Here is a 72,089-nt window from a genome sequence, read left to right as displayed (position 1 = left end):
TCCCGACCCACTAATATTCCCTCACCCTCACCTTTATCTAACTCATGCATATTTTTGTGTGTCATTCATGTAATGCTTGTTATGATTGTATGTAAGTAGTGGATGTGTTGGAAATGTTGGATGTGTGCTGCTGTCTGCTTAGATTTGACATTTCTTATTTAGCCCCTACCCCTCTCTCTCAAGAGGCCAGGATGCCATTGTAAATAAGAATGTATTCTTAATGACTTGCCTGGTGAAATAAAAATAATATAGAAAATAAAGTATGTTAGAACAGTGTTTTTCGACCATGTCGGATACTATGGACACTAAAGAGCTGCCTAGGCACAGATTTATATAAGAAAGAGTTTCTCTAGACGGAGATACAGGACTCTTAAAGTGCCCATATTATGAAAAAATCACTTTTTCTGGGATTTGGGGTGTTCTTTTGTGTCTCTGGTGCTTCCACACACATACAAACTTTGAAAAAAATCCATCCATGCTGTTTTGAGTGAGATACGGTTTCTGAATGTGTCCTGCCTTCAGTCTCCTAGTGAGCTGTTCAAAATCGGCTCGGACTGTGACGTCACAGTCCGAAATGAGCTGGCTAACCACAACCGTTAGCTCGTTAGCATGCTAACCGTTAGCATTAGCATGCTAACGCTAATGCTAACGCTAGCATGCTACGTCGTTCTCAATAGCAAAGCACTGCTACAACACACACAAGTTCACCATAATCTACAAAAGAACTACTTACATGTGTGCCCTCATTTAGAAGTCTCCCAGCTAATCTGCCTTGTAACTGACCAAAGTTGGAGAAACAGGCTCTCTTTTACTGTCTCTAGAGTTAGCTAGCTGACATGATCTACATCTGAACTACTGAGCATGTGCGAGTGCAGTCAAAGATAGTAGTGAAGAAGAAGATGAAAAGAGGTCTCACTCTGTAGCTAAAACAGAAACCAGGTGAAAAGAGGATCTGCAGCAGTGAGAGAGAGCTGTGCAGTACAACAACAATATGGTGTTTTTTGAAAATTAAACCATGTAAACCTATTCTGGTACAACCTTAAAATACAGTTATGAACCTGAAAATGAGCATAATATGGGCGCTTTAAATGTAAAAAAAAAAGAAAAGAAAACTCACTTTAGAAGGAGTTTGGTCCCTTCTGCAACATTAGCAGCCCTGATCTGCCTCGATGACACTGTTGTGAGCATAATAATGTCTCCATGAATATTTAGCATACTGTCTATATCATTATCCTGCTTATAGGCCTATATCTGTATGTTGCTATGTGGGGCAATACATCTAAATCTATGCAGTTACGTCCACTTAATACATACCCCATATTTGTAAGTCATTTTACCTCCCACCTGATCGTAGTCATCAAGACCCCGAACAGCTGACAGTCTGGCAGGTGATGAATAGCTGGCTCAAATCGCTGGCTGTAACAGACGTAAGCTCTCTAATCAAAGTGTTTGCAAAGCAAAATAATCCACCAGCTGTTCAGAGAACAACAAACAATTCAATTCCCTTCACAAAACGCAGCTTTTTTAAGCATGTTCTGCCCTCCTTCGAAATGGTCTGTTTTAATACTTTTGCTTGCCACATGTGGGCCACTCTTTTTATTTTATATTAATATTTGAGACAGTGTTGAGGTTTAAAGTTTGAGGTTGAAGTTTGAACCCTGATCTTCTGCACTACTAAGCTTCTCGCCCCCCCCCCCCACTCAGTGTTCCCCGTCTGCGTGGGTCAGGTCTCAGTACCCTGCCTGGTAGGGCCTTTGTCTTTTCCACTCTGTTGCACTTTACCTCACTAACCTCCTCTCTCCTGCCAGCCTGGTGTCTCTTCCCCTCTCCTCCCTCCTCATCACTGCCTCGGGATCACTGCAGTGGAACCTGCTCCCATCTCAGCAGTGAGGATGATTGATTACCCATCAGCACCCAGACTCATCTGCTCTTACCATCGCTGCTGCTCGTTTTTAAGGGCTGGCGTTGGTCACAGCAGGTCGCCAGAGCCAAAAACAAGACTGTGACAGACTTTGGTTTCATTGCAGAATTATAAAAATGCTCTAATCTCGGTCGTTACACCAACTAATTTCAACTCCTGGCTGTCCACGAATGACCGTCCCTCTCCAGTAAGAAAGATTAAAGTCACTTCTCATCTTCCATAACAGACAGTTAGGTCATCCTTCAGTCATTACTGCATCACATTGGCTTCAAATGTAACCTCTGCTTATGACTCTCTTTTAAAATGACTCCCATCATGATAGCTTTTAGAAATGTCCTAAAAAATACTGGTTATAGTATGTCCTTGAAGCTGGAGTTGTTTATGTGCATTATTGATGTGTGAGAGGGAGAAATTAGCTATGCAATGAAAAAGATCTCATTGAAATTATTGTGCGAGTGTTGGTTGATCCTTCTTGTTGTGTGAATAATTGAAGTGGCTGTTTTGGAGCTGAATGTAAAGTTTGATGACTGAATAATTAGCTATAGAGGATCATTATGCTGTGATAGTGTAACACAACGGTGGGCAGAGCGAGGGTGTGTGGCGTAAATCTCGGAAGCTCAATTTGAAATAACCTTTGTTCAGTTATTTACACGGTGGCGAAAAGATATATTGCTCTTTTAATCTGGATTTTACCTTTGCAAATCTTTGCTGTGTGGCATATTGTTATTTCTTTCACTCACTCACTCACTCACTCACTCACTCACTCACTCACTCACTCACTCACTCACTCACTCACTCACTCACTCACTACTCACTCACTCACTCACTCACACACACAAACACACACACACACACAAACAAACACACACACACACACAAACACACTCACTCACACGCACGCAAGGTTGCTCACTCACGCTCTCACTCACTGTCTCACTCACTCACTCACTCACTCACTCACTTACTAACACACACACACACACACACACACAGACACTCACACTTACATCAATGGTCAATTAATATCGAGCGGTCATGCATCCTTGCTTTTGGAAAGTAATCTGGCTTAATTGAAACTGGGATAATTAGCACATAATTTCTCCCCACACATGCGCCAGTGAACATGCGAGTGCACACAGTGTGTGTATATGCACGTGGACACAGATGTACACATGATTACATGACCTTACGGTCTATAGGTTGGGTACATTGGAAGACAAAGAAAAGTTGTGATAATGAGCATCTGAGCTTTGGGTGGATTTCAGGCTTTTTTTCCCCCCTCCTTTGCAGGCATTAAGCTTGAGCTTCCTTCATTCTCTGTCTACTTCAACGTGAGTTTCTTCCTTACATCTCAATTTCACTCTCTCCATTTAGGCTCCAGTCAATTTTGCATGAAATCGATATTCTTTATTATTATAACCCGCACGATCAATACTGCCAAAGCATCAGAATGCAACGAGATGTCACTGAGATAAAGAAAAGAATAATTTCTCTCTCTTCATTTCTCTTCGCTCTCTTGGTCACCATATCTAATAATGACTTCAGTGTATCCCTGGCAACTGGGTCTTCATTGTTGCCTTTACAAACAACTGGTTGCCAGGGAGAGACACTTTCTCTTAGGTATATAACTCTATAAAATAACAATTTATACTAAGTTCACACCACAGAGCTGAATAACATTGTTAGAAGGTTAGATGAACTCATATTACGGTAGTGTGAGCACATTTATCCAGAATGTGTGTGTGCCCAAGGCTGTAAATGAATTTATCACAGCTGAACGTTTTGCCTTAGGAAACCAACAATACAAGGTTTGTGAATCACAGAAAAATATGCTAGTGATTATTGTTACAAAAATGATTTGTATGACTGTAAGACGTCTAAAGCTTATCGTGTTATTGGAGATTTAAAGGCTTCATCATCAAATTAAGATGGTGAAAATACTTTGAGAACTGCTCTCAAGGCCTTTGCACCATCCCTATGCTACTCTTCCTTAGTGTAACTAATAGGCACTCGAGCAGCCTCGTCAGCCCTGCATATTGAATAAAGTCTTACTGTTTTATTGACACCCAAGGTTTAATTCATTTTGTTTAAACTCCACTTGGGAGATGCTGATTTTCGTTAACAGCATTCTGTGTCTGATCGTCCGTCACTTTGTCATTTATTAGACCTCAATAAAACATCAAGAGGGAGGCCACAGCTAGAATAGTAATAGGTCATTCTGACAGCCACATCAGCATATGTGGTTTGTGTTGATGAGGCAGCGAGTGTGGCTCGAAAAAGGAAAGCACCACTTATGGTTCTCTCGGGGTCAGGTTTATGTGACACTGTGTTAACTCTACATTACTGTAAATATTTTTTCTACAGTTCCCGAATTGAAGCTGACAAATGCTTGTTTAAGGTTAGTGTATGTGAATTCATTTTCAGCTTCTCATTGTTGAGTGCCTACTGTTTTTTTTGCTCTTTCCTTCCAGTATTAATATAGTTTGAGTCTTTAGCTCAGAAAGGGCTTAATGACCAGTGTAATCCATAGTTTAACTATAACCCCCCCCCACACACGCACGCACGCACGCACGCACGCACGCACGCACGCACGCACGCGCACACACACACACACACACACACTACAAAGAGACCATAACAACTACATGATAGATGCAAAAGAGATGGAAAAAGACACTAATAGACACAAATAGACAAAGCAACCACAATGATACTCAAAATGACTACAAAAGACACAAAATGTCTGAACAGAGACAGAAAGTGAGCAAAGAGAGATACAAAGCAACTACAAAGAGACGCAAAGTGACCACAAAGAGACACAAAACAACTACCAAGACGAGACAACATCTCCAAAAAGAGACACAAAACAGCTACCAAGAGACCACTTAGTATTTGAGCTTTTGATCATATTATTTGATCTTCATGAGCAGACTCCGTCTGCTCAGTTGTCCTGGAAATGTAAATGTTCAAATATTAATCTACAGACTTCTCCCTCATGTTGGCTTAAAAGTCCTATACGTGCTTAGAATATTTTTTAAGGTTGAGGCTGAACTTTTGAACTCAACATTCAAATGTGCACCCTTTGCATAAAACACATTGTAGTTAATTAATTGGCACTATCCTACAAAAGCACTTACATTTTCACCTCCTACTTTACACCCAGATGTGGCTCAGACACCTTTTATTGCGTTTACAGAGATATTGTACAGATACATGGCCTTCATTTTCACTGAGTTGATGAAAATCTCTTTATGGGGAAAAATATATATACATGCAGTACATGGGCAGCATCCTCTCTCATGGGCTTTCATGAAATGATGATGCTCAGTAATGAAGCTCATTATACATGTATATTGTCAACCAAAAGCAAAGCCTGTTTCTCTGTAGTGAGGGTAAAATAGATGTTGAGCAATCAAATGGTAAGTCCCTGAGGTGATCAATTGCCTCCTCAACAGCTACAAGGTGATAGTATGTATTATAATCCTAATGGTTCATGTCATCATGCCGTATATGTCTTCCGTGTCACTCCTGATTCTATAATATTTATGATAAATATATTTAAAATGGGTCCATTATGTGTAATTTTCCCAACGTGAAGAAATTATGCAGCCTGAGCATAAAATGATGAGTCATTTTGCTGTTACAAGCCAGCAATTTCAAATCTATTTCATAGCAGCAGAAGTAATAGAAACAGTGCTGCCAATTACACGGATGACAATGCCTTTACTATACGACTCATTCAGGCTTTCATTAATATTCATATGGCAGATGTTCAATTCAATGAAAGTAAATCAGAGATGTCTCGTGGGGATCTCTCTTTTCATAGTGTGACATCATAACTCATTCTGACATCTAGTGCTGTAACCGTCAAGCGAGACTGTTTGAAATAGGGCAGAAAGCTGTAACACATTCTGGAGGCAGGACTCAAAGGGCTGGTCCATTCCTGTGGATCTGACATGCTTCAAAAGCAACAGAAGGTCTGGTGATGAGAAATAATAACATTTTATTTTTTTTTATTTTTTAGCAACCTCAAGCTTTTCAAGTGAACTAAGACGTGACATAGAAAAACATTAACTTGGATCTCCCATATGGACCGCTACGGTTTTAGAGAAATCAATGAGAATTTTATGGCCCAGTTGCCTCTGTTTTATTTTCCCATCCCCACTGTGCTCGCAGAGGGATTTCTGCTGATGTGAAGATCAAGAGGATGGCAGCCAGGCAGGAGAGCCGAAATGACATCATACAGACTCTGGGGGGGAGCTTTCGCTTTTCATTAATTCTGTTTTCTGAGAAACATAAAAAAATAAAATAAAAACATGACGGGGCTGGATTTTGTTATTTGTTTTGTGTGTGTTAAATGTTTGGAGGTTTTGAATCGCTTTCAAATCCCGCTATTCTCTCCATCTGTTGAATCACTGACCAAAGTTGACTCGTTTTTTGGCCCGTGCTCTATCACTGTCCCATTTAGCTTTTTTTCTTTTCTTTTTTTCTTTTCCTGTTTGCTTATCCTGTCCCAGTATCAGCCATACCCTCAAAATATAACGTCAAAAATAAAATTCCCAAAAGTAAATCTCCTCCTGCTTAGTTGTAGCTAATGTACTACTTTTTATAAACTCTGAAATATTTAAACATAGGCTCTTCTGGTCAACATCATATATTTGTCATGAGCAAATATTTGAATATATTTCCTTGTAGGGAACATTATTAGTGTTGTATAAATTAACATACAATGCACGCAGTATATCAATAAAACATTTCATCATGCACATACAAAACACGGGTGGATATACAGATGGGAAGCAGAAATAATGGGAGATATTTCACAGGGTTGACGGCCAGCACTCAAGTGCACTCAGAGCACTGAGGCTCTAACCGGGTTTTTACGTGACCCAAAGTGTGATTATCCCTGCTTTCCATTTTCATTATGGAACCTTCATTACACATCTCTGCCCAGGTCTCTTTGCCACATAGCCACAGAAACTTAAAGGCTTTCAGACGAAAAACAAGGGAGAGACTGATTTATTACCTTTCACCATATCAAATAATGCCTGCGCTGTGAGGGTAGCCTGACTAAATGCATTCATTCCGATCAGGAAACAGGAGAGAGAGCTGAGGTAGCCGAGTGACTTAATGCATGTAGCAAGCTAAAGACACTCATATTCTTCTCAGGAGTTGCTAGAGATCAAACAGAGCTGACAGGACAGTGAATATTACACTCGTCAAAGAAACACGTTTTTATACACAAGGTTTTACTTTTTAAACTGATGTAATTTGCCACAGTTTTGGAAGGCAGTAACAAATAATGTAATTCCACTCAGATCAGAACGACGACTGTATGTGTCGCTCTGGATGGCAATTACAAAGAATGTATTTTGTCAGACCTTTGTTTTTATGGGTTTGTTTTTGCAGTCTTTCTGGTCAAAAATGACCCGATGATCCTTGTACACAACTGTCAACATAACAACGTCCAAATGCACTGTGTGTGGATGTCAAGATGTGATAGACTTCACCAGGGCAAAATAGTCAGTTAAATTACTATAATCAAGTGGAAATCAGGCTCAGTGTCTGAATGAGGAGGTGTTAGTGAAAACCCATCAACCAAAAGAACACTGTTAACGACTTCATTTGCTAGTTGAGTGAAGAAACATACAATATGGATGTGCCTCAAGAAATGCTCTATAATAGAGGCACATTGAGAGGTAGCTTGACAGTAGATAATAGATAGTAAATAGTAAAAAGGGACAGAAAAGATGGGCTGATATTGATCCCTGGCTGTTCCTGGACAGGTTGGAACAGAGAATGTCATGGTTACTATATATATATATATATATATATATATATATATATATATATATACATATGTTTTCAGCTGACCAGGACAACCCAGACCCATCATTCTTAAAAAGACACTTTGACATTTTGGGAAATAAGCTTGGTAGTGGTCTCATGCATTCAAATGAAAAAATCAATATAAATTTAATTTCTGTGCACCCGCTGGCTACTCCAAAGAAAGAAAGGTTTTGTTTTAATCATAACAGGTGTTTAACATTTTTTTTTAAGTCTTACCTTCTGCCTAATGCATCCGTTTAATAGGGGGAAATGACTTAACTGAGAAATGCTTAAATGAAATCCTTTAGACACTGTTCTCTCATTCGCCAACATAAATCTAATTAAATCATACAAAGTAGATTTTTACCATAATTCCTCTATTTGGTGAATCATTTGGTAAATTTCCACAGACGCCTAAGACAATTCCAGGTATCCCCTCAAATACTAAGGAATTTCTACTTCTGCATCACTGAGAGCGTCCTGATGGGGAACATCACTGTCTGGTACAGAAACAGAGAAACAGTTGTTTGTTTGGCTGAACATACTGTACAACAGGGGGTGCCCTATCCGGCCTGCCTAAAGGATATTTACACCAGGCATTGCAAGAAAAAGCCTAAGAGAATCAATAAAGATCCAACAGCCTTTTCCTCCCTGTTGAGGTGAGGAAGAAGGCACCAGATACACCGAGCCGGCACTGAGAGGCTCAGGAGGGGCTTCTACCCTCAGGCCACTAGCATCCTGAATGAGGACACTGCCTATTTATTGTCATGACTTTTTTAATGCATTCAGTAAATTGAAGGCACTGACAGATTACATTTGACTTAAATTGTATTTTTTATATGATTTCATATTAAATTGAATGAATACATGTATACATCTTGATGGAATAACTGCATGACATATTGTTCTTTCTTTGGCATTGGGGAAAGATATTTAGTATGCTGCTGTTGAAGCTGCTCAGATTGTATCACATTTATCAACAATGTATTATAGTTATAACCTGTCAAAAGGATATTCACAACTTTGGTAATCTCATGGAAAACAGCTATGCCCAAATGAAGTTTAAAGACATGTGCTTCAGAGAAGAGCGAGAAATATTTTCATAATTCTATATCAGCTCATCTGTGTTCCTAAAGACAGCACGCCTGCAATTATTATGATGAATACGACAGATTATGTGTGTGTATAATAGAATGTGCAGAAAACCATGACCATAAGATGATTTTGAAAGACATGAGACGTCAACCAATTTACAATGAATATGCAAATCAGAAAAGAAATGTATGGGATTGGTGGGGGAAAACCAATCCAATAACCTGACACAAACATGTTCATTTGGTCTGTCTGCCACAGGGGGAATATAAAAAGATTGGAATTCCTTTCCTGTATATCTGGATCTGTATATAGACTTAGTTCACAATAAGTCTAGAGAATGAGAATCATTTTAAAAAGTTAGGTATGTTAAAATTACCATTTCATTTTAATGATTTACTACATCATACAATGTTTAAATGCAGTATGTGAGACATACAAGTCCCTGAATAAAATTGCCTAAAATAATAATAATAAACACAAATTAAGATTTGACTGCAACAATTTGAATATGTGTGATAAAGATCAGCAGGACATTATTAGGTGTTCCACTGCCAGCTTGTTTGACTGCAGGGAGCAAGTGCCATGAAATAAAAGGCGGAAGGATTTTGAAAATTTGTACTCCCAACAGTTATATAAGGCAGTTTATATTTAAGTTAAGCTGTGGTGGCCTAAAGCCGTTCACTGTTCTCCCACCTTCCTGCGGGACACTGCTCCTAGCAGTATGCCCACTCTGAACCGCGTGGGGTTTCTCAGACTCTTCTGCACCCAGTGGGCATAAGATCATCAGTGTCTAATGGCAATCATACAGGGGGCAAATTATGATGACTGCTAAGTTGCTGGGACAATTGGTTGTTGGTCATTAGATGTTGTTAAACATTTATCAAGATATAATACAAATTCAAATGATGGGAAAAACTAAACTATTTGAGTAAATCAATCTTTTTGGTGTTTTCTTTCTGAAAGTTTAGGGGTTCAGAAGGTTTACTCCGTGGTGTTCTTGTTTCCTAACTGCATCACGAGTTATGGAGCACGCTGTGCTTGTGCAAAACCTAGCGGCAGTGGATGACAGACTGCGGACAGAACAGACTGCAATATCGCTTTTCCACATGTTTACATGTTTATGCTTGTTGAACAGGTGTACAATAAAGTACTGGCATTTTACTCGCAAAGTTTTTATTGCACTTACAGTAACGGGTTAGGGTTAGGGTTAGGCCAATGGGGAAACACCATCACCCACGTCATTACACACTCTGACCATTGGTGTAACTTCATCACTCACTCACTCACTCACTCACTCACTCACTCACTCACTCACTCACTCACTCACTCACTCACTCACTCACTCACTCACTCACTCACTCACTCACTCACTCACTCAGCGACTCAGTGACAGACTTTCACGTTTGGCCTCGCTCTGCAGTCCACCTATAAATGTTTTATTGAGGTCCTAGATTTAAAACATCGAACTGTACTTTTAGAATTAAAAGCAGAGTATTTGGCATATTTTATTTGATTAGAGAGTACAAGTACAAAAACAACAAAATGCAGTTTGCGTCCAACCAGAAGTGCAAAAAAAGCAGAAAAGTGCAATATGATATACAAAGTATAGACAGGTGGTGCATAGGCTGGACAAGAAATATATTGCAGTGTTATAAGAGCAGAATAAATATGGCTATGCAATATGAACAGTGTATGAACAACATGGACAAATATGTGCAATGTAGTAGCAGTGACATTATACTAGTAGTATATAGATATATGCAGTGTATTAACAGAAGATATAATAAGAAAAACAGAATAAATATGGATATTCTGAATGAACCATATATACAGATATGTACAGTGTATACCACTATGTGCAGTGTGGTAATATTATAAGAGTAGTAAGAATAAGTGTATGTGCAGGATGAATAGTATGAAGAGCAGTAGAATATGGCTATGTATAGGTGTAATTACAGTATGTACATTTGTAAATAATAAATAGAACAGTATGGGTGGGGTAGGGTAGTGCAAATTGTCTGAGGGTAGGGGGGGGCTTAGTAGGCTAAATTGTCACTGGAATGCAGAGCAAGAGTTCAGTAGGGTGAAGCTTCCTCTGAACCTGCTGGTACGGGTGTGGAGAGACCTGAGACGCCTCCCAGATGGGAGAGGGGTGAATAGGCTGTGGTTGGGGTGAGAATAATCTTTGATGATGCTGCGCGCCTTACGCAAGCATCGCTTGCCCTGGATGGTCTCGATGGAGGGGAGTGAGGATCCGGTGATGCGTTGGGCAGTTTTCACCACCCTCTGCCGTGCTTTCATGGGCAGAGCAGTTGCCATACCAAACTGTGACACAGTTGGTAAGGATACTCTCGATGGTGCAGCGGTAGAAGTTCACCAGGATCTGAGGAGACAGGTGGACCTTCTTGAGTCTCCTCAGAAAGAACAGACGCTGGCGAGCCTTCTTGATCAGGATAGAGGTGTTGAGGGTCCAGTGAGGTCCTCAGAGATGTGGACACCCAGAAACTTGAAGCTGGTGACACGCTGTTCCTCAGTCCCATTGATGAGAATGGGGGTGTGTGTGCTAGCTTTAGGTCCACAATGAGCTCTATGGGCTTCTTGGTGTGGAGAGACAGATTTTTGTCAGTGCACCACAATGATAGGACCTCCTCCCTGTAGGCCGTCTCATCGTTGTTGCTGATGAGACCAATCACCGTAGTGTCGTCTGCAAACTTTACAACGGTGTTAGAGCCATCTACATGTGTGCAGTCGTAGGCGAAGAGGGAGTAAAGGAGAGGGCTCAGCACACATCCCTGTGGTATGCCGGTGTTCAGGGTGATTGTTGAGGAGGTGTGATTATCTAACCTAACAGACTGAGGTCTGTTGGTTAGGAAGTCCAGAATCCAGTTACAGAGGGAGATATTGATGCCCAGTTCACTGAGTTTGGTGATCAGTTTGGAGGGGATGTTGGTGTTGAATGCTGAACTAAAGTCAATGAACAGCATTCCCACATAGGTGTTGCTATTGTCAAGGTGGGGACAGGGCAGAGTGAAGTACCGTAGAGATGGCATCCTCTGTGCTCCTGTTCTGACGGTAGGCGAATTGGAAGGGGTCCAGTGAAGGTGGTAAGCTGGTCTTGAGATGGGCCGGGTCCAGCCTCTCGAAGCACTTCATAATGATGGGGTGCAACTGGATGGAAGTCATTAAGGCTTGTTGCAGTGGAGTGTTTTGGCACCGGCACAATGGAGGTGGTTTTAAAGAATTATAAAAATTTTTATTTTGGATTTAATTGGTGGCATTAAATCAAACATTGGTGAAAGATGAAACAATAACATTTCCCAGTTCTTAGTAGATATGTACCATATTAACCATTACAAAAGTTTATATTCACAAATCAAGCACTGAAAAAGTATCGAAATTCAATCCCATTTTTCACTTTTTATATCGGCTTGACTGTTATGACACAATGGGATGTAAAAAAAATTAAAAAAGTACACATCAATATAGAAGGTGATAATAGCAATTCAATTTTGCTCAATAAAAACATTTTGAAAGAATATATTAATTAAAATAACATTTTGGTTCCGCACTGACAGATGAGATGCGCCATTCGTGGAACCCTGTAACACTGGGATTTGTTCCCACACGGCGTTCCATTTAGAAACACTGTTTTGCTTCCTGTTAGGATTCTCAACAGAGTCGAAGGACAGAAGCTAACAAGTTGTAGCAGCTTTTGGTCAACAAATGTTAATGTAGCATAAATACTGATCAACAATAATGATTCCATACACTGTCAACATCAAACTCGCGGCTCGGACGTTGACTGGCACTCTTAATTTGCAGAATAAAACCGCTGTAGATTGGTGAGTAACGTCACTGCATCTCTTCCGTTAGCATCATATTGTAGCTGGTTCATTTGTTCAAGACGCTCGAATTCTATTTACCTTGTATGTGTTTCATTATATTGTTCCCTTTCGTTGCTGCCTGGAAAGATGGCAGTTATATATGATGCTGATATTGAAGATGTTTCTCTCAACAAACAGAGAGATATGTAACGTTAGGGTGTCTTGGGTCATGTGATGTGATGTGACAGTTTGCTGGGCCTGATGCATTTCTTATCTTCCCATGGTAATCCAGCACAGACCGTGATTGTGACTTCCTTTAATGTATTGCATTGCCTGCAACGTCCAGAAATATTACCTTTGCACCAAGTTTAATTCCACATAGTCCACATGAAGCTGGCAATGATTCATATGTTCATTTTGCAATGCTAAGAACTCTCACTGCATTGGTCAACTTTAAAAAAAAAACACTTTCAGTGTAAATCGTGTGGATCTTATTTACCTCAGGCAGGTAGACAACATGTGAATTATATGGTAAATTAGGGCTGGGCAATATATCGATATTATATCAATATCGTGATATGAGACTAGATATCGTCTTAGATTTTGGATATCGTAATTTGACACAAGTGTTGTCTCTCCTGGTTTTATAAGCCGCATTACAGTAAAATGATGTCAGTTTGTGAACTTACCAGACTGTCCTAGCTGTTCTATTATTTGCCTTTACCCACATAGTCATTAAATCCATGTTACTGATGATTATATATCAACAATCTAATTGTAAAAATATTTTGTGAAAGCACCAAATGTCAACCCTAAAATTTCGCCTCGATATCGAGGTATTTGGTCAACAATATAGTGATATTTGATTTTCTCCGTATCGCCCAGCCCTATGGTAAATAAGTAATTATTTTTGTTGTAAATGGTGTAGTCTTCACCTGCAGCAGCTCTTTCATTTTTCCTGTTATTATTCTCCTATACTTTTTCAGATGTGAGTTCAATCAGCTGTTGCACCAGGATTCATTAATTGAAAGTCTTTGTGCACAAAAACAGATTCAGTGTATGTAAAAGTGTCAAAATTTGATGTGGAATTGAGTTGTGATTTTTGTGCAGCCTGGATGCGGTCCAGCGTCCACATATAAATGCAGATGTTGTGTGAATACACCAAGGTTATAATAGTTTCAATTATTTCAATCAGTTTTTATTTTAAATGTTTCGATTTAATTTGTCTATAATAGGATAATAACCTTGATGCGCACTGAAAGGTGAAGATAGATGTAGACATTGAGTGGTCTTGTGCACTTGGCTCAGTGTCCCACTTACAGACCATCTCTTTTTATTCTGCAGTGGAAAGAACTTTCAGCTCCCTCACACCTGCTTCATAATTCACTTTCCTCTTTATCTCTGACTCTCCTCTTCCTATCATTCTCTCTGGCTGTAGGGGATGGCAGGGGCTGATAGCTCAGGGATGTCACTCCAGTATTCTCATCATCGATCCAAAGACGTCTCAGACTATCCAGGTGTTGGAGAGGCACAAAGCTAATGTGGTCAAGGTGAGTTCCTCAGTAAACTTTCTTTCACCTGTTAAATTGTTTGTATCTTCATAGTAGGGCTGTGACTATCACTAACGATTATTTTCATTTTCAATTATGCTTTTGATTTTCTGAATCAAAATATTAACCATTTAGTCTACTAAATGTCAACAACTTGTGAAAAATGCCCATCACAATTCCCCACAGCCCAAGTGATGTCTGACCATCAAAAGCCCAAAGGAATTTTATCAACTCTCAAAGAAACAAGAAATGCAAATCTACCAATTTGAGAACGTGGAAACAGCAAATGTTTATTTTTTTAAATGGTTGGAACAATGAATCAATTGAAATAAAATTGACTAATCAATAGATGAGTAATAGATGCAGCTCTGCTCCATAGGCTAAGAAATAGAATTTGAAATATACCGTATGTAAAGCTGTAAACACAACAAACAATTTGGTCTAATTAATGTGAAAAGAATGTGTTGGATTAGGACATTTTTATCAAGTTTTTGGGACACTTGTTTCCCTTTTTTTCCCTCCTATTTTGTTTTTTCCCAATCTGTTCATTGAATACCTGTTTCTTGAAAACAAAAACATCCATATTACCTGTTGCACTTAAACTCAGCATAAATGTGAAGTATGCTTTGTAAGCTTCATATATCTCCAGTGCACTTACTGTATGTCATCCTGTATGTCTTTTACATATATGCCAGCTTCTTGCAGAATTTGTGCTTTCCATTTCAAATACAAACAATACAATACACACCTGCCGATGGATAAATATGTTATCCCCCAGTATTAATGTTAACATTGTATAACCTTGAGTTTGGTTGTTTTCGTCCCTCTCTGGCAGACACATTCAGCTCTTCTTCACTGTGTAGCGCAACATTGATAAAGGTTGCTCCTGTGTTGATGGATAGTCCTATTGTGTGTGTGTGTGTGTGTGTGTGTGTGTATGTGTTTGTGTGTTTTATAGGAGGGTTGATAATGGGCAATAAATTCTATGGTGATTATCAGTGTCTGGGCTCAATCCGACACTCTCATTCCTCACTCCAAAGCGCACTTTAATCTTGTAAAGCACAGCGGGCCATTCCTCACCACCCAGCCCAACACAAGAAAGCTTGCTGAATTAGAAAAGAAAAGAAGTAGCCAAAGTAAAGAGCATGTCAATTCAGGAACAAATACACCGACGTAATCAATAATTAAACACCAACTTGTTCATACAGTCATTTGTCTTTTTAAGTATAGAGCCTTCATTGGCTTCATTTCAATATTGTGTGTTTCCTATAGGGTCTGCATTTTTTTTTCTTCACTTTGCTGTATCTTTTTTTGCCCTAAATTATATGGCCTGTAGTTATTAGTTAAAACCTGTAAACGCACTAATACAGAACAAGACCTGTTTTAGGTAGATCTACAGTTAAGGAGAAGATTGTTGTATCCGTCGTGTAGGCAAATTCATCATCTTTTATTTCAGATGGCAACATGTGGAAGCCCTGCAATGTTTCCACAGGGACCACCAGACACTCGTGTATGTTTTATGTTTGGTAGGTGAAATGGTCCAGGGAAAACTACTACCACAATGTGAGCTCTCCCTACTGTCTGCGGCTGGCTTCTGGAGATGCCTCAGGGAAGATCATAGTGTGGGATGTGGTCAGCGGCACTGTCCATTGTGAGATCCAGGAGCACTCCAAACCTATTCAGGGTAAGAGATCTTGTAGAAACTTGGGATTGATTCTTTGTCCATCAGTTCCGTGCAGGAAGTGGATATTACCCTGGCAGCACTGCCAAGGAGAAATTTGTTTTCATTAAGATGCTCTTGCCATCATTCTCTGTCTTTTCTCTTGGCGCTTCCTGCGCCCCCATGCTCTTCATTCCCACATAACCCTCTCCGTCTCACTCTGCTCTTTCTCTGCCAGACATGGAGTGGTTATGGAATCAGGATGCGTCTCGTGATCTGCTGTTAGCCATCCACCCTCCCAACTACATCGTTCTGTGGAACGGAGACACAGGCACCAAGCTGTGGAAGAAGAGCTATGCTGAGAACATCCTCTCCTTTTCTTTTGACCCCTTTGACCCCTCCAACATGGCATGTAGGTGAACAACTGCCTGTCCAAAACAGTCTGACTCTGCTTTAGTTTATTCACTGGTTCACTTTTTCATTTTCTAGCCCACATATACACGTCATGTCTTTGTATTTTAGCTGGAGGTCTTATATTTATGATTCATCGAGCTCACACATATCAGAGAGACTGCACCACCTCTAGAGAGATGCATGGCATTCAGTTATACAAACCGTTGGTAACCTCTCAAACATCTTCACTTGTTTTGAATAAAGCAGAGATAAATGGAAATTGATATTTTTTCACGTGACAATACTGAGAGCTGTGACAAGCATTTTATTTATTTTTTTAAATCTTTCTTGGCAGTGCTGACCAGTGAAGGAATAGTCTTTATCACAGACTTTTCCCACTCCAAACCACCGGGCAGCGCTGGCAAAAAGGTCTACATCGCCAGCCCCCATGCAAGCCCCGCCCACACCAAGCCTGCCCCCGCCGCTGCCCCGGTCCCTACTGGCGCCAAGAAGGCCCTCAACAAGGTCAAAGTGCTCATCACCAATGAAAAACCCACGTAAGTTGTAACGTTTTTAATAAATTGATTGCATATTTAAAAGCATTTTTAAAATCTGTCAGGCTCTGCCTGGCTTAGGGCATCTTCAGCTACAAAGTGTATGTATGCGTCTTTGACCTGTAGTGATTCTTCACCTGTCAGCATGAGTTATTTATGTCATGTCCTCTGCTGCTCTTATTTGAATAACCAAAGTTTACTGCCGATAGTGAAATACAAAGGTAGCCCAATACCGTGTAATTTTTTGGAAAAAGCTAGTCTGCATCTTGGTTTGTTGAAATGCCAAATAATACAGTTCTTTTCTCTTTCTGTGACTTGTGTTGCTCCTCTCCCCTTTTCAGCAAGTTAAAGGTGCTCTAAGTGATGTGACGCATTTTTTTAGGCTACATTTTTCATCACATACAGCAAACATCTCCTCACTATCCGCTAGCTGCCTGTCCCCTGAACACACTGTAAAAAAAACGCGGTCTCTGTAGACAGCCCAGGCTCCACAAACGGCAACAAAAACAAACGGCGCCAACCTGCCCCACGAACCATAACAAACAGTGTTCCATCCAATAACCGACAAGAAGGAGCTGGTTGAGCCATCACTGGAGTAGCGTTAGCACGTAGGCTACTTCCACAATGCATATTCATGGATCAACCAGCTCCTTCTTGTCTGTTATTGGCTGGAACACTGTTGAGATGTTTGCTGTATGTGACAAAAAATGTTGTAGCCTAAAAAAACGTGTCGCATCACTTAGAGCACCTTTGACTGACATGTTGAAAGTGAATTCTGTCAGTGTGTATGTTGATGGAGGGTGTCTATCTGAAATTATGTTCCTGTAAAAGGATGAGATAACAGGCTCCGATATGTGAGAATAATACTGTAATGGATTTTGGATCATGTTTCAGCCGTCATGATTTGAGAATAATTAGACCAAGTTTAAATTGAAGATTTTTTTGAGGTCATATCAGTTAAGTGTAGGTCTGGTGACAAATCAAGGCAATTGTGACTCCACATCCTTTTAATACCCCAACTCACGAGAAGTAGTGGCTTACCTCATTTTTATTCCATTAAGTTACAAACTTGTGAATCGTGTAAGACAATATATATATATAATTTTTTTTTTAAGTTGTGGCCGATCAGGGACAAAAGGCTTCTTTAATGTGCTGGCAGCTTCCTGCCTGAGCGGTTGCGACTGTCGAACATGCTTATTTATAGCAGCAGCACCCAGGCCTTTGTGTCCACCTGCTCAACCAGCTCTAATTACAAACACTCCATTAATCTTACTTTTCTTTATTCTCTCTCTCTCTCTCGTCGTGTCAGTTTCAGTCTTCATGTGACACGTTCTTCCTTCACCTTTCACGCGTTGTGTAATTGCTCTGAAAAATGCTGTCACTTCCTTTTGTCTGTGGGTTAGTTTTTGGTGTTTATCAGTGTTACAGTATCTCTCCATTCTGGCTCTGTCTGCCTGTGGTTGATAGATGGGGGATTTAAACAAGACTCTGCTCCCCAGGACTGTTATCAGAAACATGTTGAATACAGTACTATATCATGCACATTAGTGGCTCATCAGGCATCCATTAATCTAGTTGTTAGCCGGCATGGATTTGGTCCCTTTATCACGATAATAGACATTGGCTTTCTAGACAAGCACGCCTGTTGTCCATACACAAAGACACATGGACACACTCAGTTATTTATTTTTCAGCAGAAATGTAATATACATTATACATGTTGTGTGAGATGTCCATATCTTTTTTTCCATTATAAAGCAGGTTGAGGTAATATATAAATACTAGGTATGCACTAGTCTCGCTTGCCAGACCTATCCCCACAGTGCTGCGGAGTAAGGTTTGGCTCCTCCACACATACATTCTGGGATAGGAAAAAAAACCTCCAGGTTATTTTCATTTCTTTAAACCAATCACAATCATCTTTGGCGGCGCTAAGCTCCGGTTGCAAAGACACTGTCTCTGCAAAAATATTCGTGGGAAGGAACTTGTTTAGGTGGAACATTTGCACCCGGCTAAAGAAAAACACCACATACAATATTAAATAAAGTTAACTGTTCACACAATACAGTAACGTGAGCTATTTAAATGAGCTGGATACATGGTGTAATGTAATTTGCTCTTACCATTTGCTCTTACCATGTGTTTTGGGACCCCGGTAGGTCCCAAAACGTCCCAGTTAGAGAGTAAATCCCGTAAACATATTCTCTGTAAATCTTTACAATCATTCCCAGAACAAATCAAGCAGGCCTGCCTTTTTGCACAATCCAAATTTTCTTCAAAACTTGCCATTTTCAGTGTGTAACATTAGCTTGCTAGCTCAGAGGTTCTGATTGCTCTGGATGCACAGATAGGATATTTTTGGCCGAAACTGATAACCAATATTAACCTTGCTGTTATGGCCGATATTTACCGATGTCGATATGACCTATATAAAACAAGTTTCTGTGATAATTGTATTCTGTACGTACTGAAAAACACATGTTAATACTGTGAATTTGGATTTCTTTATTTGCAAATAATAGAAGCAGTTTAACTCACATCTGTAAAAAAAGTTTGGATCATAAATCAGTAACTGAGAATCATAAAACAGAATATCCTGTTTAGGTGTTATGACTAATCAGGGTTTGTCCTGGGTTGGTGAGGGAGTTGTTGTGTTTGAGAATGTTTGTTGTCTGTTTTTGACATTTATGAGAGCTTAGAAGTTTAGTTTAATTCAGTTATCAGCCTCAGCTATAAAACATGATGGACACATTTGGTGCCCATGTGCAAATCCAAGCCAAAGTTATGATTTATGCCTGCCAGTATCATGTTGTGTGAGTTTATTCTGTATTGTGCAGACATCAGATGCTCAAGCTAAAGTGACTACATAATTTATAAACACTGTATTTGATTTGAATGTCCTCTGGGTCATTTCTGTTTATTCAACATGATTAAACAATGGAAGGCGGGGAGTTCTTTCGAAGCCTCAGTCCTCTAAGGTTGCCTCCTTGCCCAACTCTCACAACCCACACTTGTGTGCACATGTGTGCATGTGGCAATATAATGTAGGATCCACACACTGCTGCAACTGCCATGCCTTAATCACAGCAAAGAGAGATGTGAGGAGTGTGTGATGGTTTGGTAATTGTACAGCCATATATTTCGCGAGGTTTTGGGGTTACAGGACTTTTTCTCCTCTTTTTCTGTTTTTCCTCTTTCTCTATGAAGCTCTGTTTTTTTTTTTTGTGCATCTAAGACACCGACGTCTCTTTCACTGTTTCTTTCTGATGTTCTGCCTTTGGTGGCTCAGCCATTTCAGCCCCTATCGCTGCCTCGCCTGATTTCAGTAAGCTGGTTAACAGTGTGATTTAGCTCAGCAACTCCTAAAGGTTCCCCTATTGAGTCAATTTTATCTGTTGCGCTTTCCCCGAGATGATAATGATCTCCATTGTGTTATAAAGTTAGTTTCTCCTTTATTTGATCTCATGGTGACCTAGAGGAATGAAGCTGTAGGAATGAGTTATTGCCGTGGACCTGCTCATAAATCCTGTGGAAATCCGCTCTCTGTTCCTTCTTGATTGAACTGCTAAGTATTTGTGACGGCTTTGTTGTCGTGTGGAGAGATCAAACCTGGCTGCCTCCACGGATAACCGTGTTTGTAATCCATTTGAATATGCATGAAAGAACTTTCAGCCAACAGACTTAGTTTCACATTTTTTAGGACGCTCAAAAATAATGGAAGGGGTTTTTGTCTGACGCTGCCAATACCTGCTTAATTCATCAGCCTCTCATCATTAGATCAAATTCACTTTTAAGTTCTCCCTCATTTGCCTGACTCACAGAGGCCACAACAGTAATAACTTATTTATTCAGCCGTCTGTATGGGAAGACATGAATAAAGATCAAGTTGATCTTAGAAATGAGTTGTTTTTTTTTAAACTTGTTTTAAAACTTTCTCAACCTTTTATCACATTGATGTGTTTACATATTTCATATGCATGTGTTATTACAGCAGAGTAAGGTCTGGCAATGCGAGACTGTACTGTATCATGTGTCTGCTGAATAAGACTCTAAGACTAATACATCCTGTTATCTAGTCATTGAAATGTACTTTTTGCCTCTTCAAACATGTCCTGTGTGTAGTATATTGAGATTAAAACCGTGGCCAAATGTAGAAATACATTAATTAATCTATCAATAAATAGATAGATGTGCTTTAGGCTGTTATTTGACCATATTACGAGTACATGTATGCCAAGTTTTTCCAGTTAAAATAACCTGACACCAAACATATTTATAATTTTCTACTTTGTGTGCGTTTCCGTCCTCCCTCTACTTTGTGGCGATGTAGTGCGGAGGCGGTGACGTTGAACGACTGTCTGCAGCTGTCCTACCTGCCATCCAAGAGGAACCACATGCTGCTGCTTTATCCCAGAGAGATCCTCATCCTGGACCTGGAGCTCAGCCAGACGGTGGGTGTGGTGGCCATCGAGCGCTCCGGGGTGCCCTTCATTCAGGTGAGTTGCATGTACAGCAACATGTGTGTGATGAGGATCTCCGCAAAGCTTGATGGAGTCAAAGATTGTGGAAATTGAAGGCCTAAAAAGGGTTGACCTAGTTTTAGGTGGAAGGGTGTCTCTCAGCCCTTTTTCAAATAGGTTGGTAGTTGTTGGCGAGATATTCCTGCTGTGCTTTTGGAAGTTACATGCAAAGACATCAACTGCAAAATGTTTGCACTGACATCTTAGTTGTTCTGGGTGAGATAAATGAAGAATGTGCTGTCTCCCTCTAACACCCTTACTACATCACCATTTTCCCCTCCCCTCAAATGAACCTGGTTTCTACTTTTATTGCATTACTTGAAGGGGTCTTTTTTTTTTTTTTTTTTTTTTTAAATGGATGATTCTTCCAGGAAGCCAATTCCCCCTGCCGTGAATGATAAAGTTCTCTACCTTTCTTTCTCTCTCTCAGTGCAGGGCCGTGCAGTCTTTAGCTACAGCAAAGAAATCTCACCAGCCTACATTTTGTCTGACTTCTCGTTCCTTTCATTTCGTCACATTCAGCAGCCCCGGTGATCTTTAGGTTGCAATTCCCTTCTATTGGAGTCTGGATTTCTAATTGGAAATTGATGAATGCTGTGGGGGTATTAGATAGAGGATTTGTCATGGCGGCAGAGCCAGTAATGGAACAGAATCTGTCTCTTAAACTTGCTCTGTTCACTCTGCTTTCACTCCCAACTATGTGTCTGTCTGTGAACAAATGCCCATTGTAGTGGGCTCGTCATTTCACTGAGTTGATCTAATGGTTTTCCCAGTGGAGGTTCTACTCTATTTGAGCCATAATATGCCCTTTGAAATATATAACCTTGAATTATATGCCTGTATGCATGGACCACTTTAACGTTCCCTAGTTAATCACTACAGTCCGTTGACATTCGCATGAAATTGTGTTCTGTTCTATATTTTATTGTACCTGTACTGCCATAAATCATACTTATTTTGGGTTGTTGGTGATCTTGTTTTAATAAATGTATCCATGGTTAAACAGTACAAAGGTGGAGAACAAGCCTTTGTAGTCGAGGAGTAAGTAAAATCACCGAGCAGGAGTAGAGGGGGGGTGTAACTCAGCCGCCCAGGCTCTGTCCGGCCAATGCCTCCCTTCTCTAAGTATTATAAAGTGCTTGTCACACAGCCAATTTGCATGACCGATGACACAGCTTCAGCAAATGTCTAGGCCGGAGTGTAGAAGCTTCAAGAGCCAAGGCAATATAGACACATCTATGCTACACACTGTCAGACTAAGCACATACACAGTGTACACAGCGTTGCCCATTTATCGGGCACATGTTCAGTAGCTGTACATATAATGCTATCAGTGGGTGGGGGTCTGGCTTGAAAATGATCAGTTGAAAAAGAACAACAAAGAAGATTACAAAAACTGTAGGCCATAACTCCTTATTCATCTCAAAATCTGTTCCTCTGTTTAAAATTTGAAAACATAAGATCAGAGATAAGATAAAACTGTATTTATTCCGAGGGAAATTGCTGTGCAGCAGTTGCAAAACAAAGTTGGAAGAGTGTAGATACAAAGAGTTTAAATTTACAAAAGTCTAGGATAATATAACAGTAGATGCAAAATGTAAACAAAACTACAGTAAGGTTTTTTTTTCAACTTAAGGATGTTGCTTATTACAATCGATCTTGTACAAGCATCTCAAAATGGATGCCTTTTGGTTGTTTCATCCATTGAGAGTGCAGCAGTTCACTTTTCCTGCTGGATGCATCAACGTTACAACGGATAGCCTACAGAAACAGCGCCACTCTTCCATTGCAACTCAAATTGTGTAATTTTATAATACCGTTGATATTGATGCCTAATCTCTTTTTAAAACCACGGTGGTTATGTTATTAAAATGCCTTTAAGGGGTGGATTTAGGGATTTCAGGGCCCAGGCAAACTCTGTCTTTCTTTACTTTTCACCCTTTCTTCCCTATGTCAATGGACGAAGAAGTAGGCTTACTCAAAAAGCTTTTTTTTTAAGTAAAACTAATGTTTACTTAAAGTTCTAAACACAGTGTTTCCTTTAGGATTTTTTTTAGCAGTGGGGGCAGGTCTGACCCCCCCCCCCCTCCATGAAACGGAACTGACACTTGGCTGCAACACAAACAAATATATTTATTCACTTCTATTCACACACACAATGAGGCATATTTTCAGTTGTGATTGAACTGTATTTTTTGAGTTACTATATAGGCCAAGCATTCTGTAGCAAATAACAATAAACCCACTATTAATTACATTATCTTAATGCAGTGTAACTACTTCAGCATGTAAATAATGTACCTAAAATTCAAACGTGAGCAAGGGCGTTGAGCAATCGCTATTATATCGAATCAACAGCCACGTGCAATTTAGCTAGCAGGTGAAGAATACAAACAACGAAAATCACCAGTTAACTTCATTTAAATTTGCAAGACCAGGCTTAAATAAACTGACAACATAAGTTATACGACTTACAGTTCTCAAGGACGTACACACACATCATCACATCACATCACAACTGGCTTATCATCTAGACAGCGCCTCTTTTTTCCTTTCTCCCTTTTTCTGCTGAATGACCGCGCTATTCTCCGACATGCTCTCTAACAATGCAGCCCTATTTCTGATACTGTGGGGGGGCAGAGATGTTGCCGTGGGGGGCTGCCACGGTCAAATCAACATAGAGGAAACACTGAAACAGGCATGTTTTGAACAAGCACTGCACTAATATATATAGGCTAATAATAAAAACTGTTGTTAATTGCAGCCCTAATTGTATCTCTCTGTGATTAGTAACAAATAGAATTTAACGACTTTAGTCTTTTTCAGACTGACATAAGGGCCTATGGCTTGATTCAGCTTAGCTTTTTGTGTGTGTGTGTGTTTGTACTAAATTACAAAATGACACACATACACAATGATGCAGTATTAAAGTGCCAATATTATGAAAAAAACACTTTTTCTGGGATTTGGGGTGTTATTTTGTGTCTCTGGTGCTTCCACACACATAAAAACTTGGAAAAAACCCCGTGAGATACGGTTTCTGAAAGCGTCCTGCCTTCAGTCTCCGTGTGAGCTGGTCAAAATCTGCACGGCTTTCTACGTCACCAGCCGAAACGAGGGGCCTAGGGGGTAACCGTTAGCATGCTAGAGCTAGCATGCTAGCTCGTTCTCAATGGCAAAACACTGCTACAACACACACAAATTCACCCTAATCTACAAAATAAATTGTATAGAACTCCTTACATGTCCCTGTTCTGCAGGTATTCCACACAAAGTTGGAAGTGCGCCCTCCCAGCTAATCCTGCCTCGTACAGGCCGAAGTTGGAGAAACAGCTAGCTAGCTCATGTAATCCTTCCCTAGCTACTTCGCATGTGCGACTGACAACAAAGTAAAGAGGTCTCACTCTGTAGCTAAAACAGAGACCTGAGACAGGGTGAAAAGAGGAGCTGCAGCAATGTGCAGTACAACAAAAATATGGTGTTTTTAAATTAAACCATGTAAACCTATTCTGATACAATCTGAAATTACAATTATGAACCTGAAAATGTGCATAATATGGCCACTTTAAGTACCACCTGTTCAACACTAAATCTTCAGAAGACAGTTGGCAAACTTTGTCATGAACACACACATCATCACCTGTCTCCCTGACTGCTCTCGGTGTTTAGGTGATTCCCTGCGCTCAGCGGGACGCTCTCTACTGTCTCCATGAGAACGGGTGTATCACCCTCCGAGTTTGTCGCACCACTACCACTCCAGAGGAAGCAGCAGGTATGAAACACCTTCACAGAGACATGCACGCACACATACAGCACATGCTAGCTGTACTATAGTCGCTCACAAACCCCTCTCACTCCTGTGATATCCCCCAAACTGCACTGCAGTCCGAGCCTCTAGCCTTTCTCTATGCTCAAGTGTGCTTTAGCTTCTTACAGTCTCATTGATCTTTGGAAAAAGTTTTTTTTTTTTTTTTTTTTTTTTTTTTTTTTTTTTTTTTTTTTTTTTTTTTTTTTTTTTTTTTTTTTTTTTTTTTTTTTTTTTTTTTTTTTTTTTTTTTTTTTTTTTTTTTTTTTTTTTTTTTTTTTTTTTTTTTTTCCACCTGATGGTCTTTTGGCGGTCTCCCAATCACACTTTCTCCTGCTCTTATCTACTTCCTTTCTTCTTTCTGCTTCCATTCCTTTCATTGTTAATGCTAATTCATGTCTTCTTCCACATTTTCTCCTTCTTCTCTTCTTATTTCTGTCCCCTTCCATTCATGTGTTCACCAATTGGCTCTGATTCCATGCCATTCGTTTTTATCTCCCACAATTGTTATTTCTTTTCCACTGCCCCACCCTCTCATACGGTCTCTCCCTACCTTTTGAACACCCTTATCTCCTTCCATTTCTCTTTTTTTCTTTCTCCATCCCTCCTCCTCTCCCTCAGACCCCGAGCAGAATGTCTACGAGCTCATGTACGACCTGCGTTCTCAGTGCGATGCCATCCGAATCACCAAGACAGTGCGGCCATATCGCATGGTTATCTGCCCCGTCAACGAAAACAGCGCTGCGCTTATGGTCAGCGACGGCAGAGCCATGCTGTGGGAGCTCAAAGCCCACGCCAGCAAGGCTGTCAGCAATCCAAGGTACACACACACACACACACACATAATTCTGCAAAGCTGCATTACTTTTTTATTTATTTTATTGGTTTATTGATAGGGACCATGCATATTTATGAACATTGTTGTATAAAAAAACACCATGTTAACTTTTCATCCGCAGTCCCTGGGCAGGTGGCTGAAATAGCAGGGAGGGGTAATGGTTAAAAGTTTGAATACTTTGTAAAGTGTCTTAAACTGACTTTAAATGACATAATCCTCTGACCTAAATTTAGTCTTCAGTGACTGGCGCGGGTAGGGAGTGCTCAGAGTTTAGCTATCGTTGATGAGCCCTGCTTCCCTTTGACAGAGCACTCCCTTGCTGCTGTCAAGTAGACAGTTTTGTATTTCTCTCTTAACTTGGCTTCCTGTGTGAGGCGGAGAGAGGTTTGTGCCTGTGAGCAGCCCAAGCCAGAATTTATTTTTGGAAAACAAAAGAAATCTGCAGCACTGAATTAAAGAGGAATGGCATGCTTCAAGCTTTATGCCGCTTTGTGATAATTATCTTTTAATAGTCTTGTTTGAATTGATTTGCTGTGAATATTCAGACAGGTGGGCTATCTATTTCAGAACTATTGAAATGATGGAAGATGTCTTTCGCACTATACTAAATTGAACATCAGATGCTTTCTTGCGATTGTTTTAACATTTGCGTGTTCCCAAACAAATCCTATAAAGTTACTTTGGCCCAGGTTTGATATACTGACATGAATTATAATTCTCGCTACATCCTCTCTGTGTCGTGGTGGAAGCACGGTGTGCCGAGCACGTAGAGATAAATTAAAAAGAGTTATTTGGAGTGGAACATTTCACTCTGCTGTACCTGCTCTCAGTGTATAAGCTCCATAACCGTTTGCAGCAGTCATGAAAATAAATTTTCTAGGAATCCTAGCTATTTATTTTTTTCGAGCAGCATCTAATCAATACAAGAAATCAGTAGACCTGTCATCCTCTACGAATGATGCTGTCTCCCTCTGGTTCAGTAATTTATTAAAAGGCGCATCACATCCATTATTCACACAAGCAATATTCATTTATCACTCTACGTTCACTTGGTTTCAATAACAGATGTTAGCCGTGCTTTCAAAATGTATTTAATTAATAATCTCTCTCCCCATCTGTGTCAGTTCGGGTCTTTCTCCGCTCTACACCCCCTTATCATTTTGTGGATCTCCACTGGGTCCAAACCAGAAAAGGATTCAGGATCTCTCTCTCAACAGCATGATCGGTACGACTGCACACATTACTGTCAACACCATCTAGCAAGCAACAGACATGTTGGGGACTACAATGCTACTAAGTTTGGTGTTTCCAAGTAACAATGTCACATATAGTGGGTAGAAAATGAATACACGGTTAGTTTTAATACGTTGTTTTAATTTCATACATTAAAAGGAGACTTGACTGACCGCAACATTAAAGTCATTCCACAGATTTTCTATGGGATTTCGGTGAGGGCTTTGACTTGGACACCCCAGAACAGGGGTCACCAATCTTTTCGAAACTGAGAGCTACTTCATGGGTATTGAGTCATACGAAGGGCTACCAGTTTGATACACTCTTCTGAAATCACAAATTAGCTCAGTTTGCCTTTAGTTATCTATGATTATTAATGATTAATGATGCTCATCTATTTGAAGACACTGTTCAGGTTAATGATTTCTCAAAATAATTATCAACAATGACTTAACACGGTGGGAAACAGATAATATCAATATTAAATTTTCATTTTTAGAACAGGACTGAGGGCTACTCATGTGGTCCTTGCGGGCACCATGTTGGTGACCCCTGCCACAGAACATCCACCTTGTTCTTTGCGAGCCACTCTATGGTAGCTTTCGCCTCACTCTTTTTACAGTCTTTTAGTAAGCCCTTAGTCCAGAAGCGGCACCTATGAGAATTGCTGCTGTTTCCATGGACAAAGAAATGTTTTTTTGGAGGAAAGTTCTGTGGTCAGATGAAACCGAAATTTAGCTATTTTGTTCACAATGACCAGAAATATGTTAGGAGCAGAGAAGGTGAGGCCTTTTACCCCAAGGTGGTGGTAGTATTAAGCTCAGGGTCTGTTTTGCTGCCAGTGAAACTGATGCTTTACAGAAAGTAAATGGAATAATGACGAAGGAGGATTGCCTCCAAATTCTTAAGGAAAACCTAAAATCATCAGCCAGAAGGTTTGGTCTTGATCACAGGTGGGTGTTCCAACAGGACATTGACCCTAAACACAGTCGTAAAGGAATGTCTAAATCAGGCTAAAATTCAGGTTTTAGAATGGCCTTCCCAAAGTTCACTATTGAATGTGGATTGTGCTGCAAAAACAAGTCTGTGTCAGAAAGCCAACAAATTTAGTTGAACTGCATCGACGCTGTCAAGAGGAGTGGTCAAAGACTTAACCAGAATCTTGTGGAGGGCTACCAAAATTAATTGAGGTGAAAATGGCCAAGGGACACGTAACCAATTGTTAGCATTGCTGTACGTATATTTTTGACCCAGCAGATTTGGTAACGTTTTCAGAAGACCCATGATTAATTTATAAAATACCCAAAATGCATGAATGTATTTGATTCCATCACAGAAATACAAGGGTTGTACAAATGATTTGATTGCCATGACATACAGTACATGTTCTTTACAAGCGTATGGAAACTTTTGACCACAACTGTATGTGTGAGTGTTTGTGTGCATCAGGCCCTCTTATTATTTTTATTTATTATTTATTGTAGCTCAGTTAGTTGTGTGGCATCAGTCCACCCCTTCCCTTTCTGCTTTAATGTGGGACTGCTGGTTTCTCCTCTGTGCACTACACAGGCCCTTGTTATTCCCCAGCCTGAGCGGCTCTGCACAAAGAGTCCCATGAGTGCTTGGCCCTTCCTCACTTTTGTCTCTTTACCATCTCATCCTTTTTAGGATGTGTTTCCATCTCTCTCTCTCTCTCTCTCTCTCTCTCTCTCTCTATCTCTCTCTCGTCTTCTCCACTTATCCTCTCTCTCTCTCTCCTCCCTGTTGATGTAGAACAGAGCTGCTTTCAAAAGATGAATGTGGGTATAAAATACTAATGAGATGCAAGACTTTCTTTTCGTTAGTTCTGTTTTGTTTTTGTGTGTGTGTTTGTCAGTTGTATTCAGTGATGGTCAAAGTGCCAGTGAGTGGAGGGCCCTGGGGGGATAGAGCAGTAGTAGTTATGCTGGCATAAGGGGGAAGGATATTGCTGTCTCTCCCAAACACACACACACACACACACACACAGATTGGAGCTAGCTATTGCCTGAAGGAATAGCTCTGTCTGACAGTTGCTGAATAAAACTCTTGTTATGAGGGAATGTCACTGGCCTCCTAAACTTTGGTGAAAAGCAAGCTTGTTGTTAAAATCTGATGCTGATTGGCTGACACAAGGGCATTAGACGGATAGCGGAAAACTGATCATCGCTATAGCCAAGAGCTGCCACCTAGAAAACCATATTTGTCTTTATTGCATATTGGCTGCACATAAATCTGTTGTATGTATACATGCTTTGTTTTTTATTGCTGTATTGTTTTTTTTTGTAATTGACCTCATCTGATGCTCATTTAGAGAGACACTGCATTTCCAATGTAAAGAAGGCTATTATGGTGCAAAAAATGAAAAGCAAATACATTTTTCAACCCGTACTAATTATAACTTAAAATGGCGTTTGCACCCCTGAAGGTGCCCTATAGCTCTGCAGCAAATACACAAAAGGAGATGTTTGCCCATTTAGAACGTATACAATGTAGTCATTAACTTTTGTGAACTTGTGAAAAGCATCTAATCCATTCCTCAGTAAAAAAAAAAAGAAAAAATAGTAGTGATAATAATAATAATAGTGTGAGGTTTATGTCTTTGACAATATTAAAGAGCACAGGGCTTATATTTATGGTAAAAACTGGTGTTAAATTGTAGGACAACCCAGTATTAGACATCAGCAAAGTAGATTCAAGCTCCCTCTACGATTTCATGACATGTCTAATACTGGGCTGTGTAAAACCGTGGGTCTGTGGCTTAATTGCCTCAACTCACCACTAAGTCCTTCAGATCGTTAAAACTGCCCAAGTGCCTTTAATGAAGCAAAGAATATTGGTTGTTTTCTGCTATCTCCAGCTGCAGTCAAATTGTGTTAGCTTTTCCACTTCAGCCAAAGAACAGTTTAGGATTAGATTGGTAAAGCCAAGCTGAGAATTTTATTCGTAAGAGTGCTAATGAGCTCTGTTACAAGATGTCTAGAATTCTTATAACTGCACACTTCTCTCCGAGCTACAAAAGATTAGGTTTATTCCAACATGTCCCGACTAATGCCTTCGTCAGGGTACAAATGACACTGTGCCACTCGATGTGGGATGACTCACACCTGTACAAAACCAGGACACAGTGTCTGTCTCATGTATATGCATCCTCATCTGGAGTTGTAGCAGGAGCTACTTTGGGATGCTGTTTGTGAGTTTGCATCTTAAGTTTTGCTTTATTTGCTTGTGTTTGATTTTTTTTTTTTTCTGACATCTTTGTTTATTGTAACACATAGTGCTCCAGGTATGCCAGCTCTCAAAAACATCTGATTGTGCTCGGTTGAGACGGTGTAACCTATTCCTAATGCACATTTTTGCAAGCAAGTGAACCACGTACTGTCATAGACAAATAAACTGCTGCCAGCAGTTTTAATGAGATATCCATATGGATGGTTGCTTCGGAGTAGCTGTCTAAATCCTGTCCCAACCTTCCTCCCCAACCATGTACAGAGCCAAACTACTCCACAGATTATTATTATTATTATTATTATTATTATTATTATTATAGATTATACAAAATACTGTAGAACACAGTATGAAACGTTATAGGGAACCATTAAAGTATCGTTTTTTTTTTTTTTTTTTTTGCTTCTAGACTTATCTAAATTGGATCAGCTTGACTAATTATATGTATATCAACGAATATACAGTATTAATAGGACTTTCCTAATTTGAGCTATTATCTCATAAATTGTCTCTGTTATTTTGTAAACCGACGTCCAACCATAGTTCCAATATTGATTTATTGCATATGAACTTTTGTACATAAAGAATTGAAGAAATAGTTAAATAAATAAATATTGATTGATTGCAAATTGCATGCCCTGAAAGCAAGGGGGGCATTTAATGGGACACTTCTCACATGTTGTTGTGGCAATGCTAAGCATGCTTGTGTTTAGGATTATTAAATTGTTCCATTAATTTAGTAGCAAATGTTGTGGTTTTATTTCCAGGTCAGACCTTGATGGCTGGTGAGGCTCCTCCTCCATCATCCAACCAGCAAGATATCCAGTTAAAGTTCCTGCTGACTGGCCTCCTGTCTGGTCTGCCGCTGCCACCATTTGCCCTTCGCATGTGTCCACCTCTTACTACCAAAAACATCAACCACTACCAACCCCTGCTGGCTGTAGGTAGGTAATAATGCATCATTGACACACATGTGTGCACACAACTCAAATCTCACAAATCTCACTGAAGAGCAAGGTACTATCCCTGGCAGGGTTGGGGGTTATATTCCAAAACCAAAAAACCTTCGCCACTTAATTCTGTGGTTCAGGTCTGTGTAAAAGAGGTGTGATCTGTCCCACATTGCAAAGTACTGTGGAGTATTCTGAAAGATAAATAATGGCAAGGAGCTCAGTATCATTATCTCAAAGCCTGGACTTTAAATTTAGACTGTACGTACCACGGATCCACTATGGTCCGTTACACCACTACTGTATATTCAACGTCACTAATGTGTTCATAAGTATGGGCTGGGTCTGGACTGACTTGCCTTTCGGTCTGGATGCTGACCTTGGCCCAGACTTTGAGAAGTCCTGATATAGTAAGTAAGTACCTAAGTAGTACGTACCCGTTATACAGGGTAGCCTCCTTTCAAAGTGTTAGATATTTTGAGCTGGTTTTGAGTGTATGTATATATCACTGTTTCCCCTGGGATTATTTCCAGGGGTGGTGGTGACTCTCCCCAAAAAGTTGTTGAGTGGGGGGATTCCCCAATCCCCCAATTCCCAAATTCCCAAATTCCCCAAATCCCCAATCCCCAGTGCTTTTGGGGTTGTTGTTGTTGTTGTTCGTCAATTTTTTGGAGCTGGCACAGTGCTGTGAAGACCTCAATTTACTGTCAGCTGTTATCAGAGGGAAACAAGAAATAAAAAGAGAAACTCCCAAAACGGAACTGCCAATACGCTGATTCACAGTCATCAAGTATTTTCCTGTATATCGGTCGTTTAATTTAAAAGAAATAATGACACTTTATGATCCATTTTTGTGTAAAAGGGCCGCACACACCTCGCGTAAAAAAATATGAATAGAAGATTTTTAAGCTTGTAGAGCGGATCTTCGCCAAGCATACGCGCTGCTCTCGTGCCCGGTGTATCCAGATTCATTGATTATAGTGGAAGCGTAGTGTTGGAACGTCTGCTCCGCATACATTACACTTGCAATGTAGCCAGTCCGCAAGTTAAAATGAATTGAACTGTTAAAGGAACACGCCGACTTATTGGGACTTTAGCTTATTCACCGTAACCCCCAGAGTAAGACAAGTCCATACATACCCTTCTCATCTCCGTGCGTGCTGTAACGCTGTCTGACGGCTCCAGCATTAGCTTAGCCTAGCACAGATCCTGCAGGTAACTGGTTCCAACTAGCCTACTGCTCCGAATTGTGACAAAAGTGACAAAATAACGCCAACATGTTCCTATTTACATGTTGTGATTTGTATAGTCACAGCGTGTACAAAAAACAACGTAACATGAGACACAGCCATCTTCTATCCATAAACAAACCGGGAACTATATTCTCAGACAGGCTTGCTGCAGGGATATCACTCCGCCCAAGTACTATATTCTTCCACCTGAGAATATAGTTCCCAGTTTGTTTACGGTTAGAAGATGGCTGTGTCTCATGTTACGTTGTTTTTTGTACACGCTGTGACTCTACAAATCACAACATGGAAATAGGAACATGTTGGTGTTATTTTTTCACTTATTCGGAGCAGTAGGATTACTGGAACCATTCACATGCCTGTTCTGTTATGGGCTGATGCCACTGGAGACGTCAGACAGCTTTACAGCATGCACGGAGATGAGAAGGGTATGTATCGACTTGTCTAACTCTGGGGTTACGGTGAATAAGCTAAATTCCCAATAAGTCGGCGTGTTCCTTTAAGCAAGGAACGAAGCGAATTGCCTGTATGTGTGAAAACGGCTTTATCTCGCGCATCCGTTTGGGTGTGAAAAGTAAGACATAATAAGCACTTAAGGGAAATGAATAGCAGAAGAGCATGACCTTATACATTGGTTCATCACGAAACAGGAAATTAACAGCTACTGATATGAAGGCGAGCATTAAGTCAAGCAGACCTTTACCTCAGAACAGCAGCATGATTATCAAAAATATTCATTCATATATTTTCACAATCTCCAGGTCAGCAATTCTCATTATTATGTGCGTAAAACGTTGGTTTAAATTAAATTTTGGCTTTACATGTCGTCTTTTATTATGCTCTTTGCATTCCCAAAAATGTAAGATATTTAGGTTGCATTTTTGGAGTTGCAGAGTGTTCTTAAACTTGCTGACACTTTTATTGAACCCTCTAGACACATTGCAAATTTTCATCTTTGAGTTTAAAAATTATGTGATTTTTCAAATGAAAGGCACACACCAGTACGTCTGAATATACAAATTTATTGCTGTGAATTTGATTCCTTGAGACAGAAAATGAGTAATCAGCAGTCCATCGAATCTGACTGTGCGGTCTCAGTAAATTACCCAAAAGGCATCGAGTTAATCTGAAATATCAGCCTCCATTATTACTTCCCAAAGAAAGCTGCTTGATGAGAGAGAGTCTCAATTTGAATGGGAAATTAAGAGCAGAATTGTGCATGTAATGTGTCTGTCCGTCGCTTTATGTGTGTGTATGTCTGTGTGAAGACACTTCTGCCTGTGCACCAAATTCCATTTAAGGGCCAGGCCTACTGCTGTTCTCTGCCCAATGCAGTAAACCTTCAGTTTAGTTATTAAGCTGAAAAATAGACTACATTCAGTCCCCTGACATAGCCCACATAAATTAATCATACCTCAAAGATACATTGCCTCCCACAGACCCAGTGACAAGCGGATGAATAATAACACCTTCAACCTACACATCTTACAACCATTTGCACTTGGTCTTTTTGTCACTTTGATATGTGCATCAGGTCCACAATGGTTGGACACAGAGATCTCTTAAAGTCCTGGTAAAGCACAAATAAATGTGTTCTAAATCTGTGACACCAGAGGAAAATGTGAAGCCAAATTTGAATAATTAAAAAACATCACAAAATAGATAAATTTCTTTTCCAAAATCCTGCAAAAATAAGCAGTATTGTCTACTCTGAGACTAGAGAAGGCCCAATACCATTTCACAAACAATGAATGCCACAGAACTTTCTTTTATCATGCAGTTTGACAGTCATTATAGTATAGTATATAGTTATAACGGAAAAAGAACATAAATTAACTACTTTAACAGATTTTCTTTAGGGCTTTATTACGTGGTATCGGATCGGTGCATAAACTCCAGTACTTCCCGATACCGATACCAGCGTTTTTAGGCAGTATCAGAGCTATTTTTGTTTTCAACAAGCCCTTTCTAACATGTATTATGTGTTTAGAAAGAATGTTTCTGCTTTACTCACACTTTCAGTTCACTACATATTATTACTTAATGACAAACAGTTCTAAAAGGCCTAAAGGAATGACCACTGCTATTCTCCATTTGAAATTTTTGTCTCAGGTGTGTTTTGTTTACAGTGAAGGGGCATCACTACCTGAAAAACAACAACCACCATTCTGTCAAAAGCAGACATTTAAAAAATGCTTTCCAATCACTGTATGAATTCTGGAGTGGGTGCAGTAGGGGCTCATCACGCCACAGATGGTGTGGGGTTGACTTGGCACAGCTGGTTCCCAGTGGCGTTGTGAATCTAAAACTAGAACAGGACAATTGAGTTTTTTATGCACATCATTTGTCAGGACTCCATAGTCAGCTTGCAGAGTCAAGTAGTTAAACATTTTTTAGCTGCATTATGGAAATGTGCCTTTTGTTCCATTTCCTGTGAGCCAGGAGCAGTTTGAGCAGTTTGGGCCACTGGTTAATTACATTGGGGATTAAGATGGATCTCTACTGAAAGGTGGAGGGGATGTCCAGGCGATTCAAAAGCTTGAGTACCGGTATGTTTAATTATATGGTATCTTGAGACTATTATTTTTCATTTCTAGCCTATCTTTTGTATTAGCACAGTTAGGAGTGATCCATATACTATTGCAACAAGGTAGAACTTACAATAGCATTAATTTATATCTGGTACTTGGTCTCACTGTCATGCTTTATAAATTAAATACATTCCTGGTTTACTATTGCAATTGTCACCTCAGTAATGATGCCGAGGTTGGTACTGTGACAGGTGTTCTGGCAGGCGTTGGCATCTGTCACCTCTCTTGTTTACAAAGAGCCAGAGAATACACCTGATCACTAAATCCAGAGCGATCCATGGATGAGTGCTAGGCAGATACAGCTCAGACTGATCAGGCTCAGTCTCTTTCTTGGCCTCTGTTCCCATCTGCATCAAGGTTCTCCCTAATGTGTAGTTGAGTTAAAAGGGGGACTCATTGAGTCACAGTGATGTGACACCAGTCGGAGGAACAGCCAAGGAAACCAAGTTTTTACAGTTTTTACACCTTCCACTCTTTGCAAATAAAACAAGAGATAAGCTCACTGCCGAGGGTGTGAAAGCAATGGGGATTGAAATTGCCAGTTACTTAGACAGAAGGCAGGGTTTCCCGTCTCTGTTATCTCTATTTCCATCTCTCACTCTGCCCCTCTGTCAGTCTTCCGTGCTCCTTGCCCCCAGAGGCAAGGTAACAGAAGCTGTGCAGCCAAACCAGCTACCCAGAAGCAATGCTGTCTGGTCTCCTGTCTAAAAAGCTGTAATCTTTGTGAGACCTGACAGCTCCATCAAGAGATCCCTCCTCCTCAGTGACATGTAGACAAACACTGGGAAAAAACGTCATCCATTCTTAATCGTCTGAGGGTGGCGTGCCTAATTAATCAATCCATGCTTGCCCGACAGCTGTTCTTTGCTGCATTGTTTGGATCTGCAAAATGAAGTTGCATTAAGAGTAGAATAATGGATCAACACAAAGAAATAAATACACTGGTCAAATGTGAGAAATAAACACCGGTGTACTGATATGAAGGCAGCTACTGAGGCATGCACCTCAAAAAGTAACACAATTCTCAGATGGACTGATTCTCATTCTAAGCTCCAATGGTCTGTCAAAAGGGAATATGAGTTTCATTTGCAGTCCACAAAAAGAGTCTATTGAAAGCCTCCAGTTTAGAGTACACATTATACTCTGCCACCACACACCTTTTTTTTGTTTAAAGTTCAATTGAGGATAGTCCAGCTCTGTCATCAGCTGTGCTTGGTGTTGGAACTTTTAGATTTAGGATTGTTATTAAATTTAATTTCAATGCAAGAAAATATTCCTATCATCAGGACAAGGATCAAAGCATTTGCTCATTATGATGAAGCAGATATTGAGTTTTACTATAGTGTAGAAGGTTAGCCGTGACCCAATTTTAAGCATATTTGCTGTGTTGTTAAAATTGGCCAAACTAGTTTGACATTTTTGCAAATATACTGACTCGCTTTCTTGCCAAGAGTTAGATGAGAAGATCGAAACCACTCTCATGTCTGTAAATATGAAGCTGCAGCCTGTTTGCTTAGCTTAGCTTAGCTTAGCCTGGAAGCTAGAAACAGAGGGAAACGGCAAGCCTGGCTCTCTCCAAAGGTCACAAAATTCCCCTACCAGCACCTATACAGTATGCTCACTAATACATTTCTTGGATTAGAGCAGTGATTACCGGTTAACTGCAAACATGCTTGAACACTAGTTGAATGAGCATCGAAGTGACAGAGCACTGTTAGAAATGAACAACTGCCGAACATTGAGCACAACCACAATACCATACTTAAGCTAGGTTCACGTGCAAGCCTTAGTGCTCATTTTGGACTTATTGCTCAGATCCAATTTCTTTGTTTGGCTGTGCATATCATTTTAAAATGTGGCCCATATCAGATTCCAGTATGAACTGCTCAGAGTCCTGAACTGAACCCCATGCGCAAAAGAACAATAACAAAAGACATCACACGAAGCGCGTGATTGTATGGAGGTAAACATGGAGGTAGGGCTGTGCAATTAATCGAAATTTAATCGTGATTATGATTTCGGCTCCCAATGATCACAAAAACAGAATAATCGAAAAAAAACTATTATTTAGCTCATTACGTTGTGCAAGTAAACTCTTATTTTCTCTTGTGTTCTGACTGAAAAAATAAAGTTTAAATGGGAAAAGTATTAAGGCAAATTTCACAGTTGTGTTTTTTTACTGTTGATTTATTTAACTTTTTCCACTGTTTTTTTAAGTTCAATAATTGCAACATCTTTCCAGAACTCAACGAGTAATCGTGTTAAATTATCGTGATTTCAGTATTGACCGAAATAATCGTGATTATATTTTTTCCCACAATCGAGCAGCCCTACATGGAGGTATACACTGAAGTCAGACTTTACAGTTTCATTTATAAGTTGATGTGCAGTGGAAGCCAGTGAATTCATGAGCAGATGATAACGAGGATGAGGATGATGAGAAACAGAGCCACATTTTTAATTAGGTTTTTTTGTGGAGCAATGGCTGCTACTTCTGTATGGAGGTGTGTGTGTGTGTGGATGTGAAATCGGAGCCAGGAGTGGTGGGATTGTGAAGTGAGTGACTCCTGCCAGCGCAGAATTGTGACAAATGTCTATCCAGAGTGACGTAAGAATTCAGACCTGTATCGGATTTAGGACCACTTCTAGAAGTTGCCCAAATCAGAATTGAAAAGATCACCATCCATCCATCTTTGTCCGCTTATCCGGGGTCGGGTCGCGGGGGCAGCAGCTCCAGCAGGGGACCCCAAACTTCCCCATTTTCTAAAATGTGGTCATTGGTACAGCAAATAAGCTATCATTGAGCAAAAAATGTGTCACTTCTTTTTCCTAATACCAAAAATAGAAAATAGTAACACATTGGCAAACATGAGCTCTTCTGGTCTGTTCAGTGTAAATAAAAAGATCACGTTCCATGTGATTTGTGCTGTTCACACTGATGTGTAAAAACCCAAATCTAAGTCACATTTGAGAAAAAAAAAGTCTGAACATAGCCTATATAGATTGCATCTTTTTGAGTGGTCTGTCTAAAGACACCTGAATTTGGCTTTTGATTCTCACGTCCTATGTTGTGAGTAAAGAGGCAATTGCTGTCATATTTCAAGTATTTGTCCCAGAGTCAAGTGTTTTCAGCAATTTTCATTTCTCACCAAACCATATGGCGGGGCAGCATCTTCTTGAGCATCCTGATTTAAAGTAAACAAACGTTGGCTGTGAGGCATATCAGTGACAGGAGTATGCATGTTTAACTCCATCCCCTCACTTCCTGTTTGCCTGACTCCCTGCTGAAACATCCTAAAGTCCCACACTACTGTACATGCCATCTATCAGCATCATCAGACAGGAAGACACACACACACACACACACACACACACAAATGCCTATGCGGCACTGCCTATCACCACCTCCAGATGTTGTGTCAGCATGTAGCAGTCTTCTCGCTGAAGCCCAGTGCAGACTGAGCCGTCTTTTGCAGAGGAACTGGGCACATCAGCCTAGCTCCATCACAGTCAGGATAATTATACAAGTAAATGTGCTCCTGCACCATCCCGGTGATCCCCGCAAACATAAAAAAAAATAACCCCCCCCAACCTTGTTAAACACTTTCCAAGCATCATGAGTATGGACTTTTAATTTGCTTCTGCTGCAGTTGTTTGTTTTTTCGCAATGCTCCAGAATTGAGTAATTATTTTAATTGCTGCATCTTTCAGCTTCCTTGCCTAGGTTATAACCTCAATTGTTTTGTGCGTGTTACAACTATTTGATTTCCCCACTAATGTAAAATTAGCCCATTGCATTCTATAAAACCATGAAAAAGCTGTTGTAATCATTTCAGGGAAATTTCCATAACGTAAATAGGATGTCAGCTTTTTATGGCTAAAAGTGTTGATAAGGACTTTTATGACTTTGTTTTGTTAAAATATATATAATCACCAACATAAATCAGTTGACAATACTCATAGTACAAATAAACATTAAATAATTAGCCATAAGAAGCAAAATGCACTCTTAAAGCCCAGAGCGAAAATGGAACATCACTTCTTTAAATCCGCAGAAGATGCAAACGTACTCAAAATCATCACTACCAGGATACTCTCGAGCAAAGCACAAGATTCATTTGTTTCAACTCTGAATTTGAACCAGGCCGTCACTGAGAACTTTCCCTACATCTTGCATGCTAAAAAAGTAGATTTTGAGTTCATTTTAACTTTGTATAGTTAGACACTTTTACCTGATTGGTAAGCATCAAAAAGAACTTTTAAGTAGAATTTGGTGTGATTTTTTTCTGTTACAGTATGAACAAATGTGACAACCACGTCACTTAGTCAAAGCTCCTCAGAGTTTGGGATCAGAGTGTAAAATGCCACCTGCAGTATCTAATCAGGTGCAGTTTGGGAAGGGATGGAGCTGCTGTGCTATTTCCCCAGCAGCAGATGAAACAGTGCAATGTTTCCAGGCTATGAGCTGAGTGACACAGGGTTTAATGTGCTGCGTCAATCCACACCTACTGTACTGCAGTGACAGGGAACACACAGGGGTGTCACACTGACGCACACCAACACTGTCTCTCTGATCCTGCTGGAGGGTAGATGCTGCTAAGATAAGTAATGTTATGCCTTGTGACCTCTCGTCTTTCTGTGTCTGTCTGTCTCACATTGCTTATGCACCGCTCTTTGTTTGTTGTTTCTTCTTCTCAGGCACCAGTAATGGGTCTGTACTGGTCTATAACCTGACCAGTGGTCTTCTCCACAAAGATCTCAGTGTCCACTCTTGTGAAGTCAGGTAAGATTCTTGTTTCTGTGGATTAAATGTACAAGCAGAACATTTCCAGGGTCAGTGGTTTCATTCCCATTGGTGAATAGGACTATGCACATTAGATGAAATATTGGTAAAATGACAAGTTAAATGAACCCCAGTGGCCAGTCAGGTCGAGGCGGATTGATTTTGTGTTGATTGTTTTCAGGCTCATTAGAGTTTTCAGAGAGAATTGGCAATCACATAATTAGAGTGCCTTTTCAGCTATTGTGTTTCTTAGCTTGCTTAATGGGGGTTTCATCTGAACCTCGGCTGTGTATGGTCGTCTTGACTCGAAGAAATTAAGACGACAACCACAAGAGCAAAATGTGAAGAATCCAGACATAGAGATAGTGGTTAAATATATAGTGTACATGATCTAGATTTTTACATGGTATGCATACTGTAAAATGCACTGTACAAAGTAACTAAAGTAAAAAAAAAAACACAGACCACAGTGTTAACAAGCCAGAGCATATTTCTTTTTAAAAACAACACAGTCTCGAAGGAGCTGACAAAAATACTGCAGAGCTGCCTTGATATGTTTATCCCAACAAGTAACTGAATGGTCAGTTTGTTTCCTGAAGTGTGTGTGAATGCAGAGGGAGCATAGATGCACTTGAAAAAATGGGGCCAGCTTTGCATACCCGTGCAAATCAGTTCATCACAACAACCCAATTAATTGCATTAAAAGGCCTATGTTTTACTCTGTATATGTGCATGTTTGTGTTTTTTGGGGTAGAGAGAAGATGGTGCGTTAAATTAGTGCAATATCTACTTTAATATAATGTTGCATATCTACCCAAAGCTGCTGATGTAACACTTAGACACAGTAAGGGATGAAAAGAATTGTTGTAAGACGTGTTCCAGTTAACTGTAACAAATAGAAAAAAGCACTTGTTACTGAGCGCAACAGAACTTTTAGAACTTGTTTAACAAGCTCAGTTCATGCTAACTCTATACAACTTTCTCACAGTAGACATTTTGACTTGTCAAACAAGTGTAACTAATAACATTAATGTAGGCCTCTGGTATTGTGAATGCTGGCTCACTGGAACACCTAAGCAGAACAGCACCATCATAAATGTAATTGGTTACACCTTAACCCTTTCCTGCTATGATGAGTCAGAATGTCTGCTGGGAGAAAAGTCTATTGATTTCTAGGTGAAGTGCATGCTGCATATAAATATCATTTTCCATTGTCACTTGGAATAAATTACGTTTTTTTAATGGTGGAAATCGAGCCAAATGTTCAGGCTTCTCCCGTAACCTCTGGACAATTCACAATTTCCGTAGCTAATGAATGAACCCGTCAGTCATGCATCAAAGTACATGGTATGCCATGGGCTGAGCAACATATAAATATTATATCGATATCGTTATTAGGGCTGTGCTCGATTTGAAGAAATTCTTAGTCGACTAACACTCATTCAATTGTATCGACTAATCGATTAGTTGATTTAATCAACAGATCTGTAAATCTGAGTTTCTCCGCAAAGAGTCATGCAAAAGCACCACTTTAATTCTTGTGTTTACCAGAGATGTGCTCATACGTTTCTTGGAAATAAGTCATTCAGCATGAAAAAAGCATAAAACATGACTAATCGACTAAAGAAATCTAAGTTGACTAAGACCAAAACGACCGATTAGTCGACTAATCGACTAAAAGGGAGCAGCCCTAATCATGATATGAGACTAGATATTGTCTTAGATTTTGGATATCTTAATATGGCATAAGTGTTCTTTTCCTGGTTTTAAAGGCTGCATTACAGTAAAGTGATGTCATTTTCTGAACTTACCAGACTGTTCTAGTTGTTCTATTATATGCCTCTACCCACTCTACCAGCCATTTCTGATTATTTATCAAAAATCCCATTGTGTAAATAATATTTTGTTAAAGCACCATTTGCCTACCTACAATATCGTCGCAATATCGACATTGAGGTATTTGGTCAAGAATAACGTGATATTTGGATTCATCCATATCTCCCAGTCTCATACGTCTATATATGTGCTAAAAAAATTTTTAAATACACTAGTTTATTTAATTTGGTTTTTGTCTTCTACAATTATCGATTAATTTGGTTTCACAACTGTATGATTGGTTACACATTACTCATACAGTAGCACTTACTTAACATCACATATTAAGCTGCTTTAGCATACAAAATGAGGATCAAGTAACAGGCTTTTCATTCTAATTAGGACAAAAGATCAATTGTAGCAATGTGCTCGATATAAATCAAGCTTTGTTTCAATGTGGTTTTGTTATACATTAAACCCTTTTGTCCTGCTGTGCTTCTGCACAATGTATTAGTTAATTAAACTAAAAAGCGGCAAAGTCAGAAAACTGCACCACCCTTTTGATTGACCCACAATGCAACAGCCAAACATCAACAAAGAATACGCTGCGCTTCATTAGTTAGTATTCTCTAATGAGCAGCAAAACTATTTCACCAGGATTAATTAAGTACGAGATTGAATCAATTAATGCTGTGAAGAGATTGATTGGGAGCAAATACCATCCGTTCAAGCAAAGCCAGGCTCTCCTAAATGAGAGAAGTTGGTATCCACAAATGCAAAACTCCAACAAACTTTAATGAGCTATGCAACACAAGCATCAATTTCTTGAAATTTCTGTAGCTCCAGGAGCCCAGCAGCCCTTGCTCTTGCACAGCCATGCCAAACGAGGCCCTGCTCCTTAGCATCTCATTTACATTTAGTGGGGAAATTGACTAATTAATCATGTGGCTATTTACCATCTCATTACCGTAGAGTTGGTGCTCCCTTAGCTGGGCCCACTTCTCAAATATATTCATATCTCGCACTAGCTGGCTTGATTTGCTCTGCATTTCTTACACCTTTGTAGTGGATTTTGTAGACGTTTTAAGTGTGTCATTTACCTCACTGCTTGCTTGGATGTAGTGGAGGAATATTTGACAGCTACACTGCAAATATTAGACAGCAATATTATTCATTTAAATAAAAACCTGTGTGTTTGTGTGTGTTTTCTGCAGGGGGATTGAATGGGTGAGTCTTACCAGTTTCCTATCTTTTGCCACTTCTGCTCCCAACAACATGGGCCTGGTGCGAAATGAACTGCAGCATGTCAACCTGCCTACTGGTAAGAGGCGTATACACACACACACACACACACACACACACATTATCACCTGTACCTAAGGCTACCAACTCACACTTTCATTTTGTTCTAGAGGTTTCTGCAGCCTCAACGAAGAAAATAGACACTTCAGTCTCTCACTCTCTGACTCTCTCTTTTTTGTCTTTCTGTGTCTATGTGGTTCTCTAAGAGACTCGTCTTGTTCTCCTTTAGGGGATACTTACACACTCCTCCAAATTAGGTCCAAACTAAACGGTGTTAGGGTACTTCCAAGGGCTGCCTAGCTCTGAAAATGAGATCCTATCATGGGTTCCTGCAGAGCGGCAGGTCTATAGAATCGCTGCACTGCACCAGCAGAACTGGAAAAGTAACTTGAGGGTGAAGCAATGAGTGGTCAGAAAAGAGATGGGCAAAGGTTACAGTTCCTTTTAGTTTATACTGTATATGTGATAATTAATATGCAATCTTGGATACAAATAATTGATGTGCACTTTTATAATTTTCACACTTTTGGCTCTAGAAATTAGATTAAATAATATTATAATATTAAATAAATAATATGGGCACTATAATGGTTGGGTCACAGAGCCTTTATCCCTGATTCATTCAGAACAAAGGGCGAGGGTAAGTCACTTCTTTAATGAGTCTCTCTAAAGCACCAGAGTCGTCAAAGTTACCAGCCCACGACATTAGCTTTGGTTACAGGCTCACACACTTTTCTAACACGCATATACTTCAAATAAGTTAAAGAGACTAAGATCCTCCAAGGTGTCCTTGATTGCTGGTAGTGCACACAGACTGTGGGGATCTCAGTGTCATGTCTCACATCCCTGATGCACACACACTTCTGTGTGTTTGCCTCTTCACAGCAATACGCTTTGCTGTCTTACTAAGAGCTAGATGGAAAAGATCAATATCAATTTAATCTGTGCACGTTGAGGACAGAGATACAATAGGTCTGGGACGTGTTTAGCCTAGCATAGCACCAAGATGACAAGGAACGCAAGGGGTAACAGCTCGCTAAGCTCCATCAAAACTGAAAAATACACCTTTCAAGAGCTCTCAAGATATCTTATTTATGTAGAGAGAAAAAAAAATATCCGATATTTCTTTTAAATCGCTTGTGCCCTATGGTTTGTCAGCCTACTAACTCGAGTTGCAGATATGTTCTCACAGTTTGTTAGATGTTAAAATGACAAGTATACCATGCAGCATTTAAATTACTGCTACACCTGGACAGCCTGGTCCAGCTTTGTTGACTCCAGGCACATTTGCTCAATTTTGTTACCGTGACTAGAGCTTATGTTCGTTATTCTTATTTATTTAGCGAAAGTGAGCATATGGTTTTGCATAAACAAGTACTCAAAACTGTACAAAAGAGATTCCCTACTTCACCTGTAAAACTAATCCACTAAGACGGACACCTTGTGCCCTTTACAGCTGGAGCATTTTCTGATAAGATTTGAGACTCTAGGACGGAAAATCATCTTCCTCGCTCATCTTTCTCAAATGCGGTGATACCTGGTCCCTGCAGCAATGATATCAGCTGCTCTATAAAGGATATATTCTTAATCTATAAAAAGATTTTCTGTTCGCTGCAATAACCGGGGGAAGTTGGTGTTGGAGATGTGGTAGTGAACTCAGTTTTCACTGCCTCACACACACACACAGTATAAATATGTTGGATGTGTACAGATGATAATCATGTATTGTAATTACATTATTTATACATGCATGATCATGGCCTGTGTTATCAGCTCAGCACTTTGAGATGTCTTTCCAGTAATCATCCACAGTAGGGGAAGAGCAGGAAGTTCTGGCGGTTTGTGAGAAAGCTCACCCTCGTCACTTTACATAGTGCAGATGTAGAAAATGTGACCCCATTTGAGTGTTTATTGCTGTATTCAGGACATCGATACCTGTGTGTTTCTGTGAAGGCACGTTTGACACGTGATAGGAGCCTGATTATTTGGAGAATGAGATAATTGACACTGTTGAAACAAAAGAGGAAACGATGAAGAAGGGCTGTATAGTCTCTAGTGCACCACAGGTCTCCCCAAGTTTTCTCAACACCATATTTCATCCCCTCACACACCAACTGCCGTTTTAACAAAACTGTTGGAGGTCCACCCCCATCCCAAACTACCAGACCAGCATTTCCTTAGGCAAATGTGATAGGATACACCTGAAGGGTATTGCTGTTTCATTTAAAGGGGCACCTTGATGCTCTGCATAATATCTGCCCTTGGGTGGAAAGTTTGCAAATGAATAGCAGGGATGAGAGCAGGTGGCACTTTGCTCTTCCTGCTCCAGCGACGTTGAAGCCAGGACGCAACCAGCACTAAAGTGAAATGAGATCAATCAGTCTCTTCACAGGTGTAAGAAGAGATACCAGCGTCTTGTGCCTTCCATCATCTCCTCCTCTCCCTCACATGCTCACTTTCTCTCTCTCTCTCTCTCTCTCTGTTTGTTGTGTTTTCCAGGCAGATGCTTTGCATTCAGAGGCGAGCGAGGAAACGATGAGCCACCCATTGAGATGATTAAAGTGTCTCATCTCAAGTTAGTCGCCTGCTCTCCCCACCACCAACACAACCAAATACCAACAACATCACCGTTTCTAATGCTTTTACCTGAGACACACACACACTTATACACAAACTGTACATTTACATACACACAATTTACACGCACACACTGTCTCACATGTCTCTCTTTCTGTCACCTTCTGTCTCTGAACATACTGTATAATTCCAAATTTTTGGACATTGAATTGCTCTTGCTTGCCTTTTACCGAGGTGTTGTGATAACCAGACAGGTCTGCAGAAATTCATGTTGTGCAGTGTTTTGGATTGTACATTTTTCATTCAAGCATTCATCAGTGCTGCATCTTTTTTACTGGCATATTCAGAAAAATATCATAGGCCGGGGGGTTGTCCAGTAGTGACGGGGAGAGAGAGGGTAACATACTTTCATACACTGTGGCTCACTGAGGAGCTGCCCAGCGCTGCAGTTTCTCCTCTACAGCAGCTGAAGGTTAGGATGTTTGCTCTTGAGCAAACTGCATGGTAGCTTTTTAAGAAGGGGGAGCTTCTTACTTGGCCAGATTCGAGATCACTAGTCTAAATATTTAATTCATATTTGCAAGAAAATGCTTGTTCCCGCTGCTCATTTATTTCTTGCTGTAAACAGCTGTGATCCTACGGTATGGTTTAAGAGTTAAACACAAAGCGGGGGCGGTTTTGAAAACTCATCCTTGTTGCATTTAGCTTCTTTGAGTACTTGCTTGAGAGCATTCATCAATCTAAAACTTCATTGTACAATATAAGCACAAAACAAACCTTCTGAAACGTATAAACTTGAATTCATCCTGCCTGATGCAATATTATTACTGGTACTCTGAAACATTGCTTATTAGGGCACGATATGAGGAAAATATCTAATTGCAATTATTTTGACTGATATTGCGATTGCGATATGATTAATGATTTTGTAGAGAATGATCATTTTGTATCATTTCTCATTTTAATTGAAAAATATTAAAATAAAAAAAGGATCTGTATCAAACAAGGCTGGGACGTCTCTGCAGCACCACAATACTTAATTCAGAATGGTTTGACACATATATAGCCTTAAGGCCCGTTAAGGGCCTTGCTCAAGGGCACCTCAGTGGTGGTAATGAGGGAGGGACAAGCGCTGCTCTTTTACTTTAACCCACCCAGATTTTATCCTGTCGGTCACAAGCTTGCGTCTCTAACCTTTAGGCCACCACTGCCCTATTGCGGTTTCGATAAAATTGCAATTAATTGTGCAGCCCTATTGCTAATTAGGTGACAGACTCAGCATTCCATGTTAAGTCCAAGTCACACATCAACCAGATTTTGAGACCCTTTTTGAAAACAACCACCACAAGAAACCTTATAGTGGGGCCATGAGCAGTGTATGTTTTGCGATTGAATGTGTGTGTATGTGATGTCCATCCTCAGACAGTACCTGGTTGTGGTGTTCAGAGACAAACCCCTGGAGCTGTGGGACACCAGGACGGGGACGCTTCTCCGGGAGATGGCGAAGAACTTCCCCACTGTTACTGCATTGGTACTCACAAATCTATATAGTAATAAAAAACGCGGCCTTTACTGAGGAAAAAAAACAACAACAATTACTTCTGAGATGCTCCTGAAACACAAGGAAAAAAAAACACAATTACTGTAGAAACTAAAATATAACAGTAATGACATGTTTAGGTATGCTACATTTTTTTATAAACATAACACACATACATACATACATACATACATACATAGAAACATACATGCATACATAAATATACAACATCTTTATTTTCATGCTCAATTAAATTCACAGCTGCATATCTGAACATCTCCAGTTTAAATATTTACTGTAACAAAACACACTGTTGGTGCTGTAGGAACACCTATTGTTGACTCTTCCCTATGTTTATAGTCTCCTATGCTTTTTGACCGCTTTCACTTCTTGTGTTTGTGTGGGCCATTTAAAAGATTAGTCTGAAAATTTCCCCCAAGCTCAGCAAAGAACGGTGGCTTGATTAGGCCAGAGAGATGCTCATAAAAGAAGAGTTATGCCGGACAAACTTTACAGTGGGGCTGTAAAATCCTCCATAGCGCAAATAAAAAACGGCAGTAACCTTAATAATACATGCTGGCCTCCCCCAGCCCCATATTGCTGTCTAATTTCCATATTGATTACAATCTCGAGTCAACCACACTGCAGCCACAGTGCTACAGCAGTTAGACAGTACCACTTTCATGTATGTGAGCATCTGCTGTACGTGCAAATCCTCCCCCTTGTCTCTATATGTGGTTTTTGCACTGTAATGGGTTGCTGTTATGCCAGCAAATGTGTTTGTGTCTGGGTCTTTGTCTGGGTTTGTTGCAGTGACTGCAGCCCTATGTGTTTGTGTGTATCAACAGGAGTGGTCCCCGTCCCACAACCTGAAGAGTCTGAAGAAGAAGCAGATGGCAGCGAGGGAGGCCATAGCTCGGCAGACGGTGTCAGACGCCGAGCAGACTAGCGTTGAATCCTCAGTCATCAGGTCAGCGTTATAAAGCTTCAGAATTGTGTTCTTGGGAGCCTTCTGTCAACATTGAAATCCTAAAGGCAGAGTTAAAGCTACTATGTGAGGAATTTAAATCAGAAGACACTGGCAGACAGAAATTTGTAACAATTGGAATGTTTTTTAATTAAGCAGTTAATCATTCCAATTTAAAAGCTCTTTATTCACCCCTTGTCATGTTTAATTGAATAATTATCTGATTGCAAAAGTCAACAATCCAGTACTATTCTCCATCTGAAATACTGTACCTCCACACTCCTGTCAGACGAACTCAAGTACCCCTATGACACCGCCAGTCATGCTCCAAACTTGTTTATTTCATTTTAAACTGTATGCTATTTAACATTATTGATTGTATAAAAGTGGATATTGTTGCAATAATGTTTTCATACAGTTGAACTGTCAATGGTTAGGTCACTTTGTCCATTTATCTGTCACTTTTAGCTAACTATTTCAACTGTTATCCATTACTTCAGTTAACTACTGTTGAACCATTACTTTTAGCTATTTCACAATTTACCCATTCCTCTTAGTTATGTTATTTAAATAACTCATCCATATGCTTAATATAAGCAATATATTACTAGTATTTATCCTTTACTTTTACTTGTACAGTATCCATTCCTTTTAGCTAACTATTTCAACCCTAACTTTAGGCTAACTGTTAGACCTCTCGTGTCACTTGTTAACTAGTTCTTAATCACATCACATAATGTTCAAGTGAAGCTGACTCATATGTGGATGTATTTATTTTTTAATTAAATCATCATTTATATATTTTTTCAAATGACTTGAGCTTCTCTACATCTTTCAATCTTCCTGACCTAGAAGATCGTGGTAATGCCTTGCCAATGTCAGCTGCAGAATACCAAGACATTCATGTCCAGCCAACATACGTCACACTGGAAAGAGTGCAAAAACCTGACATATTTCTCCACTACAGTCTCCTACAGGATGCAGAGAGCAAGTCAGAGACCAGCCAGGCCATCTCAGCCAGGGAGCATTTTGTATTCACTGACACTGACGGGCAGGTCTACCACATCACCGTAGAGGGCAACACAGTCAAAGATGGCGCACGAATTCCACCTGATGTGAGTCCGGACAAAAAGTGTTCAACCTAATGTGCTACAGCTTTTACAGCTTTATGTTTTTTCCAGATTAAACCCTTTTTTTCTTTTTGCTCGAGAACAAACAGCCAATTGAATGTGTGTGATTTTGTGTCGTCAGTTTGCCCCATAATGTTTTGCACGTGATCCCTCCACTGGTTCCGAGTGTATCTTTGGCTCAGGAGAAGAGGAAGTGTTACTGTATTTACCTGTAAAGCATCTTATGGGAACCAACCTATTAATTCGCTGTGACAGCAAAATGTCCCCGCTGGTAAACGGGAACAAGCTATTACTGATGACTACAGGATGCAGTGGTAATATCATAGCAGCAGGAGGTTTTACAAGTCGATGTGTCACCACTAACAAAGAAATGTGTTTAGTTGCCCAAGCATCCATTTTCCCCAGAGAAAGCTATTGTTTGAGAACTCTTTTAGAAGACTTTGGGCCTCTATTTTAACGATCTAAGCGCACGGTGTGAAACGCATGGCGCAGGTGCGTTTAGGACGTGTCCAAATCCACTTTTGCTAGTTTGACGACGAAAAAAAGGGTCCGTGCGCCGGGCGCATGGTTCAAAAGTGTTGTACTTAGTGTCTTCATGAATTCATAGGTGTGTTCACCAATCGGAGTGTCATCTCTCATTCCCTTTTAAAGCCAGGCACGTTTGTACCTTGGCGCATTGCTATTATAATAGCGGATTTGCACTGTAATATTTTTATTTGTAATCTTTTGCATGTTTGTGTGCTGCTGCGCTTCCCTGTGTGTGTGTGTGTAACAAGCATAGTGTGCGCGCTGTGCATGAGCCTAGGTGCATTTTACTAATTTGCTGTTAAAATAACAATGAAATGCTGCGCTAATCTCTTTAGACCAGGTTTTTGTTTGGCAATGGCGGGATCACTTCCCGCTGCCTCAAGATAGCAATACGCCAAGAATTCACCTGAACACACCTCCCTGTAAGACCAGCACGCCCATGGGTGCACAGATGGGCGCAGGTGCATTTGCTATTTAAACAGCGTGGGCGCTGGACGGGAAATTAACAACTGGGTGGGTCTTAAACTAGCAAAGACACTTGCGTCAGGCTTTGCGCTGTGCTGCGCCGGGTGCAAGATAGGGCCCTTTGTCTTCAGGATCTTTCATAGACTCATTATCTAGTTGTGACTTAGTTGTAATGCTGCCAAGCTGAGTCATGCTATTGAGTAGATAGCCCCTTCTGTTGTTTGTTGTTGATTGCCAACATCTTTTGTCAATAAACACAGCACAATAATCACACCTTGTCATCACGAACACTTGCCCATTTCTTTTCATTCGAGATTGCATTCATCTTACTCCATACAGTATTTCTAAAGGAAAGCCACCATAATATATCAAATTCTCAAGTTGATTACTGAGCAGCAGATGAGATTGTTAGACAGCCTGTGTTTTACCCGCTCACTGCATCTATTCACACCACACAGGCAGACACTGCAGGTTTACCTGGGGATTTTTAAAGCCTTATCTTCGTGACGGCTACGGATTCGTTGCTCAAAGATTTGCATACCCCAAAGGTTTTACAGTCCTTTCAGGATGATAGAAGATCTTCATATCTCTGTCAGGAAACTCTCCTAAAAAGTTTTAGTCCTATCTTGCACTGCATACACACTGAAGGTGAGCTTCACATCAGCACACTGTCTTGTGGCACAGCCTCACTTAAACTCAGATGTTGTGCATGTTTACCACTCGCCCACAGAGTAGGATGTTTTTATAGTAGAGGGAAAAGGCGTTTTTTATGCTGTTGGGCTTGCACTTTTTAACGACCCGTTGGTCGGCTGTATTAAAGAGGAGACATGTTAAAATTGTATGTCTATCCCCTAATTATGTGGAGGATGATCGTGGACTTGTTTTGATTTTTAAAGATTGACACAGGTTATCTCTGTACTTGAAGGATAAAAAACAAAGTAAGCTAGTAGATTGTAACATTTTTACTGTCTGTAAATAATAGAAAATAATCCACACAGTCACGATGCTTAAATCAAGCCATGCTGTTAAAAGTGGTCATTACATGTTTAGGTTTACTTAACTAGCGGTTTTCAATGCAAGAATGAATTGGGAATCTTTGAGCAGGGTTCAAATGTGTAGCTGTCCTTCCTTATTTTTCCTTTCGCTCCTCTCACTGAATATGTGCGTTCGTCCTGTGTTGCAGGGCAGTATGGGCAGTATCGCCTGCATTGCCTGGAAAGGCGACACCCTGGTGCTCGGGGACGTTGACGGCAATCTCAACTTCTGGGACCTCAAAGCTCGTTTGTCCAGGTAAAAGCTAAACTCTTAACATGTCATGCAAGTTTTAGGCCACTTACTACACTGTACCTACAGTACATTACATTACTACCTACAATTCTCCAAAGCATTTCTCTGTGCTTTGTTTTTATATTTCCCTTTAATTTTTAAAGAAATGTGCGTTGGCTAGGAAGGAAAAAAAACAATAAGCAATGCTGCTGATGCTTTTCAGGGGAATACCAACACATCGTGGCTGGGTGAAGAAGATCCGCTTTGCCCCGGGCAAGGGCAACCAAAAGCTGCTGGTCATGTACACAGATGGAGCCGAGGTCTGGGACACCAAAGAGGTGAGGCTCTACACACACACCAACCTATGGCAGTCGCCGGTGACATGCCATTGTGACAAAATTGATTGGTTCGTTATACTTTAACACATTATGAACTCCCAGCATGCATCACCTGACTGCACTGCATACACTTTTTCATACAAAATCTGCAGCAGTCTGCAAGTTCATAGCAGTGGTTTACATTTTAACAGATTTACTGTGGCAGAATGAATTTGTTTGCATAGCACTGTAGTCACTGAAGCACTACAAAGTTGTGATGGGGTATATTTAACTGATATCCTCTCTCAAACTAACGCTGTGGTAATAGTATATCCGCTGTAATTGTCCTGTTGTAATCAAGAATCATTACAGTGCGCTGCACACATAAGCAAGCCCTAAAAGCTGTCACTGACATATATAAGCTCAACCATAGCAGGATGGATGATCCTGATTACTGTAAGCGACATGCATCCTCGCTTCCACTTTAACTTTGTTTACCGAAGTCATCAACATCATCATCATCCAGAAAGTGCTCTCTCTGCACAGTCTTCATTTCACCTCGTCTTGCACTCCACCTTATCATTTTTTTCTAATGTCACAGACGTGAGGTGGAGGGAGAGGGTCCCACTGGAGCTTTATTGTCTGGGTGGAGGGATGGGTTTTCATGAGGGGAGCTGAGATAAGACACAGTTTTCAGTCCACACTCATAAAAGCCAGACAACAGATGGATCATGCTGCAGAGGGAAACGAGCAACAGCTCTATAGGGTTGGAAAAAAAAGGGAGGAGCAGGAGAGAATGAGGGAGGAGATGAAGAGCAGAAGAGATCTCTGAAATGCTTCAGTGCTCTGCTGACAGCTGGGTTACACTGACTCCCATATAGCCCTGGGGAAAAGCCAGAGAGAGAGGGGTTTTGAAGAACACCTTCCGAAAAGCCTGTTTGTCCACTGAGTCTTCCATTCTGTGTCATGCTATACTCCACATAAATTAGTTCACAGCTGCATCCATCCTCTGTTTTTCGATCCAACAGGCTTTTGTTGATACAAAAATCATCTCGTATTGTGTCTCTCTCCCTTTGAATTTTGTGGAGAAATAGCTAAGTTTCCCACCATCTCCCCAGAGTTGTTGCAGATGCTTTAAAATAAGCTTTTAGGTGCCAGTTTGAGATAAACTACCTTGGCCCTTCTCCTCTGGCAGGTCCAAATGGTGAGCAGCATGCGGATCGGGCGCAACGTGAACTACCGCATCCTAGACATTGACTGGTGCACGTCAGACAAGGTTGTGCTGGCCTCTGACGACGGCTGTGTCCGAGTGCTGGAAATGGCAATGAAGTCCGCCAGCTACCGCATGGATGAACAAGACCTGACTGGTGAGCCAGGGGAACGAGAGCGTGTGAATGGAATGAAAGACAAATTACATATAGAGGTTTAAGGAGGGAAAACGATTGGTATCAAGGCTTAATGCTTAAGAAATGACATGCTTTTTAAATATCTATCCAATTACACATTGCAGTACATAATGACAGCTACTACTCGTGGTGGCATTAACAGCCATGGCCTAATATTGTGTTCTATCTGATCTGTGGGGAATATGTTCAGATCCAGTGTGGTGTCCTTACCTGCTGGTGCCCCGAGCGGCCCTCACTCTCAAGGCTTTCCTCCTGCTGCAGCCCTGGTCAGGAACCTTTACCATGGACATCACCCAAGTGTAAGTCTCAACTCAGAGTAAATCACCATGAATGTCTCCACTCTAAAATCATCCCCTCTTATCATGTCACGAGTGTTACTAGAGTCAATTTTAGGTTTTTTCAACTTCACCTGACCTGCATGTCTTCGGACTGTGAGATGAGCCCAAGAAACTCCCAGAAAAAAGCAAATACTTGGAGAACATGCTGAAAGGACTGGAGTCAAAATTCAAGTCATGACCCAGTTAAAATCTTTTATTAACAGCACTGCGTAATCAAACTTTTTTTTTACTGCTCAAGATGCCCTGAGCCAGTCTTCAAAATCAATATCATTGCACACCAATGCATTTTTTTTATTATTTGTAAAAAGCTACGTAAAGTCTGATCCAATTCTGATCCTCAGTTTATTGTAGCGAATTGTAGTTGCGTACACCAGCTGAAAAATAAAAAGCAAAGCTGTACGCAGAGTGTAGTGTCATTTATTGATATCTGCAACTCATGTGTCAGTGATTGGGCACAGCAGCTTTGGGTTAAACTGCATTCGAGTATACAACAACAAACTACAGACGAACCATCCTTTTTGTTTCACCACAAAGATGAATCACTTGAATTGGGATCTGGGTCTTAACGTGATAGTACCATCCTTATTTAAAGCTTTGATGCGTAAATGAGTTAGATGAGCTACAAAGCTAATTAAGACTATCAGCTCCACACAACTCTCTCTGTATTTCTCAGTATGGCAATGTTCAGAAGATTGGGGCGTCCAGTGACTTTCCCACGCAGAATCGAGTGAAGATAATGACCTCTTCTGAAGAGTCCATCATTTTTTTTTTTTTTAATCCTCCGTGTCCTCCTTGGCTGCTAGAAACTGCGTGGGGGGGTGTGCATGGTCACAAAAGGCTTGTATTAAGTGGACGCGCCGACAGTTTTGTTGTCATTACTTACATTAGTTGTGAGCACGACTAAAGGTCTCAGGTAATTGTGTTATATATATGAAATACAAACTTATTTGTAAGTTATGTGATTTGAAAGACTGTATTCTCCTATACCATCACACCATCTGCCAACCAGCCAAGCATTTAGTTTATTACCTTTTATAAAAAAAAATTACCAATTCACCAGAGTAAGCCACTTATCTTTGTAAACAAGTCAACATGGGAGCCAATAAAGGCTGCCCTTAGAGAGGAGTTTTATTTTAGTTTTTCAGACGGCTCCATCTCTGTTTTACTATATCCTGATGTAATTATGCCCCATTTAACTGAGCCCTCAGTGCAACACTGCTTTTTTTCATTAAACACGCACAGTTGCCTGATCATAAGAGGCAGCTATATTAGCAGCGCTTGCAGGGTGCTACCTGACCTCAGCATAAATGTTAGAATCAAATGATCTGTTATTGCCCGTGACACCACAGATGGACTTTTCTTAACAAGCAGGCTTCTTGACTTCCCATTTAATATCAGGTCAGGTTTTATTTTAGGGAGGTGTGAGGGGAGACACTTGACTGTTTGATCCCTCTGTTTCAGAGACTACAATGAGAAAGACGAGATAAAAGGCCTGATCCAGGAGCAGCTCAACTCCTTGTCTAAGTGAGTTATTACACCTTCTTTTTTGTGATTAACAGAGTTGTTACACTTTTTAATAGTAATGGTTACATTGATTGATGATCTTGTGTTTTGATTGATTTTCTTTATTTTCCATGTCACGCACACAAAGGGCCTAACCCTCATGGGTTTACAAGACACCAAAAGTACAGTTGCAGTGGTCAAATATTTAATTTCATTACAAAAGTAAAGTTATTTTACAGCTCGTTCTTAAACTAAATATTCTCCATCTTCTCTCCCAAGCTTAGCTAATATAATCTGCTACAAAAAAGGTTCCTTTCCTGAAGCACAACTAAAGTTTTTCATAGTCATTCACTCAAAAGTAATCAACATAAATGAATGTCATTTTAACTTAAAAAAGTACATCCCTTATGTCCTCATAGACAGGAAAGTTAAACAAAAAATGAACCTCAATTTCAGTTAGCTCGCACAACAAACAAAATCTGTCCTCATCTGGAGTGGCATTAAACCTGTCGCTAGTGCTAACGGTAATGTTACGTGAATGCGTGAATGCGCACAAAGGGATCTTTGTCTTTTGTTAAAATGATACTTCACATAAATTTCCACACTGTAGCTATTCTCTTTGAGACAATACGTTCATCATTTTTCTTCATACTATATATCAACAGACCAATGTTCTTTATACATGAGAAACATTTTGCTTGGGAAATGTCCCAATTAAATATCCTTTTAGTGAGTCTCTGATTTGCATTTGACGTTTATGTCTTATGTTTGGAGATTCCCATCCCATATCTCCACTAACAGTCAAAAGTGAAGTAAATTTATGGATTCCCAAAAAAGATTGACTAGCTCCATAATGTGCTCACATAATAGTGTTAAAACTTGTATGTTCACAGAAACCCCAAACACCAGAAGCATAGTCAGACACAGGACACACAGACAAATTATAGAGTTGTATATCAGTATGGAATCCCAGATTACCACATTGTTTAAAGTGATGGTTCGGAGTAATTCACCCTAGGGTCCTTTGCATCATGACCTCGAGCCAAACACCCCCCCAGAAGCTTTTTTCACCTGGGTCGAACATTGGGAGAGTTAGCTAGAGTAGCGTTATCAGCTGAATAGCTTAGCGCAGGGGCTAACGGACCCACGTTTGTATCTCGTAAATTACCCCACTAATAATGCCGAAATGATACCAACGTCTACAAGTAGTACAAATAGGTTATGCTCTCATAAAACGATGGATTGGAAAGTTTGTAAGTACACCAGAAGTTTATGTAAATAACACTTGCCTGCTGGCTTCTGATCTCTGCTGTTGTTGTTGCTGCTGTAAGATGAGTGCTTAGGGCCGTCTACAAATTACTACACCGAAAAGAGATGCAACAAAAATATTTATTAATTTAACTTTTTTTTAAGTAAGTGCTGTAGTATAACTAGCAGGAGACAAGTAATAATTGAGGTAAGTTTGGAGGCATTACCTTATTTAATCATTGAATTAATAAATATTTTTGTTGTAACTCTTTTCGGTGTAGTAATTTGTAGACAGCCCTAAGTACTCATCTAACTGCAGGTAGCAGCAACAGCAGCAGCAACAGAGAGCTGAAGAGAGCAGGCAAGTGTTCATAAACTTCTGGTGTACTTACAAACTTTCCAATCCATCGTTTTATGAGAGCATAACCTATTTGTACTACTTGTAGACGTTTGGTATCATTTCGGGCATTATTAGTGGGATAACGTTAGCAGATACAACGGGTCCATTAGCCCCTGGCCGAAGCTATTCAGCTGATAACGCTACTCTAGCTAACTCTCCCAATGTTCGACCCAGGTGAAAAAAGCTTCTGGGGGGGTGTTTGGCTCGAGGTCATGGTGCAAAGGACCCTAGGGTGAATTACTCCGAACCATCACTTTAACTTTGTTCCGATCCCAGTGCTCTACCCTCTGACTGAGCAGGAACACTGACTGCTAATTTCCACCAACTGCGGAACGTCTGCAGATCCGCTCCGGAACGGCGGCGGAGCCAATAGGTTTCCATTAAAGTCAATGTGTGTCTGCAGAACGGCTGCGTTCTGACTCCGTCCCAGCTCGGCGATCCGCAGCCCTCCGGAGCAGATGCGCAGAGCTTCTATTTTTGCTGGACGCCGGAGAGCTCCGCGGCAATTCAGCACAGGGCAGATAGTGCGGGACAGGAAGTCGAGCACAGAAACAAAATAAAACATCTGGTTAATTTTCAAAATAAAATACACCATGCTCACGGCGGATCATATTTCCCTGCACTACACCTTGAAAACGTCATAATGGATGGAAACTGCTACTGTTGTTGGTTTTATGGTTCTGTTTATAGAAACTACTAGGGGTGGAGGAAAAAATCGATACAGCATAGTAACGCGATATTTTTCGTGGCAATACTGTATTGATACACAGACGCCAAGTATCGATCTTTTATTATATATGTCTTGGTCAGTTTGTCTGCTTGACAATCCCATTTTGCAGCAATAAAATTGAAGTGAGATGAACAAGCAGAGAAATGTATCTTTTTACATAAAACAGATGTTGACAAAATTGTCCTTTCGGGACATCATTTGAAGTTGGAAAAAAGGTAATACATTGCAATATATTGCAGTATGTTTAAAATCGCAATAATATCGTATCGTGACATAAGTATCGGGATGATATCGTATCGTGAGGCCTCTGGTGATTCCCACCCCTAGAAACTACATCCTGTTATATCGCACGATCATACGTGAATTAGCGAGATCTCGTGGGTCCTCATGTCTTCAGCTGTCAGTCATGGCCGCAGCCGTTGCGCAACAAATCCGGAGCTGGTGGGTATTTAAGGACGGCAGAGCATGGAGCCGACACGCAGTTGGTGGAAATGAGGAGTGACAGCTTCTCGTCCAGTGTCAAGCCTATATATATATATATATATATATACATACACACTGATCAGGAGATGACAGCACTATTGAACCAAAGCTAACAACTGAACTTCTCTCCAGTGATGATTTTTACACACTGTAGCTCAAAATAAAATATTTATATTATTGTCACGATGCAAACTAGAGCTGTAATCGGGTCTTAACCGATTCAAGAACAGTTTCTTTCCAAAAGCAATAATCACTTTGAGCTCACACATGCACTGACTTCACAGTCTAACCCCCCAACCCCCGGACTTTCTTCTTCTACCTACCGACTACCCAATATTTAATATTTAATACTTTTTTATTTTTTATTTTAAATATATATTTTTATTTCAAGGACAAACGCAATTGTTTGTACAGAGATTGTGAATATTTAATACTTTTGATAATATTGATAATACTGTGCAATTTCATTAATGTGCAACATCTGTATACTGTACAATATCATTCCTCCACACTGCATATCACACTGTATATAAAACCATACTATCTTTTTATTTTTTATATATGTATATAGCGTCTTAGAACTGTGCACCTTAGGCCTAGGCATACACTTACTCACTTAGCCTTAGGCTCAGCATCCATTTTCGCAACGCATCACCTGACCGCTCATTTACCGCGAACCCGACCGAACCCATCAGATTCGGGCAAAGATCTTCAGCTCTAATGCAAACAGCAACAATTAGATGTGTATGTCTGTGTGTATGAGTCCCAGGGTCATTTGTGTTTAAAAAGCAGGCCCAAAGAGCACGTCGTCTGTGGGTTGACCGATAAGAGGAATCTCCTGTAACAGCCGCACTGGGCCTGTTGTGTTTGAGAAGTGTAATTGGCTCTCGCTGTGTTCTGATTGTCTGTCTCTGATTGGCTCCCCAGCGATATGAAGAGTGTGCTGCAGGACCCGGAGCTCAGCCTGCTGCAGCGCTGCCTCCTGGTCTCACGGTGAGTTACAACTCAGCATTCTCACAGTTACCGCTGTTTGTTGTCTGCACTGATTGTACTCTGTTTCCATGGGGGTTTACTGGTACCCCAGCGTGATTATGTTGTTAACATTCAGACAGTGCACCTATGTCAAAGACTCATGAAGTACTGAGTACTGAGTTTGAACAAATGTATAGTTTCTATAAGCAGTAAAATATTCTATATCAGACAAACAGCTGCTATCCTGGAAGTAGGATGACACTCTTTCGGGATGCAAACACCTTTTTCCTCTATCATAATAACTGCAGGCACAAAACACACTTGTTAAACTAGTCTTTGACTCCATGTGTTTGCTTCTGCTAATGTCTTCCTGTCTGTTTGTATGAATGTTAAGTTTAGGCAGTAGAGTGGTTCTATTGTGTCTATTTTTACAATGATCTTAAGCCGAACTGGGTTTGTAGTAAAGATACTACTGATTGACTGGGATATAATTAAACCGAGTAAGACATAATTAAGTGTATCAGAAGTGATAACCCTGCAGAAATCTGTACATAATGGTATACTTCAATATCATCATTTAAGTTTTTATACCTGTTCATTTTGGAATATCAATGAAAAATTGTAACATTTATTTATTTTTTTATTTTACATTTTACTTCATTCAGAATATGTAATGTAATTGGGAAAGATAAACCAGATGATGCAATATTATGAGGCATTCGTTTTTAAAACTGTCAAATGATCTGCCTAAATAACAAGATTCATTTTTGCTCTAACTGTACGAGCTGTGATTCTGTATTAAGCGTGACATGAGAGCTGGTGTCAGCATCTCTGCTCCAGTTCTCATTTCCTTCGAGCATCTGACAAATCTAGAACAGCCAGTCTGATTGGAAATGCAATATCTCCCCCTTGTTTGTTTCCTGTTATTAAAGCAATGATTTACCTGGAAAGACCCTTTTGGTACTTCGAATACTATGACAGTGCTCACCAAGAGGGCTCATGATGTCTCTCCATCAGGCACATTTGCCAAGTTTTCATGCCATTGTTAATGTGGCAAGGTAACCTAGCAACAGCTGTGAGCCTGTGCAGATATGTTTAAAGGAGGCTGAGGGAAGTAAAGGGATGAAAAGACAGAAGGATGTAGAGGGGGTGGAGGGGAGCTGAAAGAGCGAGGCGTGGGCGGGAAGATGGTCATTAGTGAGAAAACTATTAGAAGATCCAGGTTCAGACTGCAGAACTTGACTAACTTCTCCAAAGAGAACAGTATCCACTCTGGGCCCAGCTGATGCGTTGTTGTGGTTGAACCGCAGGCTGTTCGGGGATGAGTCGGACCTTCACTTCTGGACAGTGGCGTCCCACTACCTCCAGTCGTTTGCCCAGGCTCGTCAGCTAGGTGTGTCCACTGCAGAGGGTCAGGCCAAAAGTGAAGGAACCCAGACGTCGCCTCCGAACCACCTGGACATCTGCCACGACGTTCTGTGTGAGAGCTCTTACTTCCAGGTTAGTGAAACAACAAAAGAAGATAAAGTGTTTGCTTATTTTTGTTGCCTTTTCTGTCTTTAAAGTGCTCATATTATGCTGATTTTAAGGTCCATAATTGTACTTAGAGGTTATATCAGAATAGGTTCGTGTGGTTTCATTTTCAAAAAAACACCATGTTTTTGTTGTACTGCACATTGCTGCAGCTCCTCTTTTCACCCTGTGTGTTGAGCTCTCTGTTTTAGCTACAGAGTGAGGCATCTCACTTCTGTTCCATCTTTGTTGGGAGTCGCACATGCGCAGTACCTAGGTAACGACTACTAGCCAGTCAGAAGCAGAGTCGGAGGGCGTGCCACACTAGCAGCGTTTATCTGTGTTTTAAGCCCCCAACGTCTCGCACTAGGATTAGGCAATGGTTATGGTTATGGTTAGGGTAAAGGTTAAGGTTAGGGTTAGGTGCCTTGAAGTCAACAGTCGCAGCACTGCCTGGAAGGAGACGTTGGGGGACTTAAAACTTGAGCGCTAGCAGCTAGGCGAGCATTATAACGTGTGTTACAAAGTGACGCACATTCGTCACGGAAGTAAAGGCTGGACTACAACAGAGCTGTTTGGAGCAGTTTGTGAACAGTGTTTTCTGTTGGAGATGGTAAGTCCCTTTGCGGTGGACTTTGGGCTTTTTCACTTTGTAAACATATAACGTGCACAAAAAAGATACATAACACAATAAAGGTAAGGGAAAAAGCCAAAAAGCATAATATGAGCACTTTAATACACCAAGACAATGGAGACAAATACCCTGCTGTCAGCATTTCAAAATTCCCGTAGGGGTCATGCAGAGATAGTTACTATCCTCAATTCAAGACCACGCTCAAACAAACCCCCACAAGGCTGTCCCTTGTCATCCACAGTGTCAACAACATTGCCCCGGTCACACAGTACATTCTATTATGAATGACATTGTGTATTTCCTCTGTTGTGTCACTAAGCCTTTAAGAGAAGCATCTCACATCTTTAAGCCTTTGAGGTCAAACCTGTTTTTCACTTCGCCCTCACTACATTTAATTCCCCCAACATTTCCTCCAATGATTCTAGCCCTCGCCAGGACACGCTCAATTAAAAACAAACAAAAAAAAACAACTCTTGTTTGTGCCGTGTCATTGCTCGGATCAATGCGTCTTGCTGATGGCTCTTATAAACAATACCTTGAATCTCCTGTTTTTTTCCAACTTAAATTATCGACCCAAGGGTGTTAGAAAAAATTGCTTCAGAAGATGCTCATTAATTGGTCCTCCTCTGCTATGTCTCCCCGCATGGCTCTCCTGGTCAACATGGCAGCCACAGCCCATTTGAAAATAGACATCCACATTTATATTGCCATAGTGAATGCAAATGTGTTTTGTTAAAGGTGTATTCTTTTGTTTTTGAAGTTTTAATGAACCCAAGCATGGTTTTTATGTCCGGGTTGCAGAAAAAAACAGTTGGTAGTACTTAAAAAGTTGGCACACTGTGCAAGTAAAGACAGTTGTTCTTTGGTAGGTCTTTTTCCACCACAAGACTGCATCAATATACCAAAGGAAGCAGAGGAGAGGAAAGAAGGTGTATCTTTTCTGATAAAAGACAATTAGACAGTTAAGAAAAATGTCAAGTAGCTTTTAGCTAGCATTAAGGATAGAAGTAGCAGAATGTAGATGGCCTTCTAATTTCCTTAAGTAGATGTCCTATTGAAAAAAAATGTTTTTAATGGATTATGTACTATGTTGTTGCGAAAGTTCTACTCCCAGTTAAGGAGGAGACACGCAGTGATCACATAGTTAAGACTTTCAAAGTGCTACCCTGACAGTCTGCAGCTACATTTGAGTCCTGTAGTCATAAAACAACATCAGTGGTAGCAGTCTGACTGTAATTACTAATATCCAAGCCACCAGCTGTGACTCACGGAAGAATTCATCATAATAAAGTGCAACAAAAGTAAAGCTTCTCTGTCGGATATAGATACACACACAGACACACAACTCATTTTCTTCTATGCTGTTATCTTTCCTCTTATTGTATAACCCCCCCCTCCCTCTCTAAATCTCATTTAAAACTCATACTTTGAATATATCTATTGCTGTTTTCATTTTCATGCCTATCATTTGCTCACTCAAAATATAAATCTGGTTTCCCATCAGGGAACATGTAATGAAATAACGAGAGAAAAAAGGCACCAATAATAAGTGTGGAAGGCGGTGGCACCAGAAACGCTGTGAAAACTCCTGAATATTTTAAAGACTTTATAATTACACTCTCCATCTCTGCGATCTGTATTTCTATAATTGTACTCCATATCTCTTTTGTTCATCATGACTTACTAATGTCCATCCATTACTGTCTCTCACCCACACACATGTACACAGTTTGACCATGGATCTATGGAATCAGTATGTAAAAAAGAAAAGAAAAAAAAAAAGTAACTTGTGGCTCAACCTTCACTTTGTGGCTCAACAGAAGTTCCAGTTGGATCGAGTTCACCTGCAGGAGGTGAAGCGCTCCAGTTATGACCACACTAAGAAATGTGCTGACCAGCTCCTCCTGCTGGGTCAGGTACGTATTGCACACAATCATGTCTTTTAGGGTGGCTGCAGATACATACACGCTGCATTCATATTACTCAGGATTTCCACTGAATGCAGAACGGCTGCGGACCGGCTCCCCTGCGTGTCGGCTGCGTGCTCCGCCGTCCGTCAATACCCACCAGGTCCGGATTTGTCGCGGCACGGCTGCGGCCATGACGCGACTTCAGGTAGAATAAAACCACAAAACCAACAACGGTTAGTTTCCATCCAGAGGAGTAGAGGGGAAACAACTCTGTGCTGTGTTTTCACGGTGTAGTGCAGGGAAATATGATCCGCCGTGAGCGCATGTATTTTCTTTTGAAAATTCACCGGATGTTTTATTTTGTTTCTGTGCTCGACTTCCTGTCCCGCACTATCTGCCCTGTGCTGAATTGCTGCGGAGCTCTCCGGCGTCCGGCAAAAATAGAAGCTCTGCGTATCTGCTCCGGAGGGCTGCGGCTCACCGGGGCTGATGATCGCCGGAGCTGGGATGCAGTCGGAACGCAGCCGTTCTGCAGTCAGTGGAAATGCACACATTGACTTTAATGGAAACCTAACGACTCCGCCGCCGTCCTGGAGCCATTCCGCAGCTGTTCCGCAGCCGTTCCGCAGCCGGTGGAAATTGGGGGTTAGTCTATATCCAAGACGTTCCACTTCCGGGATTGCTCCATTGCCGCTGGAAATTCCGCCGGATGAAACTCTTTTCGGCCGGATGTCCGGTACCTTGGGCTTTCTTTGTGTTGGAAATTTTCAACTCCGGTGGATTTAAGAGGAGTATGGTTAAGTGCTCCTCAGATCTCTGCAGGGGAAATCCAGACAGCTAGCTAGACTATCTGCCCAATTTGAGTTTTCTGTTGCACGACTAAAAAAGCGTACACCTTCCACCAAAACAAGTTCCTTCCCTGGCTCCGTTTGGCACTTAGCGCCGCCCAATACGATTGTGATTGGTTTAAAGAAATACCGATAAACCAGAGCACGTTTTTCTCGCATCCCGGAATGCTGTGTGGACTCGCCAGACCCTCCTTCGCAGCCCTGTGGAGGAAGGTCTGGCAAAACAAGACTACATTCATATCAATATCAAATGGGAGTAACATTAGATTCCTCTCTCTCTCTCTCTCTCTCTCTCTCTCTCTCTCTCTCTCTCTCTCTCTCTCTCTCTCTCTCTCTCTCTCTCTCTCTCTCACTCAACACACACACACACACTCCATAGCTGGGCATGCATATTGCCATAATGGTGAATAGATCATATTGGTGCTGTGGAGTCTAATGAAGCAAGATGGACGATAAGTGCTGCCTCTGTCCTCCCTGGCTTCTCAGCCTGTGGGGGATTGGAGTCACCTCCCTTCCATCTCCCTGTCACCACTCTCCCTTTAATCACAGGCTGCAATCAGCAGGCTGTGTGTTGGAGCTGCAGTCCTCCAGTAGGCAGACAGGCAGAGGCCAGCTTGAGCTGACCCGTGCATCGGCTCAAGCCTTCATCTACACCAGATGAAAAGCACGATAATAAACATAATTTCCCCTTGTTACTCTCGTCTTGTTCAGCTCACACACTGGTTACCTGTCTGAGCTGCTGATGCCTTGTTTCTCTTCGCTACCTCAGTCATTACAGCGTCATCTCTTTGTTGTCGCTCTCAGACGGACCGAGCGGTGCAGTTACTGTTGGAGACGAGCGCAGACAACTCCAGCTACTACTGTGATTCACTCAAGGCCTGCCTAGTGACCACCATCACCTCTTCAGGCCCCTCACAGTCCACCATCAAACTAGTGGCCACTAACATGATTGCCAACGGCAAGCTAGCAGGTAGTGTTACTGTACGTCTGAAAGCAGTGAACAACCTTTTCCACTCTTATTTTAAGGAGTATCAGCAGCATTCTCTGTGTGGGTGTCTGCAGCCTTGAAAGGGCCTTAAAGAAATCTTTAAATAATTCATCTATTCTTTAGGCCTTTTAAATGAATCAGACACCATACAAATATAGAAAAAACAGTGCAGTCTCACCAACCTATAGATTCTGTATAGATACAATTTTTGGATTGGCCTCGATCCACGTATTGCATAATGAGTGTGGTTTCTGCCAGCAGATTTACAGTTTGTGAAGAAATTCTCACTCTGGTGTCCAGGCAGAGTTTGCCACCTTGGTAGCGATAGGCCATCATCTCTCCATCTCTCATTTGTGTACAAATTCTCCCCTTTTGCTGTCTGTCAGAGGGAGTACAGCTGCTGTGTTTGATTGACAAGGCAGCGGATGCTTGCCGCTACTTGCAGACCTACGGGGAGTGGAACCGGGCCGCCTGGCTGGCTAAGGTAACACAGCATGACGGCATCCGTCAGCAGGAAGCATCAGATACTGTGTAATGTTTGGGTAGTTTGTGAGTGTGTGGGCATGTGGGTGGTGGGTTGGTGTTAAGTGTGCACATACTGTGTATATGAGTATTTTCTATTGGTAATTGTAGGAATATTATCAAAATGCACATAAACATATATGCAGTGTGTAATAGGGCTGCTCGATTATGGAAAAAAATATAATCTCGATTATTTTGGTCAATATTGAAATCACGATAATTTAACACGATTGCTCGTTGACTTCTGGAAAGATGTTGCAATTATTGAACTTATAAAAAGAGTGGAAAAAGTTAAATCAACAGTAAAAAACACATACAGCTGTGAAATTTGCCTTAATACTTTTCCTATTTAAACTTAATTTTTTCATTCAGAACACAAGAGAAAATAAGAGTTTACTTGCAAAACGTAATGAGCTAAATAATTGTTTTTTCTCGATTATTCTGTTTTTGTGCCGATTGGGAGCCGAAATCATAATCGCGATTAGATTTCGATTAATTGCACAGCCCTAGTGTGTAATGCACTTATTATTTGTTCTTCCTTGCAACTATATTTTATTATTAAGTATTTCTTATGAGCATTATTATGTGGGAAACCCAGCCAAGTGCCTGCATGTTGTGTGTGTGTGGGTGTGTGTGTTTCCAGGTGCGTCTGAACCCAGCGGAGAGCTCCGATGTGCTGAAGCGCTGGGCGGAGCACCTGTGCTCCCCGCAGGTCAACCAGAAGTCCAAAGCCATCATGGTGCTGCTTTCCCTGGGATGTTTTTACAAAGTAGGAGAGATGCTACAAAGGTAAGTGCCATGATTGATGCTGTTATGAGCCTACTGTATATATTCAGACATTCCAAAAAAAATTGCGAGTTTGACATTGTCTAAGACTGAGGTCTTGAAAAGTCCTGTCTTGTATTAATTCTACTGACAGAAATACATACATGCAAATAACCAATTTCACAATCAAGATTCCCTTTTAATTTGAACTCTTTAATATTCCCTTTTATAAAATGTATTTACCCTGTAATTTCTTTCTGCCTGACCTTCCTCTCCTTTGTGTATGCTGTATGGTATATAGAGTACGGTATGGTCTGACCCTGTATCTTTTACCTCAGCATCGATTCGCTGTTGGACTACTTGTCCTTCTCCCTGACAGCTCGTGTCCTGGCAGTAAAAGCTCTCGCAAGAGAACTAGAGCAGCATCAGGACGACAGAGTTGCTGTATGCTTTAGGATCACAGGCATCGAGGCAGGGGTGATGCTAGTTTCTGACAATAGCTCTCACCTCCTTCTGCCTTTTTCTTTCCCTTCTGTCTCCTGGGCAGTATGAGGCACTTTGATCGCGCCGCCCTCTTCATTGAAGCCTGTCTGAAGTACGGGGTGATGGAGGCCAACGACTCTTCCAATATCCTTTTTGAAAACCCATTACTGCACTCTAAGGTCATTTATAATCAGAGTCAGCTCCCCTGGTTACTCTGTCCATCTCTACTACAGACGTGCACTTGATTGCAGAGAGCTTTTTCACAATGAAGGACAATTTTAAATGCTCCACGAAGCACATCCTATGCCACTTTGATCACAGAGCTCAGTCATGCCCCAGACTCTAAGAGAACTTTTAGAACCTAGACTTTAAACATATTGTATGCATGTAAAGGATAGAGTATATTGTCACATGACACAATTGAGATGATCTTGTTAACTCCTCAACAGGGTGAGGAGTTAACTTTATGGCTACTGGATACATCAGTTTTACCAGCCAGTCCTTTATATATACACAACATTTAGAATGTAAGATGTAGATGGATGGATGGATTTATAATTTAAAGAACTTGTAGAAAATGTGTTTTATATTATATATTCATTTTTTTCCTTGTGTGTAGTGCCACATGTAGCAATTAACAGGAAAAAAAAAACTCATCCTAAAACAATATTTGGTAACACTTGAAGGTATCTACATAATAGTGACATGACACTGTCATGAACACATGAACCCTAACCCTAACCCTAACCCTAATGTTTAATTACTGTGCATACACTGAAATATGAAGACCCCTTTTGGTTTGCTCGTTTGTCAGAACTGGCTTGTAGCCTCCAAGTGAATTATGATTGATGAAGACCAGACCAGGAGCAGATTGAGCCTACGCAGGGCCAAGCTGTCTTTCAAGAGCTAAAAATATCTCATTTCCAGAGTTAGTGAGCATATGACTTAAAGGTATAATATGTAGGATTTCCCTAAAAAAAAACTATGTATAGACTAAGACAAAAGTAATCCCTCTCAATCATCACACGTGTGTGGTAGTGTCTGGATCTGCAGAAACCCTGCCCTCTCCCTGTATTTTCTCTTTTCGTATTATTTTGCTGAGTGCTGGTCATTTATGGCTGTCAGCGAAGAGCCTTTGGGACCCTCACGCGGGCGTGTAACCCCCTAGCCAATAACAGAGCGCAGGTTGTACAGCCCGTTCTCATTCTCAATACTGCCGTTTTGTCACGCCACTCTGTGTCTGATACCGACGCAGGAGGCACCCAGAGGTGACCTCTGCTCTGTGCTGTCAGTCGGCGTGTCTGTTGAACCAGCACACACACACACACACACACACACACACACACACACACACACACACACACACACACACATGCAGCGACAGGACAAAGCTCTGCATTCACGCAACATCCGGTCAACGTGTCCTCTTCCCACAGAGGTGGGGATGTGTTTATTTGTGCTTTGAAACATAGCTGCAGTAAAAAAAATCAAAAATAACTTTTTTTTTATTCCTCTGATTCACGGCTTTGTTCTCATATCGCTGCTCACTCTCTTCATTCACTCTCTAGCTCGCTTGACCGCCGGTTCTTTTTTACTCTCTCTGGCTCTTTGAGCCGTAGAGGAGAGGCCAGCTTTGAATGCTGTGTTTACAAACACCAACCGACAAAAGAAACATATTATACCTTTAATATCCGCTTTTTTTTTTTGAGAAATGAAGGTGAGTGACAGATTTATTTATAATATAAACTGGGCCCAGACACTGCACTCCCTAGGCACAAGTGCTAGTGTGTGTCCCAACTAATCTATTATTGACAGTAAGGAAAACAAGGTCCAGTGCAATGTGGATAAGAAGCTGGATACATTCAGTTGCCCGACCTAAAACTAACTAATGCAGTCAACGCAACAGCCACGCAACAAATCCTCCCTTCATAAAGGTGATAAAGACCTTTTTTTTTATTTCAAAGCTGTTTTAGAGAGGTGTTGATTGTTCAATGTTATATAGATTTTGGAGGCTGTAGTTTGTATTTTATCTAATAGTTAGCCAGTATTTAGCAACTCCTCTTAGCTCGATGCACGCAGCCCCATTTGGAGCCAAGGAAATGCCACACAAGCACAGAAAAATAGACAACTGCCAAAACTTGTATAGCTTCTAAATGAATGGTACTGCTGACATTGCACAGGCAGGAAAATAGGGTTTAGAGCATATATATATATATATAGATAGTTCTATAGAGCATAGATATAGATAGTTCTATATCTATGGTCTATAGTTCTCTATCTATGGTTTAGAGTATCTAAGAACTGGTGACTGCAAATGTCACCATATCTAATTCATATTATTGTTTCCCTAAACCATTCAGTGGTCCCTTTTAATTCTGTATGGAAGCACCTGCATTCATTATATTTTCAAACTCAGTTATTTAGGTGTTTGTATGTGGACATTTTGATGTTAAACATGTTATAATGCGCCTCTAATCAGCTTCATCGGATCAACACTGGTTACCACTTTCTATAGTGGCTCTGTTTTAGACCTTTTCATTTTCAGGATGTCATAATCTAGGAAGTCGTAGCTTCAAGTCATGACTTAACATGTTTGACTGATGACAGCTTTCATTGGCTCGCTGTGGGTTTTTGTGTCCCATAAAATGTTATCAGTTCTCCTTGACCTGCGTTTGCACATAAACTTATCAAATCTGTATTTTTGGAGTATGCACGGATGCTGCGCTCACTGGGCCTGCGAGAGGGCGCTGCTCTGTGGGCATCACGGGCCGGCAGCGCTGGGGAGCAGCTGATGGAGGAGCTGTTCCAGGGAGAGGGAAGCGTGCCAGAAGCCATTCCTGGCGAAGAGGGAGTCGAGCTGAGCCAGAATAGCACCGAGTGACCCCGGAAAGACGGGAGGTTTGGAAGAGAACGGTTGACATACTCTTTGGTACAAATCAAGGGGCGGCCATTCGTTCTAACTTCAATAACGTGACCGTTGTGTATTAACTGTGTCGGCATCACGGGGGAATCATGATCATCATCTCCACGTCATGAGAAGAGAGGAGATATGAGGAGATTTCTCCATGTGAAGTTGCCAGTCCGTCACTGAAGTCTGTGTCTGTAGCGAGTTTGACTTTTCTTAATGGTTGGTATGACCAGTGTGTGTTTGTGCACATATGTGTATGCATGCAACATCCCCAAAAGAAAACACACTGATTCCCCCCCTCCAACAAGTGAAGTTGACATAGTTGATAACAGTCTGTGTTTTTGTTGATTAATGAATTTAACTCATGAGATTTTTTTTTAATGGTTGCTTGTTAAGCTTTATTTTGTGTGCCTGTAATAATAACTTCAAAGTATTGCTGTAGCTCTACAGGTTTAATTAGCCTTTTTGCTGCTGAGATTAAATGTGGCAGAATGCATTTATCCCAAAATAATGTTCCCTATTTCACTATTAATCCACGTCTACTTAATGACTGAATTCCAAAATGATTTTTGTTGCACTCTTGATTTAACCAAAAACACTGCATCATTTGGATGATACCTTTTTTTTTTACCCTCCTTGTAACAGAGACAAGAGACAATATTGCTCTAGACAGACACATAACAGACTGACCGTTGTGTACATACGCAGCAGGTGGTGCTGTGTAATTGACTCACCAAAAGCCTGCTGCTGCGCCAGCCTCTGCAGCTGTAACTGTCGGATGGCAGTAAAATTAGCCAGGTCACTCTGCGCTTATTAGATACGTATTAGTATATTATCTCATCTCCCAGAGCACAGAAGGGAGAGGAATCTGACTGCTGCCACCCGAGTGACGCCATTTAATTAGCTTGTGCAGAGTCCAGTTGAATATATGCTGGGTAATCCATTCCATCCAAATGGAATTTTTAATTTTCTACTTTTAGGAAGACTTGAGAGGATAGTTTTCTCTCTGTATTCTTTGATCTTTGTATAATGAGGTTGTTGTCTGGTGTGTGCGTATTACAATAAGAGCTGTCAAAATGTGTTGCAACTCTTTAGGATCATTTACACACAAACAAATAATCTGTGCTGCTCCCACTGTTGCCCATCACGATCACAAAGCCCGACACACAGTTTAGCAAACGGCTTAGACTTGCTGCCACATCTCCTCCGCTCTGCTTTTGCCTCATGTTGTCATAGTGAGCTATCTACTGATCATCAGAATCATCTGCATGACAATGCAAAGACTTTAGTGATTGTGTGTTTAATTCCCTTGTAACGTGTTTAGTGGTCCTGAAACGAGACCGTAACTCCATCCACAGGACCTTTTTAAGTGTGTTATTGTGTTTCATAAACACGTCAGTGCTGTTTCTCTTGTGTAACAGTTAACCCCTAGGCAGTGTCACTATGGCAACCCAGGCCTATTTCAGTGGGGGGGGACTACATGTTCCTGTAGATCCATTTCACATAGCTCCACCAACATACTGTAGGATCTTATATAGAGAGCCAGCTTAGAGTCCCACAACCCAGCAGATAATCAGCCGTAGTTCACCTGGTGCTGTGTATCTTCCACCAATCATGTCATGCAGTGTTGTGAAAGCAACATGTATCGCACTGCCTCTTATGATTAGGCACTAGTGTGATTAACACTCGCTGCTTTAATTAGATCAACAAAAGAAAAGTTGAGCCTTTTTTTCATTGTTCTGTGTTCATTGTTTGTACATTGATCCTAATGCTTTATTCTATATAAATATTACAAGAAAAAAAAATAAGATATATGTATATATTGATGGCAATAAAATCAATGTTATTAACTTTATGTTTTCAGTGTGCTGTTTCCTCTCTAAAGATGTTGACACAAGAGGGTGCTCTCACCCCTCAACAGGAAGCAAAGTGGCTGGGGCTCTTGTGTTTAATGGCAGTCACTTTGTGAGAAAGAAATCCCTGTTATTAGCAAGTGCTCTTTGCAATTAGCCTCCTTTAATTTCAACCCAGGTAGATTGAATTTAAACATTTGTTCATTTATCAGACTTTCTTAAAAGTGAATTGGTTCTTGCGTGAGTCTCTTCCGCCACTAATGACTTCTTTTCTGCTCAGAAGGAGAGCCAACAGCTGGCTTCGGCTCGCCGCCCAGGTCCAACCGTTCTCACTCTTTTCTCTGCCTCAGATTTATTCATTGACGTCTATTCTATTTCTTCTCTCTCTCTCTTTCTCTCTCTCTCTCTCTCCTGCAAGAAAACAGAGCACAAAGGGAAGAAAAAACAGTCTGAAACAGAAGGCCACACAAATGAGTTGATTGTGTTCCTTTAATGGCTTAATGAATAACTGCCGGAGAGCCAATCCAGCCGTTACAGCCAGGTCATCAGTATGCGGGGACGCACTACAGGATTTCTATTCTGCCCCACTGCTTATTCTTTAGGCTACCACCCAGATAGCCAAATGGCTCTCTCATCC

At 40.7% G+C, this 72,089-nt stretch overlaps 1 protein-coding gene across 1 annotated transcript; it reads left to right on the top strand.

Annotated features, from left to right (window-relative positions):
* The first annotated feature begins 12,478 nt into the window (after window positions 1-12,478).
* On the top strand, window positions 12,479-71,454 carry wdr11 (WD repeat domain 11). The gene is made up of 29 exons (XM_039783863.1): window positions 12,479-12,687; window positions 14,108-14,219; window positions 15,750-15,903; window positions 16,118-16,291; window positions 16,628-16,829; window positions 21,157-21,322; window positions 25,016-25,118; window positions 25,773-25,971; window positions 27,114-27,214; window positions 31,236-31,412; window positions 39,958-40,042; window positions 43,072-43,178; window positions 45,659-45,734; window positions 47,159-47,267; window positions 48,125-48,246; window positions 49,211-49,358; window positions 51,550-51,656; window positions 51,856-51,970; window positions 53,145-53,316; window positions 53,546-53,654; window positions 55,155-55,217; window positions 58,985-59,050; window positions 60,340-60,529; window positions 62,996-63,091; window positions 64,738-64,903; window positions 65,308-65,405; window positions 66,087-66,232; window positions 66,756-66,835; window positions 69,370-71,454. The coding sequence occupies exons 1-29, from the start codon at window positions 12,602-12,604 to the stop codon at window positions 69,570-69,572; spliced, it is 3,732 nt and encodes a 1,243-aa protein (XP_039639797.1). The 5' UTR covers window positions 12,479-12,601; the 3' UTR covers window positions 69,573-71,454.
* Window positions 71,455-72,089: the final 635 nt, after the last annotated feature.

Source organism: Perca fluviatilis, chromosome 19 (genome assembly GCF_010015445.1).
Source record: "Perca fluviatilis chromosome 19, GENO_Pfluv_1.0, whole genome shotgun sequence".
NCBI lineage: Eukaryota > Metazoa > Chordata > Actinopteri > Perciformes > Percidae > Perca > Perca fluviatilis.
Note: the sequence above shows the minus strand (reverse complement) of the source record. Positions and strands in the feature narration are given on the sequence as shown.

Coding starts and splice junctions, on each gene's coding strand:
- wdr11 (XM_039783863.1), top strand. CDS start 12,602: ATGATTCCATACACTGTCAACATCAAACTCGCGGCTCGGACGTTGACT. Junction 12,688..14,107: donor AATAAAACCGCTGTAGATTG/GTGAGTAACGTC, acceptor CTCTGGCTGTAG/GGGATGGCAGGGGCTGATAG. Junction 40,043..43,071: donor GTCCACTCTTGTGAAGTCAG/GTAAGATTCTTG, acceptor TGTTTTCTGCAG/GGGGATTGAATGGGTGAGTC.